Raw genomic sequence first — 72,089 nt, 5'->3', positions numbered from 1 at the left:
TCTAGTGGGCTCCGAAAGGAAGGATACTGGTTCATGAAGCTTTCACAGAGTTTCTTCTGGTTTTCTGATGTTTTTTCCTGTAGGCTTGCAAGCCACACCTCAAAAAGTCGGTCAACCTGCTGGTGGAGGGTCTTATATCAGTGGATAGTTAAAATGGTGGGTTACTGTGTCAGTATAGTGTTGTGTTGCTTTAAAAAAAAAGACTAAAAAAGTCTGAATTTGAGATGTAATCCAAAATAACTTGATAAAGTAGCTCATCTTAACATAAGAGTAAGATGAGGGTAGAAAGTTAATAGATTGTGGAGAAAATCACTGCAAAATGATTAAGGTTCAAAAAAGGTTCTACATATAGAGCAGATGCTTATTGAGGCTGCTATGATTGGACTGCCATGTTTGGTCAACGCTGTCTAGATAACCATAAAGTATACTGTCGTAAATAATGATCACTATTTCACAAAGTGAAAAATTGGGTCCTGACCCAGCAGTCGAGAACTGCTGTAGACTGTATTGTTGCAAACACACCACATCTCATTATTGTGAGGAATGATGTCATCAAACAACAGAAGCTTAGCAAGCCACATTTTTACATGTCATAGAAGTGAAAATAGATTGAGTTTAAGTATAAAATCCCTATAAAGATCCAGTTAGTTGAAAAAACCTTCACATGTACGTGTATATTGCCAGAAGGTCCCAAATTACCCACATTTAAGTCATCAAATCTTAATCCTAGCACCAACCTCAGACTCCTCGTCAGACTCTAATCTGTCCTGGAGCCACAGAGAGTATTAAACTGACTCCTTCTTTTATGCTATTATATTGGGTGGTTATTGCCTTCTTAAGGCCGACACTCGCTTCAAACCAAAGTGTCATGAAAACACTTCCTACTTCTTCCTCTGAAGGAAATGTGTCCGTAAAAATCTCTAAATGTTCCTTGATGGTCAGTGAGTTCAGGATTTAAATGTGTTAATCCCACAGTGAGGTAACAATGAAGTACAATTGTGGGTATTCCCCCCAGGCATCAATTAATCCCGGAACAGAAAAAATATCGTCACTGACCACACGATGGTGCTAGTGTAGAGAAAGTCGATTTCTATCGCCATCATTTAGTGTCTACTCGAACCGGAAATTAATATTTCAAAGTAAAACAGATTACAAATTACGTGACCGTGTTTACAACGCGTTTTTCTCCTTAAAATGATTTAGTGTTTAATGATGAAAAACGAACTTCTTTATATGATTAATTTAATATCAACTCAACCTGCCCGTGTGAGGTTTTATTGATATATATATTTTTTTTAATTAATTTGGTGTTCCGTCTTATTGTAGTTATTGTTTTGTAAATAAGCATATAATAATTGTCTTTTATAAAATATATTGACGTTAAAACGGATTCTACAAAATCCAATGACCAAAAGAAAAATGACCGCATGTGCAATTTGCTTTATTATGGAATTGCAACCGGATGTGACATGTGTAGCATCGTTAAGTTTGACGCCGGTGCCGCGCTGACCAGTATGTCCAGTGTATAACAGAGCAGCAGGAACCGTGTCCTCCGTGCAGTCTTCTGGCGTGGATCTGTATCTTCTGCAGAGAGAAACACAACACATACATTCCGGGATGCCTTCGAATCAAAGCGCTCAAGGTGAGAAGATGTTAGATCGCTGGGAGTGTGTCGCTAGCTCAAGCTCTTGTTACAATAGAGCATCAGCAGGCCGGTCGTCAAGCTAGTCCGCAAAAAAATCCATCATTTCTGGACCAAATCTCTCTTTCTTTGAACAAAAATAAGGCGTGTGCTCTTTCTCCGGTTTAGGGGGGAAAGCCTTCGGTCTGTTAAAGGAGCAGCAGAAGGAGAAGCTGGAGGAGATAAACAAGGTATGTTGTCCTCGCGTCTCTAACGGCCACTTAGGGAATCCGCACTTGACATTGAACGCACCATTAAGGATTCACGACCCCTGGGAATAAACTATTCCCCAAATACTCGTTAGGAGGTGTGTGTGTTATGGATTATTTTTGCTGAGGGATTCACTTGTGGAGTCGTGACAGGCTGTCAGATCCATCTGTGCTGATGTGTGAGGCATGTGGACTGGACTTGGTCTGCCTTTTATAGTGAGAACCGCCTATATATAATCTATATTTTACTGCTATATGTTGTGGGAAAGTAGTTGTAGTCAAATACAATAAAATCAGCGTTCTGTTTGCAGCTTCCATTGGTCCCTTTTTTAGGTCTAGTTAATATTTCATATTTTAGAAGGTTTTAATTCATGCTCACCTTTGGATATCTGGCAGTTTTCACATCTGCCTCGAATGATGCTACCTGGCAATTGGATAGAAAGATAGATGGATCCACTTTATTAATCCCTCTGTAGATCTCCTTCTGATGGTAAAATATAAATGGTAAATAAAATTGAATTGAATTAAAACCACTTTTTGTTAAGCACTTGCATGAGAATTGGATCTTGAAAATGTTTTTCCAGACCAGGGTCACAAGGCTTCTTTGGTCTCAAATGTAGAAAGCAGTGGTTCTTAACCTTGCTGGAGGTACTGAACCCCACCAGTTTCATATGCGCATTCACCGAACCCCTCTTTAATGAAAAATAAAATATGATTTCTTGTATTCCCCGTCTCCATGCAGCTTCAAGAAGTGTTCCTTTAGTTTTGCCGGTGCGAGACTAGAGTTGCTCTACTTGGCTTTGAAAATCATGCAGATAGTACGCTCACTCCCATCACGTTCCGTGATGCATGTGAATCCATGTTGTGCATATTCGTCAGTCCACTTTCTTCTTTTGCCCAACATAGTTAGTATGGATTAAAATATTAACAAAGGAATAACACGACGTACTACCACGACAGTCGCAATTAATTCCCCTCAGCACTGATTGGCCAAGCAGTGTAGCATGATCATCAGTAGCCAGTGATGGCCAAGTGGGGTCGAACCTAGGTTCAGAACCAGTGGTATAAAGCTATTCATCAGTATATTGTTCTGTCAATTTTAAACGCTGCCTCAAGTTCATTCTTTCAGCCGAGAGTTGACGTGTCAAACCCAAGGACCGGGGGCAACCTCTGAAATGGTGTACAAATATTTGATCTGTGATATTGAAGTGTTTTATATTATGTTAAAAAATTGCAATAATGTTAATTTTAACTTTTAAGATTTTTTTTTAAATATAAATAAACATTTTGTACAACCCTTAAGTACCAATGAACCAAAACATTACATTCCCTTTACATGTGGGATTGATAACTATTTTGTTTAAATGCAATATATGGCAAAAAATATTAAATTAATTTTTACCAGTAGTCGTCTTTGCTATAGTTTAAATATTAAATAAAAGTAAGTAAATAAGCAAAAAAAAATGTTTTAATGAGGTTTGACTATTAACATTAAATGTCATGTAAATTCAAACCCATCCATTAGAGGATGGTGTATAACATTTAGAACACATTGAAAAGCAATAACAATGAGTTAGATTTAAGATTTAGTAGTTTCGTTCAACATTTTAACTACTTTAAATATTGTATCATTAACTATAACAACCATTATTGTTGATGCAATAAGAATGTGTTTTTCTACTCCTTTATTTTTGCTGAGAGGAAGATGGTTCTAATCATGTCCTTGACTCACTATCTCTGCAGTGAAGCAGGTGTCTGAACAGTCTTTTTTTGTCTTCTCTCAGTCAGAACTGTCTCCCACAGATGAGTGGATTCCTGTCACACGTTTGTTATCAGCTCCTCTGTGGAAGACTGGCGCTCAGGTCTCAGTGAGCAGCAGCTGGGAGCATCTGTGTTGGCACAAATGCTCTCAGTGTTCATTGATTTGATCAGATCTTCTGTCTAATAATAGCTTTTTATGAATCAGAGGTTCGCACATAGATTACACGTTACATTAGCGAGGCTGCTAAAGCTAATCCTCTTGGATATATTTAGAATGTCATACATGACTCATGCAGAAATCCACGTTCTCTTTATGATTTAGGAAACTTTCAATCATTTAGGTTCAGAAACAAGTTGACAGAAGAATGCACTCAATTTGTTAGATGTATTATTCATGGTAACTTTGGGAGAGTCCACTCTTTGGTTGGATTGTAGTCTAGAAGTGCAGGAGTGGGATTGTGAAGGAACAATGTCACCAGGTTTGTAAACTTTTAGCTTCTTTTTAAAACGGTATTCATCTTCACAGTGTTGCATGTAATGCCTAACCTTCCCTTGCTTCCTGTTCTTCAGTGGCAAAAGAATTTCCCTGGACCTTGAAATACTAATACCAGCTATTTGCTGTAGCAGTGACCTCATGTATTTACTTGTATGCCTGCTCACAAAGAGCACTGAATCTTTCATATTGCCTTGGTTAACTTCCCATTCTGTACATAAATCATGAAGGTTTGCGAATATGTTTCCGAAACTATCTTAATCTTGATCTTTTTTTAAAAACAACTGGCTTCAAAAAACAGAGTTACGGATAAAGTTTTTTGGGCAAAATACAATTAAGAAACAGTGTTTGACGCAATAAGAATGTGTTTTTCTACTCCTTTATCTTTGCTGAGAGGAAGAAGGTTCTAATCGTGTCCTTGACTCACTATCTCTGAAGTGAAGCAGGTGTCTGAACAGTTTTTTTGTCTTCTCTCAGATGAGTGGATTCCTGTCACACGTTTGTTATTCCTGTCCACCTTTGATTTTTAAATGACATGAAATATGTTTTAATATGTATATCCCAATGACGACATCCAGGAACCCCTTTATCAAAGTGTTCAAGATTTGGGCACTATCAAGATTTTGTGCCTTTTTTAAGGGTGTGGAAAACCCAGTTAAAGGTACAACTCAACTGTACTTAACAACCATTTAGTGTATTCTGATTACTCACAACAACTGTGAAGTCAAATATTAACTTGCTTGTTCATCATACGCACACATTTACACTGGCCTCTTTTTGGCAGTCAGTACCACTTCTCCTTCTGGTCTCCAAATATCAGAGTCTGGCTCAGATGTAAAAAGTTTACTTGCCAGATGTATTGTGAAATACTTGCATTCCTTTTAGTCCCTTCGGCCAGTCATGTTCACCCTAATTGATCTGGGGCTACACATTTCTATACTCAATAAAATCCTGATATAGACTAGCAATAATCAGAAATTACATTTGCACCCCCTTAGTGTGACGGTTAGTTCACACCTTTGCCCGGTCTTGAAACCCAGTAATACCGAACTGTGCTAAATATGCCACGGTTGAATGATACCAGGATCAAAGTTAGAGAGTCAACCAAGTAGTTTCAGTGAAAATTATGCAGACTTTAACATTTTAATTTGAAATCAGTTTCTAGTTATCAATTTCTTAGATCTAGAATTCCTGCAGCTGCAGCCTAGGCGGGAACGTTGCATCTCTACAGTACTATTACATTCTATTCTAGTAAAACCCATGTAGCTAGGAAATTAGGTCAGTCACATGACATTCTTGTTTCTTCTACTCATGATAAATTTACTCATGAGAAAACATTCCAATGTGGTCATCACAGTTCGGATTGTGCAGCTGTTCATGGTAAACATCCGCTAGTGGATCACACACCAGACAGACACATGGAGGTCAACGCAGACTATTCTGCTGCTCGTGTGAAGTGGAACTCCCTCACAGCAGATTGCATCATTATAATTTCATTAGGGAACGCACGCCTGGAGAATTCTTCAGCTGCATCTTCATAGACTCCACACTTGTTCTACTTCTGGAGGAATAAGTGAAGGATTTGATTGTAAGTAATTAAATGATTCAAATCGTTTCCTTGTGTTTGTATCAAAAGGTGGTGAGCTTGTTGCTTGTAGTTGAAGAAGCGCTTCCACACCAATATTGACTGTGTGTACTTTCTCAACCCTGCAAATGATTTTGATGATCTTACTGCATAGATTGTTTTGTTCAAGATAAGTTTCCAATTTGTGCTCTTGAGGGCTGCCATAGTTGTTGCCAGCACCTATACAAGTGAGTCGCCATACTATGAAAACGTTTAAAAACTGACTCACAGATGAACATGGACAAATCATCATCGTCGGTGGTAATTAGGGTCATGTGATAGGAGGACCCAGAAAGATGAATTGAGTCTCATGGACTATAACAATAATTGATGAACACTCGATAAGGCTACACACATGAACCAAACACAGAGTTTCCTGTTCTTGCAGTCAAAGCCTGCCACAGCTTCCATCATATGATCCCTTCCTGGTAACAATGGGCTTCACTGACGTTTGCCATTTGTGTCATAAATAACTCTTGTTGAATGTGAAATTGTAAAGCAACTGTGGAAATCTTGACATAAACCTTTCTTCAGCTGACATCAATTAGCGTGCCCTAAAGTGTGCGCTCTGTTTTGTTCTTTTCATTTCACACATTTGAGTGATTGATAATCAAGATACCCCTGCAGCCACCTTGTTCCAAACATTTTGTCCTTTGAAATGATTGCACTTGCAAAAAGAAAATTTGAACGCATGAACTTAGTCACTAGTATACATGTCTTGTCATACTTCTGGCAGCATTAAGGGGCTTATATCAAGGTTGTGTGTTTCAAGAGGAAGCCTTCACTGCGGGTCACTAGGACTTTGATTCCAAATGAAACATGGCGTGTATAAAGACTCAGCAGGTGACTGTCACTGAGTTAACGTAAGCCTTCTACCGTTTTCAGGAGTACATGGAGGACCAGAAATACAGGGATGAAGAAGATCTTCCGGACAAATTGGAAGGCTTCAAAAGTGAGTTTTCTTCGAGTGACATTTGACTTTTCCTCTCACCCTTTTCTTCAGTATTGTGTTGTTCTCTGTGGGAAAGGCTGCTGTTCTTTCTGAGAGGCTTGCAAGATTGAGTCCTCAATGGCCCCGGAGGAATGCAGAGGGGCGTTTCTCTACTTGTTTCAATAACCAGAACTTTCCTGGGTTTGCTTCATCGCTCCAGGGAGTGAAAAAAAAAAAAGAAAAGGCTCATTCCATTATTCTTTGCTGTGTTTCCAGCTAATCTGGAGTTTCGTCATGTTTTCTCTTCTTATCTGAACTTTGCATCCATTTCCTGACTTCACCTTTTAAGGGGATTTGAATGTCATCTGATGTCAAAGTCAGGGTTTGCCGTTCTTCTACACTCCAATGTGACCTTTGAAATTATTCAGGGGATTACATTTCAAAATGAGCTTTGTAGTAGTTGACCATTTACAGCCTCATATAATGGATTAAATGAGGTCTTGCTGTCTGTGAGAGGTGTAGAAATAACTTGCACAAATAATCAATCCAACAGCCATTTGTGTACATTTAAATATATTTTAAATCCTCATGTCAAAAACGCTTAATTTTAATCTTAATAATCAACTCACTTCTGTCACCAGGCCGAAACTCCTCATGTTTTCTAAATGGTTAAAAGTTTAAAAAGCAATTTCCACATGAAACATATCTTTATAAACGACAAAAGTATACGAAATAATCATCTGGTAAATCTGATTTCCGCCGATTGGCCTGACCACTCTAAACTGTATAATTTAACCCAAAATTTAATCTAGAAATTTAGGAAAATGATGTCACAACACAATCTGGAGTTTGTTATCCATGCATTTGTGTCTTCACGTTTAGACTATTGTAACAGTTTAAGGTTACGTCTAAATAAGAAGGAGCTGTCTCACCTGCAGTTAATACAAAACTCTACAGCAAGAATTCTGACCCTCTCTAGTAGAAGAACTCACATTTCCCTGATCCTCAAAACTCTTCACTGGCTGCCAGTTTCTTTCAGGATCAATTTTAAAATGCTGGGGCCTCATATACTAAGAACTTCATAGATCTTCTACTAAATATGTCCGGAAACTGAAATCCAGAAGATGACGCAGCACAATAATATTCGGATGGATGAATCTGTGCACTACACAAATTTAGGCACTTTCAAGCCCTCATTTACATATTTAAATAATATCCCCGCGATTAGAAAAAACAAATGAAAACATGAATGTAAACTGAATTAACTGTTTATATTCGTTCATTTAAATAGTGCAAACAAGCTCCAGTCTAAATGTTTATATTTTATATACACGGGTAATAATGCAAATACTTTATTTACAGACGACCAGGGACTTATTTGAAACGTCTCAAAATGAGTTTAACAAGACTAAAACTGTAAATCAGTAACTTAAAGTGAGTATTGATGATGAAGATGATCTGATCAACTGAGTTCTCGAACTGCAACACACACGCAAGTTCTTATTACATTTATAAAATAAAAACGTTTTGTGTACAAATGACAAATAAACAAATCATGTGACAGTGTATTTATATAGGTGTGTTTTTCAAAGAGATCGCTCAGATCATGTGATCACACGGCTTCAGCTGCTTTCATTCTGCAGCTTTACTTTGATCAAACGTTGTTTCATGACTTTTGTTGACTTGAAGCATCAGATGTGAATCATTTTCTTTGTTATATTATAAAAACAAGCTCATAATTCCTTAATTTTTTTTCTTCTGAATAGTGGATTAAAAATATTCCTTATAAAATGATCGATGTTGTCTTAATAAATACAGATCATCAATTTGGTGAATGAAATCATATTAATAAGTTTGTGAATAATTGGCATTTTAGCTGTATATTGTTTTTGTTTGTTTAAGCGCTTAGTGACCCTGGTCTAGAAAGGCGCTTTCCAAATAACCCTTACTTACTAACTTACTTACTTAAACTGTTGCCCTAACAGGAAGTAGCCCAGTGTCGCCTGAACAGGAAGAAAACTTTTTTTGGAGCAAATCAGATTCACTTAAGTTTTGATTTTAAGGATTTTTCTTGAATTACAAGAATAACATCATTTACAGTTCCGGTCATGTTGCACACAGAGCTTGAGTCAAATCACATTCAAAAGTTTTGTGTCTTTGTTGATATGAAGGATTTAAATAATAAACACTAAACAATAAACACTCTTGGATTTAATTGGCCCGTTTTCTGTGGCTGCAGATGACCAACAGGCTGCCTTACGGCAAGTGTCACACTCAAGAAGTGTGTGTGTGTGGAGGCCCACTTCTCAGAGTTTATGGAACAGGGTCAGCTTTGTCCTCCTCTCCTCCCTTAGGGTTCACACAGTCCCCTCTCTTTCTTCTACTCCGCACACACAGAGCTGCTATTGTGGCTCATAAATGGAGAACGTAATCTGATGAGTAGCTCTTCCTGCGAGAAGAAGACTGCAAAATTTAGGCTCAAGCTAGACATTATTATCCTTGGCTTTTCATAGAAAGATACTTGGTTTCATAAAGTTCACTTGCAGAGGGATGAAGGGCATCCTTCCTGCTTTTACACTAGCATTTATTAATACTACTCTTGATCATTTGATTCATGTTGGTTGCTCTTTCTCTTATCTGACTGACTTTGAAAAACATGAATTGATTTTGTTGACATATTTAAAAAATGTGAATAATAAGATGAGAAACGGATGAGTAAATGTTGGGTTGTGTACTCTGGTTTCAGTACAGTACTGTCACCTTCTGGCCCTATTTGAACTCAACTAATATTCACATGAACATGTTTAAAGGTTAATAAAAGTACATATTGTACGGATAAAATAAATGTAGGAAAATAATATTTGATGAAAATCCTGTTTCGGGTTAAGATGAGCTCCTTGGCAGAGGCTGGATACAGTCCAGTGTATCGAAGAATCTTTTTAGTTTGGCCAGATTTTAAACCTGATTTTAGAAATCCACAAATACTAGCTATTGGTAAAGCACATTTATGATGGTATGTATCTAGTGGTTATCTAACATAGCCCCTCCCCCCATCTTTGATGAATGAAAAATTATTTTTTGAGAGCATTTAGCATTTTTATTATTACTGCTGAATATGGTTTGAACCAAATGCTAGCTCGACAACTTCCATGTCAATCTTCCTTCCAAGTGAGCTGCTGACCACCAGAATACGTGGTGAAATGCAAAAACACAACTGCCATTATCAGCTGCTGTGTCCTGACCGCTGCTCCGTCAGCCGTCTGAAGAGTCGGGCAGCTGCAGATTCTTGGCACTTGATACCGCTGATACTCATCTGTTCTTGTGTTTGTCTTGCAGATAAATATTCCGAGTTTGACCTGAACGACCAGGGAGAGATCGGTGAGTGAACGCTTCCATTAACATCAACTGCTCTCAGATAACGATCTGACTCGAGTGATTTGACGACACGAGGGAGCAGTAAATAATACTGCGTGTATTGTCTGTCCGGTGTGTGTTGGCTGGCTCGGGTTTCGTGTTTTGTGTGTCGCTTTTAAATTAATAACAGATTGAACTGCATCGCTGAGAGGCTTTTGCCACACAACCTGTTGCATTTCCTTTTGCATGGATCCTTTGTTCAAAAATGGCCCCTTTGTAAGAATCTAAACCAGTGCAGGATTGTCTGGTAGTGTGTCAACTATTCTAGTTCAAAGTCCTGTCACTATTTAGGGGGATTTCAGTGAAACTGGGACAGATATTTCTGGTTCTGACATGGATCTTAAGACGAGATTATACTGAAGATGAGCTGCTTCTCTTGACAAATTCAGGCTATCGGATGCTTTTTTTCTAAGACGACTAACCCTAGACTCGGAAGAAATAGCAGGAGGTCAGTGTAAAATGCGATTGGGATTCATGCAGGGAATAGGTGATAAAATGCATCAGGTCAATTTACGAAATAAAATGGTTTTGAACATAAATAGCATAATATAGCTTAAACTCATTATTTCATAAAAGGCGCGCTTGCAGAGATGCATTAGTGAAAGAATCTTGCTTCACTTACTTTACATCAGTTTTATTTTGGAGGTACAGAGTCACTAAATTGTGTTCTGTTCTTGGGCTGGACTAGTAATATAGTATTTGGCCAAACCCATTTGGGCCGAAATTCAGATCTACTGCTTTAAGCCTTTTTAAATGAAAGATGGCGCTTATGTATAACTGAATACCTGCAAAACAATCTCAATGTTTCTGACATTGAAAGGACTGAATTAACAATGAAGTTGGAATGATTTATTATATTTCAAAATTAAGTTTGTATAGTTTTGTTCACAGTTGTTTTTGCCCCCTTCCTGTTTGACATGTTTACATTAGAAAGAGCCATCCTTTTTCTGGAGATGAAATCATGTTTACCCTAACCACATGTACTCTGCTGGGATTGGTCAAGCATTGAGGTGTGTCACAGCATGTCATCAATCCTGGAAGTCTCCACCTCCAAAGCGTCTTTCTAGACCAGGGTCACAAAGCGCTCTAACAATCAAAAAAGATACAAAGTTAAAAAAGATACTTTGAAAAATCTAGACACATAAGACAAACGCAGTTCCAGAAAATCAGGGGAAAGCCTGCACAAATAAAAGTGTCTTAAGATGTCCATCAAGCACAGAGAGAGAGGAAGATCATTCCAAAGCTTAGCAGCAACAGCCTGGAAGGATTTCTCTCCTCTGGTCCTGAACCGTGTGCGAGGAACCATCAGTAGATTCTGATCCACAGACCTCAGAGCCCGAGCTGGGGTGTAAGGCTGGATCAGATCACTAATGTAAGGAGGAGCCTGACTATGAATACTTTTGAAAGTAAGAACCAGAATTTAAAATTGATCCTGAAAGAAACTGGCAGCCAGTGAAGAGTTTTAAGGATCGGAGAAATGTGAGTTCTTCTAGTGGAGCTGGTCAGAATTCTGGCTGCAGAGTTTTGTATTAACTGTAGGCGAAACGGCTCCTTCTTGTTTTGACGTAACCTTTTACAGATCCATAGATCTTAATTCCTGTTGAAACAATTTCCCGAAGGAGACCTCCAGAGGGATCAATAAAGTTTATGTATCTATCTAAGTAATTCCTAACGAACAGTGAGAACAATAAACAAAAAAGGCAACAACATGGAACAGTGGTCAACAATACAAGGAGTTGCTGGCAATCCCAAATCATCCCAAAAATCCCAAGAGCGCATTGGAGTGACCTTGTCAAAGTCCAGAACGGGTTAAATTTAATGTTTTGCTGAAGCGACATTGTATTGAAGAGTCAATGTATGATGTGTTATTATTGATTATTTACATGCTGTGCTTGCATGTGTGCATGTCATTAATTATCTCTTCACAGTATTGCCACAATAAATAAATGTATAATAATGTAATATCTTTAATAAAGTTAAACTCTGATTAACAGACACACTAATAGGGATCAAATAATGATTATCATTCCTCAAAAGATGGCTGACAAACGCGCTTAAAGTCGTTCATGATGTTACATCGGATCTTTCAGGAACAGATATAAGAATAATGTTATTGACAGCAGGTCTGAACACAAACCTAACATTGAGGACCATTAAACATGGCCTTCTCTCTTTTCAGACCTGATGGGTCTGAAGCGGATGATGGAGAAGCTGGGCGTGCCCAAGACGCACCTGGAGTTGAAGAAGATGATCATGGAGGTGACGGGCGGCAGCAGCAGCAACACCATCGACTACCGGGACTTTGTCAAGATGATGCTGGGGAAGCGCTCGGCCGTGCTCAAGCTGTGAGTAAACGTCTCAATGCAGTTGTGCTGCGTCAGCAAAATGATCTGAAACGCTGATGTCACCACTTGCTCACCATAGTAACAAAACCCATCAATATAGCATGTCAATAGTAAAGCCATCCTTATCCTGAGCAGTGATCATGTACTTAGGTAACTGATTACCGGCTGATTACCCGCCGACTTGTGTCATTCAGACACACAACGGTTGAGACGAACACGGAGGTAATGATCTTCCAGGGGTTGGCGGTACACAGTGTGTCATTAACTGCAATTCTGAAACAATTAGCAGCGCCAGCATAAGCTTTTTTTAAACCTGCGTCACGTAGGGTCAGAGAGCAGGAGCTCGAGTGTGATGGCTGCTGCAGGTCAGGACTGCTGGACTAAGCTGGAGGACAAATCTCATAATCCCAGCTACACAACGCCAGCCCAGAAACCCACAACTTTCCCTCTTTTGCGCTCAACCTTCCAAAGTTTGCCCTGTAAACTACTATTATTCTTCGCTGATGCTCTGTCGTTGCATTTTTTTTTATACCAAATGTTTTCTACATTCTTATCTTGTGGTTACTTGGTTATTTGTTTATTTTGACTCATTTGACCCAGTTAGGCCACGTCAACATGGGTGGAGATGCCCATTTAGACAGCATGGTTTGGGCGACACCCTCTTATGTTCTATTAGCGTAGCCCCCTCAGTATCTGATTTTCTTTGTCTGATATTAATTGGATAAGAACAGGAAGTAGTTTATTTAAGAAGCCATGCATGACATGTTGGTTTGGTTCCAGAACATTAAACAAGTTTTATTTAAATGTTTTTGTTAAAATGTGTCTCCAAACTGTATAAGCCTAGAAGAAAGCCCTGCAGCACTTAAGAGAGTGACTAACCCCTCCAAAGATTTGTAGGTCCAGATGGTAATTAAAAATGCCACCAAAATGTAGTTTTTAAGTTTATTGAAATACGTTTATTTAAACTGCTTAAATATTTATAGTAATATTTATAGAGAGTTTCAATTTATCCTGAATAAGCATTTGTTGTGTTGTTTACAAAAAGATAAGTTTAACAGACTGTCATGCTTTGTTATTTCTGAAATCTTACACACACACTGAACCATCATCTTTATTTCTTCATTTTCTTCATGTTATATTTATAAATGGCGGATCCATGTTTAATTCATTGTTTCTATTTTTGTTTGGATTTTAAAAGTCAGTCGCCAAGTGTTTCTTGTCGGGTCGTCTTCTATACGAGTCAAAGTTACTGGAAGACGAGCATTACAGAAAACGGTGTATGTGTCTAAGTTTAAACTTAAACTCACTTAGGTCCAGAGGATCTCAGTCACCTGAAGTCATAGTAGTAGTTGTAGTAAGTCCTCCATTGTTCAGATTGTTGCTCCTTATAGGCTTAGCACAGCTTTAGTCAGGTTTTCCAAAAAAGGAAATTAAAGACATGACACAAGGCTGTGAATAGCTGCTGTCAGAAGGCTCATCACTCTTCTGTGTTCCTGTGCTGGACCACACCACGTTTATTATAATATATAATGATGTATTAAGTGATGCTCGGACAAAACGTATATCTGCTCTCACTCAGATCTTCCTCGCGTGACCCTCTGTCCGTCTGTCTGAGCTTGTTGATGAGTTCTTGTCTCTCTCCGTGGTGCTGAAGCGTCTTTTTATTGACCAATGATCAGGTGAAATGTGTTCCCACACTGTCACGATTCATAATAACCCTGTGGTCCATTTTTTTTGTGCATCACGGACCTTTTATATTTTTGGAAATGTAGGACTAAAAACAAAGCGTGTAAAATATCTTCCTGTATTTTTTGTGCTATATGCTGTTATTTTTTTTTTAATTTCTTCATCATTTTGTTGTTCTTTAAATGATTATACCATTTTGGTGTTCTTGTGGAGTCTTGATCCTTTGTCGGTATAAGGTGGGCTTGAGTTGATCAAATGTTTGACCAGGTATAACTTCCTTAACAGCGGCAACTCTCTTGAGCCAAGTTAGTGGAAAGAAAAGCTGGTTTACCTTCATGTTCACTGTGTGTCTCTTCAGGGTCTTGATCTTCGAGGACAAAGCCAACGGGTCTGCTTGCAAGCCGGCGGGACCACCTCCAAAGCGAGACATTTCCAGCCTACCTTAAATCCAGACTCCGAACGAAGCAGAGGGGCCATCAGGGGCTGCTCACATCTGAAGTTTGTTCACATGCGAGGTGTTGTTTTTGTTGTGTGGGACCAGTGACGGGATGTTGTTCTTTACCAGTGTGTGCAAGGTGACTTTAGTTTGTTCGTGGGAAGGTTGATGTTTGACTGTGAATATGACCATTCGACTTCTAATCCTTTAGTTAAGATGTAGCATTGATAGTCATCCATGTAATCTGCCTGAAGATCCAGTAGTTTGTGTTTTTGTTCAAGGGAAGACTCGTCGGCTTCAGCAGCATGGCCGTAGGAGACTCTTTAGAAGCACAACCGGACGCATCTCGTCTCACTTTTAGATCAGAGGCTCCCTCTGGGGTCCACCTTACAATACTGATCTGGTATCAGTTCATGTCGGTCATGTGATCTTCTCCTTGTTTGCGGTTGGATGAAACAAAGTTGCTCCATTTTAGATCTGTAAGGTGAATCAGGTTTTTGGAAGGAATCTACGAGCATCACAAATGTACATAAACGCAACGCAGTACAATCTTTCCAAGTGCCTCGACAAGCAGATACTGTACAGCCTACACGCAGATTTAAAAAGGAGTGTTCTAGTCATTGTTTTACTTTCGTAAATAATTTGATAAATCGCTTTTAAGTGTGTTTGGTGGTAGTTTTTAATGTTTCACGGCGTTCTTAGCGACTGAGGTTCACCAGTAATATTTCCTTTTTTAACTCGCATTTGCTTCTTGTTTTTCATGTCGGTGTTCATGTTGCGCTTGTGACTCAAGTCTCTGTTCATTTTTCATCCACATCTTTTATTCATCTTCTTGCTGCATGTTCTGTAAAATGGGTTCATTGTCCTGTGTTACATTTGATTTGTGCCTCCAGTTGAATTCCCTGCAGTCGACCCGCACTCTTATCTGTGAAATTGGTACGTGAAGTGTTTGAAACTCTTTTCATGTCATTTTAATACTTTAATGTTTTGTTTTGTTTACCACTTTTTAATTTAGTATTGCCTGCCCATCTGTAACATGCACAAACACCAAAGGAATAAAGTTTGTTTTTACACTGGCCTGGTCCGTTATGTTTGAGAGTGAAACCCTGAGATTTTTTTCTCTGAGATGTCTTTTAAAAAAGGTTCTGCCTCAAGTCTCTGGATTGACGTGGCTCCTGTCAAAATGTGTTTTTACTTGTCTTCTTTACCTACTTTGACCTAAATAAATTCTCAGTTCCTCCCTTACTGTCCACACAGCTTCCATCCTTGTTTACAGTCGTACATTTGATTACTGCAACTTTCTCCTCTATGGTCCCTCCACAAGCTTTAACTAGTGTTATTTCTGACCTGTTTTATTTTTTATTCTTTATCAATACATAATTATGCATCAACATTTTCACATTGTTCGGCAAAGTATTTTTTATTCATTATTTCTCTAAAAATGATTTGTAAAAATATAACATACCTGGTAATAAAAACAAACATTTCCCCATGTATTTATTTTCTATCATATGAGCACTCTCTGCACTATAGTCAATAATGCATTGATCTGTTCTTTAACTGCAGAACATTTCGATAAGTATGCTCTGGGAGAAAAACAAGAAACCTGAGCTCTGAACTCAGTAGTGCCTAATAACTGAGCAGAAACAATTAACTTTCTTCATTGTGAAGTAAACTTGATGTCAATAATAAATGACTCAAACGTTTGTTTTATTGAACAAACTTTTTATCTGCACTTGTTGGGAGTTTTTCCGAATCTGCTTAAAACTTGGCCGCACTTGAGAATTCTGGGGGTGTTTGAGGTCATCAAGAGAATAATAAGAGGATTAAGTCAAATTATAATAAGTAACTCTGATCATAATACTGTTTGGCGTGATAAACCGTCACGAGATTAGAGGAACAGCTGGGGAAGTAACTGTAACTAGGGGCTAATATTTAATACAGTTGATGAACCAGAAGTGTCTTAAACTTCAGTTAATGTTTGAATATTATTATCTACAGTATTATTACTTCTCTACAACCTTATTTGGCACTTAGCCTTGTTCATTGTCCTTATATGTGTATTTGGATTTGACTAATATCATTGTTTTGTGCGTGTGGATATTATTGTTATTATTCAAGCTGTTCTGATGGACGTTAGGATAGTTTTCATTCATAGTCAGTGTGTGAGTTGCGTATTTGAATTGATGTGACGCCCTCTCCTGGTGGAACAACACAAGTGCAGGCGTTTGAGGAGCTAAAATGTCCATTTAAGACCGAAGCCACACTTTTATTTACAATAATAAAGTAAAGATTACGGGACGTTAAATGGTCATGGAATACGTTTGTTTTAGCAACTATGCTGAAAAATGATGCTCGTGCCTTCAATATTTGTGTCCACAGATTTAATTATGACTTGTTTTTTTTTATTCCATTAGATATTCAAAGCAATGGATTTGTTCACTTTTCGGTGTCTCAGCTTCATGAAAGAAGGTTCATCACGAGCTGTGTGGAATAATTCGCAGGGTCTGAAACTGATTCTGTTGGATTCTGGGAACAACAGCTAGATCAAGTCAAGGGAAAGGGAAAAGAAGTAAAGGAAAAAAAGAAAAGTCAAGTTAAGTAAATTAAAGCAGCTTTAAACCATGTGGATTCAGAGAAACTCTGCAATTGGCTACTTATATCTGTAATGCTGTCAGTAGTGGCTGACAAGAAACACTTGGTGACCATCCTTAAGGACTTTTACTGTGAAAATTAAAATCACAAAAAAACACCTCAAGTCACGGTATATGAGTCATTCAACTAGTTTTAAGTTGATGTGTCATCACAAGTTATTTTAGTAAAAAAAAAATTAAGGTAGACAAAACTACCCAGAGCTGCTTTAATTCCTCTTGAGTTGTATCAATTTTATTCACAAGGACATTTTAATTGAGGATTTGTCTTCTCTTTGTCACTGTTACACTCCTTTTAACCAACTAAATATAACTTCTCTCAATGTAAACATTTGGTTCAAGGAACTTTTAAATAAATGGCCCCTTAACACTTTCTTCATATGTTGGCCATTGGTTAAACTAATCGGATACAAAAATAACTGAACTACATTAAAAAAAAAAACTCAAACATAAATCTCAAACACTCAACACACTGGGTGATCTACATCTTCAATACAGCTGAAGTCAGACACATGTTCATGGCAGCTGGTGTTAGTGTATTGTTTCAACACCACTTGCCACAGATGTGACAGACTCTGAACCCCCTACTGGTAAAGGTATACATTACACTATGCAGTAATTACAGTATTGTGTTATTTGAATCCTAAATCACAGAAAGTAATTTTAATCCAGATTGATTCTTTACATCCATTAGTTGTACGTTAAATCTCTAAATGGAGCCAGGGCCTTCAGTTTTCAAGCCCCTCTGCTGTACAACAAACACCCTCTCTATGGTTAAGAGTCATCTTAAAACCTAACTTTTTGATAAAGCCTATAGTTAGGACTGACTGAGGCTAAGTTTGGGCCGGAACTGAAACACCCTCTTTCTCTCCCCCAGTGATCCACCTCTTTTCAGAGTACCTCTGCAGCATGGTGCTGGATCTTTTATTGCCATGACCCAAATCAGGATTCCTCTCCATGGTCATCTCTGGACCCGTGGAGAGGAAGATAAGTGGATGTCTCCACTAATTGTAGCAGGAGACGTGGCCTCAGGTGAACTGCACTGAATATAACTTGACACTCAGCATTCAGTGGAACCGTTTGATCGGTGGACTCTTGAGCTGACCTTGAGCTGGGTGTGAATGTGTAAACCAGCGTGTTTCATCATGAGGTGCAGTGCTCCTCCGCATATAGAATCAGTTGAGGTGGTGTTGGCATCTGAACAACTCAGACTTAAGCCCTATTTGCACAGGATAAGTATTACCTGGGGACCTCGGTGTTTTGTAAATGACCCCCCCTCCTTTGTGTTATTTTAAGTGCATTCACACGGGATAATAGATGTCTGTAAAATATTAATTTTTACTGGCATTACCTAGAGATACAGATCTAAAAATGAGCCCAATACTTATTTTCTTTGTTTCTCAACTTGTGAAGACACTCAACAGCGAGAGTGCTGCCCTGCACATAAATTTGCCCCAACATTATTCTTACAGAAAAGACAGTCTATTACTGTAGTGTAACCGAGTGTATGAGGCTGGAACTTACTTTTTAGCTGTGCAGCGCGCACATCTTCTTTACTTCCATCAAGGGGAACACCCGTCATCTGTGTTTGGTGAATTACAGAAAGGTAATTTGCGGCGTAATTACTACATTATAAATCACAGATCTCACATGGTGCATTCACACAGGATTAAAACTCAGACATTCATGGTCAGGCTCCTCCTTACATCACTGATCTGATCCAGCCTTACACCCCAGCTCGGGCTCTGAGGTCTGTGGATCAGAATCTACTTATGGTTCCTCGCACACGGCTCAGGACCAGAGGAGAGAAATCTTTTCAGGCTGTTGCTCCTAAGCTTTGGAACGATCTTCCTCTCTCTTTGCGCTTGATGGAGTCTACTGACTCCTTTAAGAAACATCTTAAGACGTTTCTATTTGTTCAGGCTTTTCCTTGAATTTCTCGAACTCCTGTGTTGTTCTCAGTATTATCTTGATCTTTAAAGTATGTACTTTTTTGAGTATTGTTTTGATTGTTTAAGCGCTTTGTGACCCTGGTCTCGAAAAGCGCTATATAAATAAATATTACTTACTTACTTACATTCTCTGAAATTATTACAAATTACCAGAGGTCCCCAGGTTATACCTATCCTGTGCGAATAGGGCTTTAGAGTGTGAAGTTACATTAGAACCAAACCTCAGACTTGGCTGAAACACTGGTCACATCGCTTTCCATCTATTTTCTATGTAAAATAAGTGTTTTATATGATAGGTCAATGAGAGCTTGGGATACAGCATCAGCTGATGCTGTATCATGATGCAGTGACGTCATTTTGAATGGCCACTAGATGGCACTCTCAGTTTGAAATTGATGCCAGGTTTCATAGAGTAGTAGATCTGAGTCAGATATTATAATGCAGAGGGTGCCATCTAGTGGAATTTCAAAGACACCACATTAGTACATTTTTAGAGGGATCAATAAAGTAAATCTATCTATCTATCTATCCTATGTAGTCTATTCCTTTATTTAGGTTGCCTGCATTCCAAGAGGTTGCAGGTTCAATCCCAGCTCCAGACAAGCTTGTGTCGTTGTGTCCCTGAGCAAGACACTTTACCCTGATTGCTCCTGATGGCAGACTTGGCGCACGTGTGCAGCCTACTCCCATCAGTATGTGTGAATGGCTGTCAAAGCGCTTTGCGACCCTGGTCTAGAAAGGCGCTATATAAATAGACATTATTATTATTATTTTTATTATTATTATTTATGCCAGTGGAGTTGGTGGAGGTAGTGATGGTCTGATGAAGCTTCATGAAACAGTGTCATGTTGTTTAGAGGACAGTAGGTGGAGCCATCGGTTTAAAAATGTATTGATTTTTGATTTGAACAGTTGCTCAAAACAAAGAAAAACCATGCAGAGACTGCTATCTAGTGGGCTCTTAAAATAATGACACTGTTAATGACGCTTCACCAGACCATCACTAGGTGGAGGGGTCCACTAATTTGAAAATTGTTTCGCTACACTGTGCAACATCAAACATTAGAAATAAACTATTAAACAAATACAAGTACATGTAGCTATTTACATAGTTGAATTACAATGAAAGATCTGTGAATGTTTAAAACAATTTGTGAGTCTGATTGCAGAGGCGAAGAAAGAATTGTTGTGGCGGGTGGTGGTGGAGCTGTGTACCACATGGAGATAGATGAGCATCAGTTGTTTGATGCTGTATCAGATGCAGTGTCTTCCTTTTGAAAGACACTGCATCATGAGGCCTCATCATCACTAGTGTTTCATATTGTAGCTCAGGTGGTCATTTATTATTTTTGGTTATGGGAACCATCAAATGAAAGCAGTACACAACCAAAAGTGCCGGATTCACGATAAATTAACTGTTTTATCATGGTTTTTATTTAGATAGTTCATTTACTAAAGGCAGTGAATGTTTGTTTCTTTTGCCAGATTAGACAGAACTGTTTGCAAAGCTCAGGTGGTAGAACACAGATTTGGACCTTGGTATCAACAACCACCAAGTGAGCCCATTTAACATATCAGGATCCAATGTAAGGAATGCTGCAGTCATATGATTTCAGATGGCCATCTACTGTGAACGGTCTACTATTTTCACACATCAGCGATGACACTGGCTTCATTGAACAGTGCTTGGATACAGGCGTTATTCACAATATTGAAACATCATATTGGGGACCAGCCAATATTTGATCCCCCGGAACCTGATATCTGATATTCTTCTGCTAAATTTTCGATCAACTATCAACTTATTAACGGCAAGTTAATTAATAAAAAAATATGTATGTGCTTTGTCCAAATTGAAATCATTGTCTTTGACTCTGGGATTTTTCATTGGGTGTTGCCAGTGTTGTCAGCCTCCTTTATCTCAACATTCATGTGCATCCTTAGTAGTCACACTTACACTAGATGACACTCCCAGTTTGAAAATGATGCCAGGTTTTATTGAGTTAATAGATCAGAACTGCAGAAAAATAACCAGAAACTCTTTCCTTCAACTGAGAAAAATCTCTAAATTTAGGGAAAATGTTGTCACAACATGATCTGGAGCTTGTAATCCATGTGTTTGTGTCTTCTCATTTAGACTATTGTAACAGTTTGTTTTAATGTCTTAACAAGAAGGAGCTGTCTCGCCTGCAGTTGATTCAAAACTCTGCAGCGAGAATTCTGACCCGCTCTAGTAGAAGAACTCACATTTCTCTTATCCTTAAAACTCTTCACTGGCTTCCAGTTTCTTTCAGGATCAACTTTAAAATTCTGTTTCTTACTTTCAGAGCTATTCATGGTTAGGCTCCTCCTTACATCACTGATCTGATCCAGCCTTACACCCCAGCTTGGGCTCTGAGGTCTGTGGATCAGAATCTACTGATGGTTCAATATCACAACAGTAGTGTATGCCTCAATTGTGTTTCTGATCATCAGAAACAGTGTCATTTATAGTGTTCCTCTGCGATGAGTCGACTGAATTTAGCCGCGTCCACTGTTAATCATGAGGCACTTCAGGAATGTATCCTGCATTGCCCTGTGCAGCGTGTGATGTTGGGAATCCAAAAGGGAGCCATTTCTTCAGTGAGTGCTCCAATGAACGCCGGCACTACTGTTGCATTCACCTTCCAGTTTTTGCGTCTAGCTCATCCTTGAAACTCTTTTTTTTCCAGATTTTGCCATCACCTTCGAATGCTATGACTGATTTCCTTTCCTTTTTCTCTATGATCGCAATGTCTGCTTGCGCTTGGTTCACCATTACTCCTTTATTGCTTTGTATCTGGAGGTCCCTCAGGATCTTGGCTCGTTCATTCTCCATCACCTTGAGTGGTGCTTCCCATCTTGTTCACGGGGTGTACAGTTTGTACCTGGAATCTTGCCTGGTGAGGTTGATCGATTCCTCTGGTGCTCAATTCCTGTTCCTGTGCTGCTATGATGAGTGCCAAATAAGAAGGTGAAACTTTGCCTGAACATATCCTACCGCGAGTCACAGAGTCGCCGGTAGATGGCAGCATTGGACAGTAAATGGACTTTTGCCTTCCAGTATTTGAATTGTAGTGTAGTTATTTTAGTTATTATTTTCACATCTACCCGAGTGTTGTTTCCGGTGGGTTGTAAGTTTATTTATTATTCATTCAATAAATATTATTTCATTACATTCTTTCGTTAGACAGAAGTAACTGACATAAATCCTGGAACTGATCCACCCTGCTGCAGATACTTGTCCCAAGAGTCGTTATTTTAGGCGTTCCATCAAGAATATCCACCTGCCCATTGTGGTCGTACCACACCTGAACGTTCCACTTATTTTCCACACATTAAGAGACAAGGACAAGGAAAGTGTGACATCACTCCCTGGTGCAGTCTGCTGGTGAGAGTGCACATTTCTCACGACTCATGAAAAGGATGGGACCGAATATTTTGAACGTTTACCTATAGTGCATGTTTGGTTAATATATATTTTTTAAATAGATAACATCATAATATGTCAGTGCTAAATAAATATATTATTTTCAATTTTGCCATTTAGTTTATCTGTGGAGCATTGATATACATTTATGCAATTGCTAATTTTTAGTTTCCTGCCAACAATTTTTCTTTTAGTGTATCTCTATTAGTTATGGGTTGATGAGGCCTCATGATCCATCTTCAGACACTCATGTTACAGCACTTCTGATGGTGCACAAACCAGGAAGACATTGGATTTAAATGTTGACTGTTATTAAAGTATTCACTTGTTTTTAAAGGCAGGTGTACCACTCACGTTTGAAAGGATGAGTTATCTTCCGTCCCGTTGTTTAAAGCCTTTTAGCTTTCTTCATAGTCAGTGGGAAAAACATGGCAAAGGGAAAGTTATATCATTAAGAGATGAATAGGACAAACAAAAAAACACAGTACAACCCATCACGTAATCACATTCAATAGCTACACATTAGTTAACCAACCTTGCCCTCCATTCATCCGACAATTCAGTGACAAGGTCTTAGTCATCTAATCTGTCATCTTCAAGTAAAGCAAACATCAACAAGCTACACATTTCAATGTAGTGTTTCTCCACACCACATACTCCTTTCATGAATCACATTACTTTCAATGATGAATCATCCATTTGCCATTTGACCTCAAGTTTTAGCCCAATGAGCTCAATGTCCAAATCATAAATATATTGCGGGTGTGTCGAGAGACCAGCACAGCCACAATGACTAGATCAGGAGTTCACCGTGTGTGGCGTAATCCTTACTCCTGCAACCCAACTTGGCTTCCGCCTCATTGCTTAATGTGCATGACATGCCCCGGGCAGCCATCATACTCTTCAAGTAACGTCTCAGAGTATAAAACGACTCACAAGCTCCATTTACTCTCCGAGAGCAATTTTCTCTCATTATTGCAATAGCCCGGGTTCCCGTGAACAGGGGAGGGTTTCGTCAACGTCAATCACAGCCTGGTTAGTTTAATTAACAGTTGAATTGCAAGACTTTAGAGTGAACTCATGCTTCATGACAGCAGGGTTGACGTAATGGAGTCAATGAGTCGTGTGATTGGTCAATTCGGAAGTGTGGAAGTGTGTTGGAATCCTTGATGGCCACGAAGAAGGTTCATGGTTTGATCTTCCTTGGCTGGGGGCATATGAAGCAGAATGTAAAGGCTATTTATGAAACGTTGACATATTAAAATATCACTTGTACCGGTTACTTGTGTTGATCCAAATAATCAACGTCTGAGACGGAGCAGTATTCCGACAGTGATGACCTGAGGTGTAAAACTGGAGCTAGAACTGACATTGCTGTTACAGGATGGTGGCTCCCTAGATGTAAACATAAACATAATTCAGTTTTCCAAACCTTATTACCTAAATGGTCCTTAATATCCACCCAAGTCTATTCTTCTGGAGCCTTGAGTTGAAACATGGCAAGTCTGGAGTCTGAACAATGGTCATAGACAGGGAGCAATGCTATTTGTACTATAACCTTAAGTAGAGAATGACCCGTGCTGTGTCTCAAATCGCATACTTCTCTTAGTATACTAGAAGTTAGTATGCATCAGGATAGTGTACATAGTAACTAGTACGCAAATTCTCAACAGATAGTATCTCTCAAATCAAACTCTGACGCTACACAAAAAAGAGAAAAAAGAAATAAAGAAAAAATATGAGAAACTAAATATTTGCGAGATATTTAAGCTGGTATCAGCAGCAAAGACGTGTCATCCTCCTACTGCTGCTGAAAATGCACCTGTAAGTATGTACATATATATGCATATATATATGACGTAACTTCCGTTTAAAATGTCACTAAGATGGCAGCCGTTTAGGGTGGTTAGTGTCCATCGAACCATACTGTTTTGTGGGCGTGTTAGTACGCCAATTTACTAACGCACTAAAAATACTAACTTTGAGTACGCTAGTATGCGATTTGAGACACGGCACAAGATACGATTCACGGAAACTAGTAACCCTGGAATATTAACAGAGCAGTTGGCTGATCCAATGTTATTATGCAAACCTCTGTGGCATGGAGCTGGAACTGTGAAGCGGCAATTGAAAGTTCTGTCCATCCGCTGATGCATCTTCTTGTTCCTACAGGTCAAACAGCGTCAGTGCGACACCTGAGCTTCTGCCTTACTTTTCTTCTCTTGTTATTTTTAATCGAGACACTTTATTGGAAATAACAATAATAACAAATAATCATTGGCCTACTCCAAGGTTCTCCAATCAAGTATGCAGAAAAGGGATCTAACTAACCTGATTTAAGAAAAAAAAATACAAACATTTTAAGAATAATGGGCAACATTTGTAAAGCCTTAATAATAATCACATTCTAAATATGATTATTTTGATCATAGTAAAACTTGACTCTTACAGCAGCTAATCTGAATTTAGAATATCCATCTATGTTTGATGTTGATCAGGCTGTAATAATCAAAGGGAAGCTGGCTGGCTTGTTGGAAGCTAAATGCTAACACACGATCTATTTCAACACTCTTTGTGAATGCATTCTCATCAGCAAGAAACCCCATTAAACAACCTCATGCCTGGCATACACCGTGTGAGCTGGGGGTTACGTGCAGACCTTAGCCTAGCTTCAGGACTACTAAAATTCTCCTCCAGGATTTAACTTACGTTTTATGAAATCGTTTCGATTCCATGTCTTGTCAATCAAACAAGTTTTTTTAAGCTAATATTAGTAACACATGGCAGTCCTGTCATCAGACAGTGATATTTTGTAACGCTACATAAAAACCCATCCACCATTATCAACTTACACATAGTTGAACTGTTGAGCCCAACAATCACAATAAAAAATAAAGAATAAAATGGAAGTTTGTATGTTCTCATCCTTGTTGCGTGGGTTTACTCTGGGCACTCTTGTGTCCTCCACAATCAAAAAACATACAGATGTTGATTGAGAACTTGGGGAAATTGACCGTAGGTATGAGTGCGTGTGTGAATGGTTGTGCCTTTGTGTGCACTGCGACAGACTGGCGTCCTGTCCAGGTTGTCCCCCGCCTCTTGCCCGAAGAAACTGGGATAGGCTACAGTCCCCCTACGATCCCCATTAGGGAATATGTGTCAGAAAATGAATAAACGTTAAAATCATTGCAGGAGCCTCTCCAACAGACTTCTCTGATGTCACTTCCTGAATGTTGATGATACTGTTAGGGAGTAAATGACAAGATTGAAAACAAACTTAGCAAAATATAAATATTGTATAAATGAATGTATTTTTTCCCAGACAAAATGTATGTTTAGTTAAAATAGACAATCGCTGTGAAGCAAGTTTTAATACAAAGATAAAAATTAGTTTATTTGTTTTTAATTCAATGAAAATGTAAAGATGGTAGACAATAATGGCTAGTCCAGTATTAAAAATTAAAACAACACAATATTTCTAGATGTCTTCATGTTAATGTACATGTAATGTATAGACATGTTATGGCTCCAGCACAATGAAAGTTGTATTTATTTAGTTGTGTATGTGCCTTCTAGTGACAGCTTTAAGTGCCTCATATTATTATCTGTGCATTATTGACAGTTACAGCAACAATAATTGCTTGTGAGTGATACCGAGTGACTGTAAAGATGATTGGTATCATACATGTTTAAGAATTAATTTGTATTTAATATCTCAAAAATAAGAAGTTTATTTCTCAAAATATGGATTCAAAACACTTGATTTTCGGAGTCGATGGTCACAACAGTCACATTTGGGGTTGGATGCAAGTGGCGATCCATTCTGTTGCTTAACATCATACACAACCGTAGTACCCACAACATGCTCACCCACTTCAGCAAGTCACAAACGAGTGCACAGAACACACATACAGAAATGTTTGTTGTGTACATATTTGGGTTATTGCGAGTGCTTGCCATTATCACCTGTGCAGGTTTTTCAAGTGGTTCAGATGTTGGCACGACAGACAGAAGTCCTCACACAAACTGCATAATATTCCTTTAAAAAAAGTGTTGCTCTTAGATTCAGATCTCATATTAAAAAAAAAAAGAAAAGTCAAAGAAAAATAAAAGGTCTCTGAAGTTAGAATACTCTGGGTTTGTATTTGTAGTGCAAATCACCTTGCTTGTGTTAACTTCTGCTGCCTGAAATGTTTAGATGCTGATGTGACTCATGATGGTTTGTCCAGCTTTTAGCCAAGCTGGAAGAAACGAGAACTATTTCACATACAATCCATTGATTGGGTAGAAAACAGCAGGTTTCAACTGGAAAGATCGAGTGGTTATGGGAAGAAAGGCAGTAGTTCAGTGATCCATTATTCCCACGCAGTACCTCTCACAACTTTGGAGTCTCTGTTGTGTTGCTCTCAACATAAATTGAATATAAATATCACAGGAAGTACTAAATCATCATAGTCTGTAGTCCTGAATATTCCCCTACTCCCCCACTGCAAGAAGATAGTGAGCACCAAGAAAAGAGAACCAAAGCTTCCCCCGGATGGTCACTCCCAACGGCCCTCTCCTGGAAACATGCGAGTGTCCCAGAAATCATCCAGGGACTTGTGTCTGTTGAGGGTGGGCTGTTCCCTGTTGGTGCTGCAGTGGCGGTGTGCAGGGGGGAGTGTGTGTCAGTCCATCTCTAGATCCATCAGCTTGTTGCGCGAGCGCGGGGTGTGTGTGGTGTTTCGGCAGCAGCACTGGGCACAGATCAGACCCAGAACCAGGGAAAAGAGTCCTACACCTTCAGAGAGAAATAGATTTACACGATAAGCCAGAGAGATCATCGTCAACTTGAATAAACACTTCTCTCTCATATTCTCTGAAGACACACTACTTTTCGTTTAACATTCCACAGTACTTTTTTTACGCCAAAACTCAAGGCCAAATTACAAACAACCTCCTCGCATGAACCATTTCCTCAATCGCCTGCTTTTTGTGGTTCTGCCCAGTGTTAAAATCATGAATGAAGATAAGACATGTTGACTTTTTTTCCCAAAGTTTTTTAACTTTCATTTTGAAAAGTCGTGACCCGCACATTAGCAGGTGGGTTCTCAATGTTTCTGCCTGTTGAAAGGACATTTTAAAAAGGAGATTTTAACAGACCATTGTTGATCAGTCAAGTTATGCAGTGACAAGCATTTAATTTAACAGCAAGTTCTTTACGAGTCATGATTGTGAAGAATTAACTCATCATGGCATCATGTCAAAATGTTACATACTATTGCATTCAGGGGTTCAATTTGGTAAATTGGCTAACAAATGAAAGACTTATTTGATAAATTGATGAGAGCAGTTTATATTTTAAGGCAGAACTTAAATATTGTCAAGACCGAAACCATACATTTTGACTGATTCAATTGGTTTTGTTTAACAGTGTTAAATAGTTTATTTAAGTTAGCTTATTCAGAAGTCTATGTTATTAGAATTTTCTCTAGCGCCAAATACTTTGCCTTATGGTCCACACTAGGATTTCAACTGGTAACCAATCTATAGTCATAGTTGCTGCCTTTAACAGCTGCATTGGAACTTTGACCCTCGCATGGTGTCGTCCTATGATGCCTACTTTGAACTGCCCAAGACCAATCTTAAGTGGTCACGTTCAGGAGAAACAGAGCACCGAGGCGCAGTGAGAAACAAACAACTTAACAAGAAAAACATCAGTTGGGATCTAATCAAATTGAAAGACCCTGAAGTTAGCTTTACATGAGCTCATTGAATCAGTCCATTAGTCAGAAGGAGAAAAGGTTCCTTACCTAGCGAGGCAGAAACTCCGTACAGGAGCGGCAGCTTAAGAGACTCCCATACTGGAGGAGAGAAAAAAACACAAGTGAGATTTAAAAATTGGAATGTTAACTCAAAGGTGGTTATTGCGCTTACAATATGACATTAAAAGTTAAGTATTATAAAGATAATGGTAAATAGATGTAATCTCAAGTAATGTAGTAAAATAAAGCATACAAACACACACAATCACTCTACTGCGGATTCAAACAGAAACATTTCAGAGTGATTGATGGGTTATGCGTGTCTGTGTATGTACCTGCAAATCGGACTGTGAGGAAGACTCGGGATGATGTCAGTTGACCAGCTTGAGTCCAGGCAGCTGTTGAGGCCGACAAGTACCAGGGAGTAGCAGTGCAGTGATACTCCCCACTGTCACTGTGGACAAAGTGGCAAACTCTGGTCATAACACTCATCCTAACATTGTCGCTACGTACTAAAACACCATACTCACGTGTCCTGTGTGCCATGGATGTTTAGAATGTAGGTGTGTGTGTCTGGACGCTCAATGGATAAGTCACTGGAGGAGTTTCGATGGTCCTTTCTCACCAGGCCAAACCGGTCCATGTAGAGAACCTGTGTGGTCGTCTCCCCGCCCCGTAGTCTGGTGAAGAACCATCGCACTTCGTAGGCCAGGTTGTCTAGAAAACACAGCAGTTCTACACTCAGATGGAGTCAGCTCGCTTTTAGAGCAATTACAGCCTGAAAGACATTTTGCATTCTAGCCGTCAATGTTTCATTTGGATGAGTTTCACCACATGCTTCCTGCTCCCATGAGATGGACTGGTCTTCCCTTACAACGCATGTCATGGTGTTGCAAATTCTTGTGATAGCTTTCTGTCAACACCTTCCGTCTTTGATTCTTTCGATCTAAAACTCCAGACCATACCACTGTCTCCACTGGGACAAACAGATTATTTATAAGACAAATCTTCAAACCGTCCGCAAACTTTGACAACATGTCAACAGCACCTCTCAGTATTTCCATCTTTTCGTCTTATTGGCCAGTCTAAGTTGTGGCTTTTTCCACAATGAAGTGCAACAAAGTCCAGCAATCTGGGCCTTTTAGGGGAAATACATCTATGACTCTAATGCTTTCATCAGAAGTGAGATGTACGTTTGAAGATGTTCAGGTTCTCTACATGACCAACAGTAGTTGACCCTCTACTAACTCATTTCAATAATCATGCCATTTTAAACGTGTGTTTGCCCTTTAGCTTATACAGTAACTGTAAGCTATAAGCTGCTGTGTATTACTTTGGACAGTGTCAGCCCATATTTCTATTAGGGATGGAAACCATTGATCGATTATCGATTAATTGTCAATAAGAAATGACTCGATTAAATTTAATTAATTGCAATTAATTGTTTTGAACCCGTTATTCCTGGCAAGTCCACCTAACGCACTCATGGAACACAAGCGACAGAGAATTCAAGGCAAGACGGAGTGCAGTTTGGAGTTACTTTAAATTGGATTATGTTGACAAAGACGCCATTGACGGACGAACCACATCGATATTTAAAAAAATCTATACATTTGCACTGACGTCACGCACACACTCTGATGCAGTGTTGCTGCGTGCGGGTGTTTGGAGGAGAATTCCCTCCACAGGATTAAACTCCACTAACTTTATTAAGTATCTAGAGAAGCATCACAACAAAGAATATGAGCAGATCGAAGATACAAGAAAGACGAAACAAAACGAGGCAGTTAACTTTGCCGTTCTGTAGAGATGAGAGAAACTTTCAGTAAACCGCATGAAAGTCAACAATAACAAACGTTTTTGTTAGTGTTAATGTTGACTTCATCATTAGAATCCGTCATGAAATAAATAGCAAGTTTGTGTTTAATACTGGTTGAATCCGTGACAGCGCAGAGTTGTGAGTGATGTCAGCGCTAAATTTAAATTTCACTTACTTCAGGACAATCAGGTCATAACATAGTTGAATGATTTACTTACTAATTGAAAGAAAATAAACACCGACACTGTATGTCAGATGTATGATACTGTATATTGCATGTTGCTCCCGTTTGTTTGAGACTGTCAACGCACTTCATTGTTAATATAAGTTTATATTTGTTGTTCATATTTTAGAAGCACTTTCACATTTGCTCATTTCATGTTGTAAAAGCCAGCAAAAAAAGTGTTGGTACAGTTGTTCCTTCAGTGTCGCAATGTATGGTATCGTACCGCATGTATCGTGATACGAATCGTATCGCCAGATTCTTGACAATACACAGGCCTATTACATAGTGTTGTATTCTTCTGTTCAGGAATGTATTTTTTATACTGCTGCTGCTATAAATATGTACAATGTTGCAGATGAGAGATGAGTGTAATATTTAGATATTTTCTAGTCAAAATATGTTTGATAAGCTGCCAAAATGTTATTCTCTGCCCAAGGGAGCCCATAATAAATCTTGACTGTGGAATATGATTTTACATTTTTTCTTTATTCCATAAGAGTTCTTTTATCAGAAGATAGGATTTAATGTTATGCATACAGGAGAAACAACCTATTCAGAGGGAAATTCAGGTTCTCAGAAAAAATTGCTGCTTATCAATTAATCGATCATTGATCAATAAGATAATGAATTAATTTATTCAATAATTTGCATCCCTAATTTTCAAAAATAATTAACAATAATTACAATATAACCTAAAACATCCATATAAAAAGGCTCTATAAAAGAATCATTAAAGAAACAAAAGGGTTAAAAAAAATTAACCAACATGTACATATGAGCAAAGAACAAGAGAGAATTCAAGAAATGAGATTGTCTTTGGTATCAGGACTTGTGAGCTAATCACTGCCACGAAAGAAAGAAGCACAAACTCATTAGTCTGTCAGGCAGAGAGGGTCCATTAGAGTTTACCTCCCACACACATGCACACAAATCTATGCCTGCACACACAGTACCCCGTCGAGCTTTATTCATGCTCTGCCATTTCAGAGACAAATAGAGGATACAGCTGAAGACGTACAGAGAACATTTGCAAATGACAACACGGAGAAAGGAAAGACAAACGATTATGGAAGAGATGGAAAGACAGTATGATGAAAAAAAGAGGACAAGATGAAAGATGATAAAAAATAATGAAGCGAGTAGAGCTTACCCAGAGCACAGTAATGAAACACATTTCTCTTCCTGTATTGGTTTTAATATACAAGAATTTTATCATTAAAAATCAATTGTAGATGCAGAACGAAGAGACTAGTTTTGGTCAGCTCTTTTTTAAAGGTCAACTAATGATTTGAGTCTATTAAATGGATCCTAGACCTCTATTATACTCATCACTATGTGTCTGACTTTGCAAAAAACTCTATTAAAGGACATATTTAGATTGAAAATGTGCTTAAGCCCTGCACACTGAAAACACTTCATGGATGTAATCTTGTTAAATAACCACAACCACTCTGCAGTGATTGGCCAAGCAATGAGGTTTGCCACTGCGCGTCATCAATCCAGGAAGTCTCCACCTCTAAGGAATTTGTTGTATATGAAAGCGGGGCTGGAGGAGGAGTGAAGACCATTATTGCATCATAATGGGGCCCACTCTTGCAACCTCTAGTTCACCAAGATTTGGGTCCGGGGAGAACTTTATAAAGTAATAACTTCAAAACATCATCATGATGAGAGACTTACTGCATCTTGAAGAGGAAGACCTTAATATTTGAAACCTGTGAGTGAGTCAGGAGAGTTGGGTTTTGACATAAGTGGCCCGTCAAGATTGTGGGTGTAGTTCCTGGACTATAAAAGTATTCCATTTGATATAGATAAAGACTGGTGGGCATCTGAACCAACTTCATCTGTAATAAGCAGTAGACATTCAGCAGTAACATTGGATATATATTAAGAATTATATTAAATATCTATTGGAATAAAATGGTACTTAGTTATCAGAATTAAAAAAGATCAGAATTACCCAATTTTATATAATAAAGAATAATAATAATAAATAAATAATTAAAAAGTAATAATAATAATACAAACAATTCAATCAACAGATTTACTACAGGTTTGATAATATTTGTACTATTGTGGGAAGAGTAATTGCATCCTATTATAGCGACAAGTCAGGAAATAAGGCAAAAAGACGATTCCTTGAGAGATTCAACTATGTTTTTGATTCAAAATTTTGGGGAATGGCCTTTATGTGAACTACATTCTAAAGGTTATGATATCTGTAACAGGAACTTTCTATCACTTGAGATATAACTAAAGTAACTTAGGATAATTTTAATAAAGTTTAGAGAACAAAACAAGAAAATGCTTCTTTTTTTTCTCTTTGAGTCCATCATACGCTTTTCAAAACGTTTTATTAAATTCAGCCTCTATGACAATATCTTCATCATGATTTCGCCTGCCTTCTGTCCAAAAACTGGGCAGGTCAGTGCAGAAAATACAGAAACGGCTTCCATTGCAAACCATAGAACAAGAATATGAACAAATATTCTCCTGTTTGTGAGGGGATAAGTGAACCTCAAGGAATACATCTTGGCTGACCTCGACTTTATCTTTGAAAGATACTGACCCAGATACAGCCAGATCAGAAACCTTGGTACGACGCAGAAGTGAGATCTCTAATAAAAGCCAAGGATGCTGCAGCAGGGTCTTGTAAGGCAACAGCTCTAGGAATGGTACGAAAGTATTAAGTATTAATGTCAAGGCATTATTCACATTAAGAGGTATGTTGATTTTAGGGCTAAACGATATATCGTTCTGGTATTGAGATATTAAAATTTAAGGTATTAATATTGCAAAACCAACTTAATCGCTCGATATCCCCGCCCATCCTGCATATTAACTAAAGCACCTTTAGTGGCAAACACCAATGGCGGGTACAACGGAGACACACTGGCGCACAGAGCGAAGAATATCCACATGAGCACTGATGATACATCGAGTACAAACTCTTCCACTGAAGTAAGTCTTCATCCATAAGATGAAGATATAGTTCAGAATCGAGGACGTTAACCCTAGAGAGCGGTTGTGAAGGTTGTGCTTGGCAAAAACCCCGGTGAATTAACGCAGCACAAAAAAAACGTGTTCCTCTCCTGAAACAACACCTGCACCACAAAAAAAGAGTTCATTACTATGAGAAAGAAGACGCAAGATCGCTGTCATCCCAGCTAAATCCCAAGAAAAGTTTAAATTTTTTTGCCATCAAGTTTTGCCATGAGTCAACACTATCATGTATAACATTGATAAAGACATGCCACAAGTGTAAACAGTCACAAAAGTCTCAAAGAGAATAGTCCGCAACGCAGACAAAATTTAAAGTTGTGAGAGATCCTGGAGGTTATTCAGAATTTAAATTATTTGTATTGCCTGCATGTATACACAGACTATGAATTTTGTACAGTACAGTACAGTTGCGCAACATTGAACATTAAATGTTTTTGGAGGACCATGAAGTATTATTAATAGTTTGTCTACAACCCACAAAATCATTTTAATGTTGTCGTTTTCAATAAACCAACACTTCTGGCATAAAGAAATTGGAAAACAAATAATTTTTTACAATGCATCGACAACAGTCGTTTATACAAATATCACAGTATACTATATAAAGATGTTCAAATGTAATACAACTGATTAATAAATATTTGCTTAGTATACCATTGGAGTTGAATGTTAATAGAAGCGTTTAGCACAAGTGCACAAGACTGAGACACCACCCTAGATGGCTGCCCTCAGTGACGATGCCAACGTTGGAGGAGCGGAGCTATAATTAGCAGGCCACTGCGTGCTCACAGTGAGGCTCCATCCGCTTCAGTCTTTGTTCTTTGATGCCAGTGAGCGGCAGGACAGGCAAAGATGGAGGGAGATGATTTGTAATACTTAGTGAGTAAAAATTTATTTTTTCATCTCGAGTCTGTGAAATAGTAGTCACCAATGAGCTCAAATGTCAGATGGTGCTTTTGGGGAGTAGAATGTCACCCGCTGCCTCCTCCAGTGCACCACAAACTTATCAACGGCGGAAAGATGACACACAGTTTCATGTAGACAGCTGCTTCTCTGCTGAATATAGATTTTTGCTGTCATCCCATATGCTGTCAACCGGCGCAGTTTATGGGCCTCGTTTCTCAGCTGATTTTGACAACTAGTCTAATAATGTTATAATAATAATCCTTATTTATATAGCAGCTTAAAGAGTTGAAAAGTGATTTATATAAGAGCAGAATTGACATGAAACAATAAATATTGATATGGTGATATTTCATGCAGAACTATAGTTAATAAGCATTACATTTTCTTGTCTGGAAGATGTGACTACTTTAAATTCAATCTTGCTTTTCTTTTCTTCTGGTTTGCATGATATGTTGCGATTGTTTGCAACACATCCAAAACTAATGTAAACTAATACCAAATGATCCATCTGTTTAATGCAAATGTTATTGTTATTCATATATATATAACTTATCTTCTTATGTAGATGCAGCTGGATGGGACAATACTCTCACATCGGAGACAGTCTTCCTTTAATAGGAAGACAGGGAAGCCCAAGTTCAGTGGATGAAAAATAATGAGTGTTACACACACAATGAAGTGGTGAAGATGGAGCAATAGTGAAAAAGCCTCAAGAGACGCTTGTGGGTGGCTCCAATATAGATTCGAGTTTCGGCGACTGAGAATCAGAACTAATAAAACTAAAATGGCTGCCTGTGGAAATTAAGAAGTTCTGATTGGATTTCTCCAAATGAATCCCCAGGGAGGAAGTGAATTGGCCACAAACTGAAAAACACATCACAGTAACAGACAGTGCTGCTAATGAAACTGTTCACTGCTTCATAAAACCACAAGGAACATAAAATAACTACCCCAACAAATGTGACTGGCAGGGAGCTGGATAGATGCCACTTCTTTATGCCGTTTCACACAGACATTAGATTAACTCTTCAATCATTGGTTAGGTTCCAAACATTCTCATAACAATTTAATGCTCCTATCATGGATTTAAAAAAAAAAATCAGCTTACCATTGAAATCATTTTTTTTTCTCAATACGCAAAACATTGTTGTAGCATGTACTATCCATTTCTTTAGATGACTCAATTGATGTTTTTATAGTATTAATTATTCATATCCCCTTAAAATCAAACCTTTTTACATATTTTTTTTTTATCATATCGATTTAAAAGGATCAAAAGAAATCTTTGTTTTTGATGCTAGGGTGTTCTTACACACATTTAACTTTAATAAGAACATAATAGCTGCAGTTATTTTACCACATTGCAGTGGTTAATGACAAAAAAAATGTTTACGTTACATTTTTAATCACACTAAACATAGTTACACTTGTACGGAGAATAATTCAATCAACATTCAATAATGTTTTTTATTTTTTAAGATTTTTTATATGATGTATGGTGTATATTTCTGGGTTGGGGTTTTAAAGTTTTGATCTCTGAAAGAGATCAACAGGAATAAGAAATCTAACATGAATTTGACCCCGAAACATCTGTGCTGTGGAAATGCAGAACACGCAAGTTACTAACCACAGATCTGGTCTTAGCTGAAGCTCCATGTCTAGGTCAACGGTCATGTCTGGGAGACCGCTACAACACCCTAATCTGCCCAGCAACCTGACGTGTACCAACCCACAACGAGATCCGGGTCCATGGAGTAAAACCCGAAGCGTTCTCGCCCAAGCTCGACTGTATAAGAAGGTAGGCTGTATCTGAGAGTTCCTCATTTACAGTCGCTGACCCATAATTCTGTGACTAACTCTACTTCTGTTGTTAGAATAAACACAAGTTCTTTTAACAGTTTGCCTTCTGGTTCTCTTTCAGGTCAAAACAACGAACGCGTGGGAATACGAGCAGGAAGCTGGACTCCCAATAACAACAACCAGGTACAAAGAACTAAAGTAAGTATGACATCGGTCCCCTTCTCCTTTTTCTCAGTTTCTTCTAAAAGTCGTATCATATCGTGAAAAAAAGTTTCAACAAAGACCATATCCTTGATGAGCTGGAATGTGACGGTTGTGAGCGTTTGTCATTTCCAACCAGTGCTCACTCTTTTTATCATGCATAGTTCCTTTTTATCATGCATGGATGTCTGACTGTTTACTGAAGAAGGAGTTGTGGCGGATCAGAGTTCCATACATTCCTCATATTCACAAAGGTGTTTTCGGCTCAGGGGGTAAAGTAAATTGCGTGTGTTGCCACATCTAGCTACCACTTATTCTGCGTCCCAACGTTTCAAGACAACCAACATCCAAACCACAGACGTGGCTCTTTTAAGAAATAAAAAAAATTGCTCATCAACACACGCTGTGGTTTGTGAGTTTTTTGCCTGCTATGATGCCATGGCAAAAATTCATTAAAATTGATTTTCGGTGCGAACCTGTATACCGCACAGAAATTTAATTTTTCGATTTAGTTCCAGCTTATTTCCTTATTTTTGAACTAAAATATTTTTGCATTCAAGCCAATTCTGTTCTTTGACCACTTGAATCATGAATAACTGACGTTACTTGATTTAACTCTTGAACTCAAACTCGTAAAATAAATCGATGGTCAAACCACCAAGATAACTGTTGAACCATTATTTTCATGACCTTGGGCAACCATTTCATTTTGACAAATATGAGTCCTGAACTCCCAGAATAAGAGTGTACGGTTTCAAAAGTGACTATTCAGCTAGGCACACAAGGAGCTTAGCTCTGAAGTAGGTGTGGGAATGAACATCTACTAGGCATATATTTGGAAGGACAAATTGGCGTTAACACAATGCAGACGGACAACTAGTCTCCTTACTCGCTCTAATTTACTAATTTAAAATCTAGCCATTTTTATAAAGAAATTTCTCTTCTACAGCCGTCAACAGGAAACATCGAACAGATTGAGAATCTTCCTCCCTACTTCGGAATCTGGCGTACCATCACTCACTCCTTATTCATCTAAATTTCTCTCTTGCCAGCTTCCTCTCCATTTTGAGACACTTTGCACTCTGTTGGAGCCTCTTTTCCTCCATTTACCAACTCCTCTGCTCACTCTATACAACTCTTGCTCACTTTAACAATCTGTTTTCCTCCCTCCACAGGATTCACTCCCGCCTCTCACCCATTCTCTGTATTCTCTCTGCAGCTCATTTCGTCTTTGTGCCCGGCTAACAGAGCGTGAGATTGGCTAATTACCAGATGTATGCCGACCCTCACAGACAGCTGGGTAATTTGGTGAGAGTTTAGCGGAGGGTGGGAGTGATGTGAGGAGAAATGGATACCTACTATTTATGCTCCATTTTAAAGAAATTGAGCATGATTTTGTTTTTTTTTCATAGTTTAACTCTTGTATTACACCTATATTTACATCCATTTGATTATGAGACTACACCAAGAGTTTAGTTGCACATTGGTTTGGTGGCTGTCTTTAGTCGAAAATATACAGTACTTGTCATTCACTCATGGATCACAGTTTCTACATTGGTCTTCAACAGGAAACATACCGTTTTAAAAAAGTGAAGAAAATGAAAGTGAAAACCAGAAAATTACATTTCCAAGATGGCCTCTGCTACAGATTTGCTTTGAAAATGTGGTTCAATAGCACACAGATGACATCATAGATATTCATTCATTTCTTATACAATCTTTGACTGTATGGCAAGAATTATTAAAAAAAAAAAGATAGACCAAATCTTTTAGATTTCAAGAAAGAAAAGTTACATAAAATACATATTTCTCACTGGATTGATGCTTAAAATGTGCACCCAACTTCTTGACTTGACTTTTAGCCATTCTGAGTTGAACCTGTCCTGTAAAACAATTGTATGGTCTTGGTCTCTTTTCTGCCGCTCAGTTTCAGCATTCAGGCAATCTTCTCATAGCCACAATTTTTTTTTTCAAATCCTTAGAGACTTAAGTGGCATGAGGTTCCATGATTAACTTCCTGTGACCAGTATGATTGAGAAAGCTATACCATATATAAACACACCTGCTGCTCCTCATTCAAACATTAGACCTTCTAACACTCACAACAAGTCACATGACACCGGGGAGGGAAACTCAATTGTGTTTTCAGCAGTTAAGACATTAATTGCTGAATGTTGAAGGGTATGTTTTAGGAGATGGAAAATTTACAGATTTTGCTGTGCTTTGACTACCTTTTCTTCACACATCCACTTTAAACTGCTGTGTATTTCCACAGCTATCATTTTTTCTAGTGACCTGATTCTAAGTTTTTTTCAATCCTTTCTCTTTAATTTACTCAAATGTCAAAAGCATATCTGTGTGAGAGTGTGCTTGTGGTTGTGTGTGCGCTTCATACCAGTTTTTGGTGAGGATCCAGACACACTAAGAGAACATTTTATCTTAGCCGTCTGCCAGGGATAAACAGTGCTGTCGTCTGACTGGATGCTGATGGAGAAGGACGGGCCTGCAAAACAGCATAAAGAGCTTAGTGTTAAACATGTAAAATGCACTCAGAGCGGTTTTGACCTCGATCAAGCAGTTATTTCCAGTCATAGTGTCTTTTTGGCCAATATTATTTTCCAACAAGTCTTCTTAGAATCTGATCTGCCGTCTTTATTGTCCCATTATCACCAGCAAAACAGCAGAAACCACCAGCAAAAACATGATAAATATAAAATAGAGATAAAATATAATAAATCTCTTTCTGTCTTAAACCATTATAAATAAGCGTAAACCTACCTTTAAGAGCCATAAGGGTTGCTTTCATTCGGCACACACAATGTTCCTTCCTTCACTTTATCATATCACCTTACTAGCCAACTATCTCTCAGCTCTTTTTTCCATCCGGTGTCATCTCATATTGTTGTTTCTAACCAACATCAACCCAATTACAATTGCTCTCCTGTTTGCCAAAAGAAAAAATGCGGTTCTTGTTTGATTGCCCACAACACAAACAATATGGCCGTGTATGTGTATTGCACTGCCTAGGAAGAAAAAAATAAACCTACTTAGGGTATCATGGAAAATATAATATTTATTCCTGTAGCTACCTAATTGTCTGGGTACATAGTGCTGCTGACCCCAGACCAACTGTAGCACACTTTAAATAAATCTAAGTGACGTCAATTACTATTGATGTGATTTTTTTCTTCCTTTGGGGAGGCAGTGTATAAGAACAAAGAGTAATTCTTGGTTGTTGTCTTTGTGTGGTCTACTATTAGGTCTAATTAGAATATGTTTTCAATGTTTTAAGGTCATGTTTTTAAAATCTCTTTGAATTTACACACAGCAGAAAGTCTATCAAGTCTAAAGGAAACCCACTGGCCAAGAAACAAAACACAGTTTCACTTACAGAACTTTCGACTTTGAAATTAATTTCACTGATAAGTGAGACTGAAAATAAAGCAATAAATACTCCAATAAACTGTGTGAGGTGATGTCATTGGATAACCTTTTTTTTTTCTATATTTTAATATTTATGATAGGCAGAACATGAAGTAGGACAAGTAACAGTTTATACATTTTGTTTCCATGAAAACTCCACAGGTAAATGCTCTTCCAAAAATAAAGGTTAATGCAGGTAATGTTTGGGGTAGTGTCAAGCTGTCTGGTCTGGATTTATTTTAATGGACTCTCTAGAGCTGGGAAAAAAGTATGTAAGTAAGTAAATAAAATCTAGTTTTCTGATCATAATTTTTAGATCTTACATAATACTTTAGAGTGCTTGTGAATTGTTTTTTTTAGACCTACTTTTTGGATCATTCATTGGCTTTAAATAATATTCAATATAGTTTTGGATGTTTCATATGAAAATATCAACATTATATTCAAATTTGGTCAATTTTAAAGGTTTTTAAATCCGTCGCGCCTCTATCTGTAACGTCAATGGGTGTAGTTGCCAGCTCAATCTTATTAACACCCATTGTAAAAAGAAGTGACAATAGAGCAAATTAAACATTAATCTGAGTGATTTCTTACTTTGTACGAGTTAGGGATGATGAAACATGTGATGTCATGATCAGAGAGATTTTCAGCTAAAATTGTATAATAATCTTGATGAGAATCTTAGAGAATCTGAAGCAGTTATGTCTGACTACGTCTAACTAAAATGACAGTTATGCAGCGGAGGGAGCTCATGTCAATTGGCGGGACTCTCAAGCAAGAGAGATCCTCAAACTCTTTCATAAGTCATAAATCTCTTTAAAGTATTGTCAAACGTTCATTTTTTTAGTTATCCATTAGTGGAATTACTAACCAGCTTCTTTGTTTCTTGAGGTGTCAATGATCCTTTTTGATGGGTTCAATAATCTTTATTCTTTATCTTTATAAGATCCAAACAGTGATATTTCTGGTCTGTTCATGTTCAGGAGCCATGATCAGACCCATGGCCACACACCAACCAGACACTCTGGGTCCATGTTAATCACACTGCCACCAAGGGAGGGTTACTTCCCAGTAGCATCAAAGCATCTGTGACGTCACGTCTGAATGGTGTAAATAACGTATGAAAAAAAGACAACAATCAGGATCTTTCGCCAACCAAATAGTCTAGTGGAGGGTCAGTCAGGAATATCCAGTGCGTGGTTGCTTCTTCTCTGATCCACAGATTCTGATGTTTACATTTTCAATTCATTTAATAAAATTACTCTAATTGTGTCCTAAGAAATTCAGCTAAAGTGGTTCCCATTTTATTATGAAGTAAAAAGCATTATTGGACTAGTACCATGTCATTGATTTTAAAGTAAGATTGTTTTTACATTAACCATTTAATTAAAACTATTTTGACTCAGAACTCCTACAACTGGGGTCAGATTAGAAGCATCTATTTTCTTTGGAGTTATAGTGACCCTTACTGTAACCATTTCAGTGTCAGGTTTGTTTGCAATACCATTGCCCGCGCGGGTTTATTTTGGGCAGCTCGGTTCCCATTTCAATCCGTTGAGGATAATACCGACCGCAAATTGGACAGCTGTGAGTGTCTATACCAATGATTGTCTGTCTCGGTTTGTTCCACGATTAACTGACCTGTACACAGCACATAGAAAACAGATTAAGGGTAAGCAAATTAATGGATGTTGTATTAATACATTTCTGAAACAGCTTGATGCAAAGTTCATGAAAAAGGAAGCAAAGTTGAATGGTTTAGTTTTAACACTGGAAAATATTTTCACAGGGAAGTTGTTCTTTTTTAAGTGTCATGAGGCCCTGAGATGTTAAAACATTTTATTAATACGAACAAAGACAATCGTACAATCTTTCTTGGAACAAAAATCACATTTTTTGATTCAATCCTCTCCACCCAGTCAGTTTTTAACATCTACAAGATGACACGGCATTATAACATCCCGTTTGGCTAGGTTGTTACTTTGGTAGGTCTTTGACCACTGCAGAAGTTTACAAACCCTTATATTGAAGAATGTGACACACAGGGTTACTTGAATAGATTGTCTGGGAACCTTATTCATACGAAGATACTTCATACTTCTGCCAATTACTTAAAAGGACAGCCTTGGTCTGTTGAAGGCAAATCGTCATTGAAAATGGCAAATGGCATTGAATGCTTCCCATATGTTATATACATTATATATCAAAAGATATATAAATAGATATCTATATATACACACTTTGTCACATCTTTGCAAAACAGTCAAGCCCAATTAGATCTCTTAAAATATAATAGCTGGCTTTATATCACTTGAAAGAAATTACAATTGTGGTTTAGCCACTCCATTTTAAGCCCACAAACCCACTTTATTGATGAATTATTTAGCGCTGAAGTGCTGCTGTGACAGTGCATTTTCAATGAGCTTTCGAGTATGATCTCAAAGGGACAGAAATATAACACCATATCTGAAACACATTCAGGCCAGCTGGAGTGAACATGAACTGATCATGTACACCCTCTAAGGCAAACACATAGAGTTGTTCAGGTCTGCTCAGTGAGAGTGGTGGGTGTTTGGTTAAGTTCAACTGAAATCATGGAGAAAGCGATGCACACTCTTGAAGACTTGTATTCAAAGAGTAGAAAAGAGAGAAAGACACTGCATGAAGGAATCTCAGCAGTTGCATAAGTGGCCAAAGGGATTTACTCCTTGAGGGGGTAGACAAACAAGCAAGTTTTTAAGAAGAGCCATTGTAGTAAGAGAAAAAGAATCCTCAGTGACTTGTGCATCTCTCCTTAAAAAAAGATTGGAAATCATCATTGTAGTTTTTTTCACCCAAGCTTAACATCAACATTATTGTCCTTCATCCACATAGCTCTAAACAATAAACTATTTATCATTTTTGCTGAAGATCGTACAGAAGATCAACAAAGTGACAAAATGAACAATCTAGGACACCCATTAACCTGCCCAACCATTATCAACACAGCATGTGGAGAGTTTTGATCTTTTTATTCATGCTCTTGAGATTGTGACAGGATTAAATGTGTTGTTGTCCGTTAGGATCTGATGGCATCATACAGGATCCTTTTGTTAGTTGAAAAGAAAGAGATGGTGTTAATCATCCTAACAGAAGAAAATTAATTCTATATTTTTTTAATTCCACTTCTAACAGAAGAAAATACAATTGTTTTTCTTCACCACTTCACTCTTAATTATATCCATCTTTGCTAACATAAAAATGTGCGTCTACATCTCCTTAGATGGTTTCAAAGTCTATTCATGGGCGGGGATTTATGCCAACAACTCATCACCATGAGCTTCTCTCACTTTACTGAGTTTTCATCGTGTTTAAAGAATCCAGAGTAGTTTTACTAGTGCACACCTTCATGTGCGAAACGGTGTGTAGATTTACTTAAGTTTCATGAATCCTTGTGTGTAAATGGCATGACACTTGACCAAAAATAGATCTCAGCATCACTTGATGAAAACTATGTTCATGAAGGTCCAGCGGAATGGACCAGCACTCCATTTGTTAAAAAATGAAGCAATGTGCCATGTTCTTTGTCTCAATCTCAGCCCATCGACTCGGAGAGCTTAAAAAATTAATTGGATGTGCCAGCTGAAATGGGATTCGAATATAGTTTGAGAAAACAAAAGAAATGTTCTGATTGCGTCAACCTAAAGTCAGGTAATGACAAAAACGTAAATAGTTATTTAACGTGTGTAATATCAACTCACAAGTTGATGCAGGGTACATCAACATACAGTGGTCATGTAAATAAGTATAAATATGGTTTACATTTTGTAGTAGATAGATCATCTTGATTTGATCTTTGTGCAAGTAGCTTGCATGCTGAAAAAGTGTGAGCAGCGCAGCTCTAAACCAATGGCCTTAAAAGATTAATATGTAACATTTTGACACAATTTTTTTTGCATTATAAGTTTTTTATTGGCTCGTCGAGCACTCTAAAGCATTATCTAGATTCGCTATGGTGTGAAATCTCATCCCTCTTTCACCAGTAAATTCCATGATTCAACGTTCTTGTACATACATCTTGTTTTCTGATTCTTTCGAAATTGATGCACATTCTGTTTTATCAAATCAACTTTTTCATGGCTGCTCACTATGTGTATGTCAGGGCGCTGGGGAAGCACCTGCAAGTGGAGAAGACCTTTCTTTCGCTACAATTTTATAGCTCTTCTGGGAGAATACTTGGAGATTACATGGCCGCATGGGAAAGTCTGCCTCAAGGCCTCCTCCCCATTGACAGGATGCTCATTACATCTCCAGAGGGAGGTGTCAAGCAGTCAAATTGCTTCTCTCGGGGAGTAGCAACCGTTCTTTTTCAGTTCTTATGGTTCTCTCGGTGCTTCAAAGCAAGACACCACACAACCACACACAATAAAACACTGATGGCAATCCAGCTCCTAACAAAAGCAATAAGGGTTAAGGTACCCAACAACGAACATTTAGAGATGTGCATTCTGGGAAAAAAATTATATTCAAACTTAATGTTGCAAACACAGACCAGACTTTAACACCAGTACAGCGACCAAATGGCTAAGGGAAACAAAATCTTTAGCCTACACCAATTCCACAAACGCCAAGCAAAAAAGTTGAAAAAATTCAATAAAAAACAAATCCCTGCTAAGAGTGAACAGCTGGTCAACTGTTCTGCAACCTTGACAAAACTGCACAACTCTTGGATCTTAGTTCTTACAACACACTTCACCTGGTAGGCTGAACAGTGTGATTCAATTAACTCTTGTTGTACAAGAGCACATCTGAACGTGTGAGATACTCCATGCAGATTTAATCCACACCAGCAAAATAAAAATACAGCTTTTTAATTGCATCAGTAATTTTGTTCCAAGGCGATGGCTAAACATGCCTGGATTGTCATTCTTGAGTTGAGAGTGGCAATTGCTCATAATTACCATTTCTACAACATAGAAGTAATTGGTGTGGAGAGAATCAGCATTTTTTTTCCATTTAAAGTGCCCAAATGACTTTAAAAAAAAGTCATCTAACTATTTATAGTATATATATTATATATATATTTAAGTGTCTGAATAGATGCTCAGCCACTATACACCCAAAGTTAATCCAGAAATACTAATAAGAGTCTGTTTTGCACAATTTTGGCAATTTGGGGCGTTAGTGATGGCCAAGAGGGATAATGTTTTTATTTGATAATAACATTATGAGGAAGATTTTGTTTGCCTTTGAAGGTTATTGTAAATCAGTTTATGTCGTCTTCTTAGTTTACATCTCACATACATTTGGGACTCTTAAGGAAGAATGAAATATTGCTCTGAAAAATGGGAAATCATTTCTGCCGTTTCATTTCCTTGCTTGTCTTCGGCTTTTTTTTAAGCCCAAAATTCCTATGGTGCTCCATGTCATTTCAATGTTTACACATTTTTCTTATGCTCTCTAGTTGCTGGCTCATTATAACCACTCATCCTCTCGTCTCTCTGTTTGAGCTCTCATTTCTAATCATCATCTCCCCTTGTATAGTGTCATTTCCCCACACACCATTTTTATTCTACTTTTTTTATATTTCTCCACATCTCCACTCATCAACCCCTGCCATCATCTCATACTCCTCCTCCTGGATGTCACTTCCCTTTTTCTTGCTTGCAGTGCACTGGATCCTCCTCTCCTCTATGATCAAAGCCAGTAAAGTAGGGCAACGATGGTGGGCGACCAAGGACTTAAGGTGTCTGTGTTTGTTCTGTAGTAGTGTGATTAATATTAACAAGGTGTGGGAGGAGAGAATATGTTCTGAGACACGAGACGGACTCCTTGTTTCTTAAAGAAGTGAATAAAAAAGAGCCTCAGCATGAGGTTGTGTTGTTTGTCCAGATCATAGCCCTTGAAGATTTACATGATGTATAAAACATTTAAATGAATGCCATTTATTTTGTTTATCCATTGGCATCTATGAAAACTCTTTTTTGCTCATATACATTTTAATACATTTAATAATTGAAAAAATTATAACAATAACCTCATACCTCTTGTAGCAGAGTAGGCAAAAATTTCAACAAGAATCAACTACAATCAGAAAATGATTGTGAAAAGTGAAGTATCTTTTAATTAAAGAATAAATGTTGAAGAATTGTTCCACAACTAATAACTAATTAAAATTATGTTGTAAATTTTATTGGCATGACAAGCATGTCTTCTGTTAAACATTGTTCTTTGTTGTCACACTCACAGCTGTCCATCTGAACTTTAAAATACATGTTTACTTTAAGGTTATCAAAGTTTCTCTACAAACCTACTGCAGTATTACCGATTACTTTAATTTCTCATCAAATTTCAGGAAAGAGAGTTTGGAGGAGGCTTTAAATCAACACTCGTTACATATTTATTGTCCTTGTCCGGAATAAACCAAAAATAATTGCTCGATTACAGTATATAAATTTTAAACTACTGTTGCATGTGAGAGCTTAATCAAATTAGATTGAATAAAAACTCACTACCCAAAAAAACTTCAACTCAGCTTTTTGCTCAGCTCATATCTGTCAGCAATGTTTTCTTTTTCTTCTTTAACTTAGATAAATTGAAAAGCTATTCAGTTTATTTTAGAGAAAAAGAGAAATGGTTAAACATACCATTTTCTTCAAAGTCGATCCGGACTTTGTTGGACTCAGCACTTGTGGCTTTCGTCCACATCTGCCCTGGCTGGTGTTTGGTCCATGCAGTGATGTCACACCAGTAAAAACCTCGGTCAGAGAGCTGCACCCCAGAAAGTCGGAAACGGAATTCCGTTGGACCGGACTTTGTCAGAAATAAACTGTCTCTGAGAGTAGACATGAATTTAGTTTTTCTTTTATTGAGACTTCTCCAGGTGTGTAGAATAAAAGCAGCAATTTGCTTGAACAAACCTCCTGTTGGGGTCTGTGGCTCCACCATGCTGCAGAACATTGTCAGGACTAAGGGTCATAATAGTCCTCACAGGGTTCCCCAGACCTTCCTGAGATTGGATCAACACCGAGTATCCAGCCTCACCCAGATTCTCTGTGGCCACGAGGCAGCTCATCTCAAAGGTAGCTCCACCCACCGACACCTCACGGATCCGTTTGGCCACAACATTTAGAGATGGTCCTGAAAAATGCAGAGACAATAACTATGTTCACCAAAAAGCAGTTTCTTGAATATTCTTTATATTCTATATTCAAATATGATGTAAAGGTCCTTGATATTATTGATAAACTATTATTATAGTGTTGAGCACCTCGAGTGGCCTTCACATCATAATTTATGGCTTGTCAAGGACTTGCATTTAGGCAAATACGTTATGTTTACATAAGAAATCAAACAGGTTCTCCTGAGTTCAGGTTTACTCCAAGTGGATGAGGAAATGAAATAAAAAACGTTTTAACTACAGTACTTTACAACTGAGGAATTTCAAAAGTGACATACGTTTGGCATCCCAGTGCACGTTGAGTGGCAAACTCTGCTGCTCGGCGGCCTTAACCACGTCGCCAAGGCTGTTTACACTCCATGCAGAAACAGTGCAGACATACTGTCCCATGTCGATCTCCTACATCACACACACAGGCCAGCAAAAGGACATCAGTTTTGCTTAATAATATGTTTGATTTTTATACCACAATTAGTCAGAGAAATGTATTTAAAATGCAACCATTTGCAGAATCTTGTTTCATGATTATGTCCCGCAACTGCATCTTTTGCAGCAGCACAGTGCTTCTTTATGAAATAAATGCATGAATTGATGTCCAAACATAGTATGAAGTATTGAAGAGCATCTTTTAAAGGTTTCACGCCTGGATGACATGCCCAGCGAGTGTTTGAATGGCCATATTACCACCAAACTGCTTTATAGCAGCGACAGTTTGTTTGAAGTACACAGAGAACTTTTTTTCCATCATCCCAAGATCAACATATTGTACAGTCTGAGGATCTAGCTTCAGAATGAGAAAGGTTTCAGGTGATACATTTCATGGTACGAAAAAGTGTAATGTTTCACTCTTCATTTTATTTATCAATGTTATCAACTATTCCATGTTAGACATGCTTTTACAGTGGTAAAGAGAATAAATGTTGGCGTGAGATTCATTAAAAACATCCTGAAGTAGTGACTTAATGGATGTTCAGCCACTTTAAACCCAAAATGACTAAACAAATAGGAATAAGTCAGTTTTGCAGTGTGAGCATGTTTTCCTGCGACTTTCATACATGTCAAAAAACACATGTACCTATTTGTGCAAAAATACACTCTTTCAGAGGAGGTATTATTGGCCTGGGCTACATGGCCTCAAGACAAAACATAAGATCTGCTTACTGCTACTACTGCTACCTTGCCTTTACTTCAGTAAAGCTAAGGTGGTCCTATACAGTAGAGCTTTACTCCTGATTCAACATAGAATTTAAAATGTCACTGTTCGTGGCCAAGATCCTCCTCTTTTTGCTCTCCCAGCACCACATTTGTTCACTGTTCTTTTAAACATGACTTAGTCATTTCCAGAAAAGCAAAATGTATTAGGATATATTTTTAGCTCATTTCTACATCGCTGCAAGGCTCTATCTGCAGAGCATACATACAAAGAAGATTGCATCATTGTATATGTTTTACTTTTAGGCCGTTTATAAGTAATCACTATTATTATTGTCATTATTCCAATTCAACTCAATAATAACTTAATCAATATTTATGGTTCAGCCCATATATTTAATTCTTAAGGTCAGACCCCAAAAAAGAATTGTATTATGAAGTTAGTGTCTATGGTAAACAACCAAAATACGATCCACATTATTATTAATTGTTTAATATTTTCAACCACATCTCGTCTGTCCATGAATCACAGATGATCTATACACTATCATACAGTATTGCCTTATTTTAAGACTATCATTTCTAGTTAAAATGCAGATAATTTTAGAAAGTAAACCATATAAATGTTCCATGTTTAATATTGTGTATTACATAATACTTGATGTATGATTTTGACCGTATTTATTTCACATTCTTATAAAAAGTAAGGTTTTTTTTTCACAAACAGTATATAAACTAATATCCATCATTATTCAGGGTATAAAGTAACTTGTCGAGGAACAAGTACGGGTGCGGACCTATACAACAAAGCACTGGTTATGTTATACAACTAGAAAATACAGTAGTTCAATCAGATGGCACAGTGCATGGTTTGAACCAAGGTAAAAGCTGTGAGCATATAAGATTTATGTCTACATTCATAATTCACTGAGGACAAGACAAAAGATTGGCTGGATGTCATCTTTGCATGGAAAAAAAGAATCAAAAGGTTTTGCGGAAAAGTTATTTTGTAATTGTGCATTACCTGTGTGCGTGAGAATCTGAGTTTGAATGTGTTTGGCTGAACTCTGTAGAGTGACATCATCCCACTAGCCAGACGATCTGAGTACATTGTACCCGGTAAAAGATTGCCATGACCATCCAAGGATGCAACAGGATGTGACGCCTGAGGACCACCGCCAGTGCCTAATGGAGAGGTGGCCCATCACAAACAATAAATTCAAAGTCAGTGTTTATCCAATGTTGATAATACACACCTGGAGGAGTCGTGTGCTGCCATGATACACCCAGTTGACTTCCTGCAGATAGGTGTGTTATGTTGGTCACGTGACAGGCCAGCTCCGTAGGGTCAGCAGTTTTCTTGGGATTCAGAATGGGCTCAAGATTCAAGGTAAAGCTGGGTTCTAAAATGAAATAAGAGGATTTTGGATCAGTATCTTGAAAAATAGTTTTTAAAAAGGAATAAAACATCAAATGGAATGAACATAAATTAACACAATAAATAAGAGCAAAACGAATTTGCATTATTAGTAAACAGCATCACATAATGCAATGGATTTTGATGATATTGTAAAATAATACACCAAACACTATAATAGTTCAATGATGTAAATAATAGTAACATCAAAACAATCAAACAATTTACACATGATTACCGATCAACTCAGCAAAATTCATATTCATGCTATATTGAATTAAGTAGGAAGCAAATAGCGTGTCAGTAACATATAAAAGTATGAATAAGGAGCCGAAGAGAACAATGTCAATATACTGTAGATTCATTCATTTTGCCTTTCTGTTAAATCTACCATAAATTTTGATGGTGAATATAACGTTAGAAATTTAAAAAATCACAATTTCCAAAATGTTGCAAAATATAACAAAATAAAACCCATCCGTTTTCCACCAATTATCTGTGATCGGGTCATAGGGCCCGCAGCACAGAGGCTTAAACTATGTCTTTGCCTCTCAGCTTACTTGAACTAATCCACAACTTTGAAATTACAACTCTTCTCTACATATGCCAAAATTTGACAAATATGATCTAAAACTATGTAACAACCCTCTGCTTTATATATATGTGATAAATGAAACTAAATTGTATGTGTGGTTTAATTTTGATTTGAAGTAATCACTAGGGACAAAATACAATACATATAATTCAACATATGATCATGGAATCATCTTCCCACAGAAAATAAATATAATATAAAACGGGTGAATACTTTCAAATCTTAATGTTAAAAAATGTGAAAATGTATCCATTTTCTCCGGAGGGGTATGTTCCAAAAGCATTAGATTTCACAAAGTACTCGTTTCATTGTCCAGCATCAGCACACACACACTGCTTCCTATTTTAGATAGAGCTGTGAAGAGGGAGTCAGATCAAGGTGCCCAAAATAGACCTGAGATATCGGAATGTGAGAAGGTGTTTACATGATTACTCATGTGTGTGTGCATGCATTTGTGTGTGTGTGATCACACACTGCAAAACAGGTGGAGCTATCCGAGGGGGCCTTATCTACATTGGTGCACAGGGCTGCAATCTGGAATGAAGACAACTTGCGTCACCCTACATGGGCAGGATGAGTGTTTGAAACCAATATGAAAAGTCACCGTCTGTTGTATGTACCATACAGGGATGTGTGTAATGTGTAAAACATGTTTAGATTTATTTAATTTTAGCAATTGTTCTTATATTTGAAAAAAAAAAGGTTGGAGCTACTAAAGTAGTGATGAATCTCAAATTCCAAATTTTCCCCATTTTCAACGGCTCAAGTTTAATACAAAATTCTGTTAACGTTTCAATGAGACAATGACACCCAAAAACACCATCAATGTGATATTGCACATTACAGGATACAAAGTCTGTTTGTTATTTAAGCCTAGCCTCCACATTTACTTTCATCTTTAACTGAATGGCATGTGTACCCATAAACCCTGGTTGATATTTCCAAATGCAACATGGACCTGGAGGCTTTTAGCACATGCAAATCTAACTCAAGGCATCAAATGACATATAGCCTGCAAACTGAACGGACAGCTCTACAACCACATGGCACTATGAGCAAGAATTCTGTCATTTTACGACAATTGCCCCAGGACTCTTCTGCAAGTCATCAGACGCATGCGTTATAGAGAGTGCTTAAAGGTCGGGTTAATGGGAAAATGTAGTGCTTTGATCTGATAAGTAATTCAGACTCAATTTTATTGCCCAGAGACAAAGAGCTGTTTATGTTAAAGTCAGAGTCAATGGATGAAAAAAGTCTTTCAGGTCTTGATTTGACAATATTTACACTATTTTGGTGCAAATATATATTGTATTGAGGATAACAACATCTGCCGTAATTGCTTAAGTAACATACATGTTTGTTTTAATTCCTAATAAAGAGGCTGTTGGCAACCTTTGTCCCTAAATTTACTTTTAGTACTAATGTAGGTTGCTAGACCTGTAAACCACACTATGGCAGGCTAAATGATCTCACATCTGACACGGTCAGCAGTACAGTGCAGTCTCCTCTTTACCCTAAACTCATCCGACTGCTGCTGCAGAAAATTGGAATTGTAATTACAATGGAACATTCACAAGGGAATAAAAAAAAGTTCTATTTATCTTTCCACCTTTAAAATGGACTTTCAATTAATTTAGTAGATTTAGCAACTTTGTAATTAAGATTTTGCATTATTGATTAAAAGAGCACGAGATTGTTTGCTCATCAACGCCCAACAGTGCATTTACGTCAGGTTGAAGCATGCAGTATATTCCTGGAAAGCATACACACACCATGGCCGCGAGAACATGACATCCCGAACCATTTTGGAACTGGATGAAATACGAGGTGATTTGCAAAATGAGTAGAGTAAATTATTGTAGAAATACTAAAAATCTCATAACCTACTTGACAAGGTCTCACGCCGAGTTACCTTAGCTCCCCACAACAAACCGCCTGGGACAAAACAAGCTTTGATTTACACTTATACTCACTACTAGAAAAAAAAGACTTCAATCCACTCGTTCATGTTTTGCACTACACTACATCATGGTGCAACGTAAACATCTGAACAGTTATTCCCAGGATGGAGGAACATGTGAAACATGACATATTAATGAAGTAAAGAGAACGGCTACATCCTGTGACACATGGACATCACTTTTTCTGAACAAGAATCTCACCATCACCAGGTGAAAACAAATTCACAGGAATTGACAAAAGTATTAGGTCTACATTAAAAAATACAATTTTAAGATTATTATTATGGTGAGTCTTGTGCAGCAGTATCTGGGTCATTACCTTGTGGTGGTTGCACACTTATTTCCTGTGTGTGCCTTTGTCCTGCATGCATCATTTCAAAATTTGACCACAAAAATGCGGAAACCATACATGCTTTTTTTCAGATATGTATCAAAAGATTTTAAAGGCCACACTTAAATACAGATACGAGTAAAAAACACAGGTTAAAACTTACGGATCTGTGAGACTTTCACCATCACTGTGCTGGATGTCTTCTCTGCCGTCATGTGCCACCGTCCTCCTCCTCCTGTGCTTCTTCCACCTTTCTCAATGAAGGCCCGCACACGGCAAGTGTACGCCCCAGCATCTTCCTTATTCACCCCCCTTACTTCAAGCCGATACTCAGCACCTCCAATTCTATCCAGAGTAGCCTCACTTGTCTTGCCCAGCATCCCACTGGTGGTCACGTTGGAGATCACAACCCCACTGTGGTCCATGGTGATAATATCACGACCACTCAACAGCCATGACACTTCCAATGCGAGAGACGGCAGGTTGTCCGCAGCAACAAGGCAAAGAAGAGTCAGCTTGTCTTCAGGTGAGAGTAGCAAGGTGGAGGAAGAAGATGAAATCTTTACACCTAGGGAGTGCCCTAGAGTTAACAAAAAAAAAAATGGATTATAATTCATCAAATTGAATCAAATTTCTCAATGTAACCTTTCACCACATCTAACAATATAAATGCAGCAAAATAATGCAAACAGATAACCAGGACATGTAAGTTTGCGTGATTCATCAGCCACAGCCACTAAAAGCAACAGGCAATTCACTGTTGAAGCACAATATATCATTTTGCCGAAAAAAGGAACAAAGAACAGTTGCAGTCATGTAGTTGAGATAATCATGCCGACAAGCATTACATTTGTGCTGCCGTTTTAAAGTTTAGTGTCAATTGAGATGTTTACCATGAGAACGTATCATCTAATATCTTAAAATGGTTGAAATATATAGCCAACAATTTAAAGTCAACATATTTGGTGTTAAATCTGAGGGGGAAAAAGGAACAAAGACATACTACTTAAACTGAAATAATACCAAAAGAAAAGGATTTAAATACATTTTAAGTGAAAGTGGAATCATCTTCCCAGAGAAAAATACCCTTTGCCCAATGGTTCTAGTAGAGTATAGAGTTCCTTATGTTTGGCTTTGTCTGACATTTACAGACACTCATGTTTGCCCACTTTGACAGCAGCATTCTTTAGCTGGCGATGCTGAGAAAAAGCTTAGCTATCAAGTCAAGGAAAATTAAAAACTGCTCACAGCTCTTATCACAGTCCCAGACTAGTCTCCCAGTTACAACCTATAGAGAACTGAAGTGGGAAATGCAGGAGAGGGACAAAGGAGACAAAACGTTATTTAGCTTAGCTCATCCTCTTTACTCAAGTCCTAGAGTCAATACAGGGGCACATTGAAGAAGAATCAAGATGCGTGTGTGTGAGTGTGTGTAGTTAGGAGGGTATGGGATCCTTGAAATGTTGTATCAAGCCATGTATCTCTCCCACTCTCCCTCTAGCTATATATCTAGATCTATAGATAGATATAAATATCTATCTGTAAATAAATATAGATATTAAATGCAGCACACAGCACTGACGTCAGAGACTCTCCTCCTCAAAGCTTTACCATCTCTGGGAAGCAGCTGCTCTCTCTCACACTTCACAAGCCCCTCCCCTCACTAAAAGCACAAAAGAGAAAGAGGAGGAGAGCACACTGCGAGCCAGTTGAATTTTTGACAGGAGGAAAACGTTATTTATTTTGGGATGGGATGGGATATTTTTCAATAAAAGCACCCAAAATGATTTGATGTCACGAGAAAAAAAAAAAAGAAAGGCATGTATGATAATTACATTTCAGGAAATGTGGCCATAAAATAATGTTGTTAGCTTCCTCAGGCTAGGACTTCCAGTATTAACAGAAGGTGGATTTGCCAGTAGCCAGTGATCACATTCCACATTAAAAGATCATCTACAGTACAGTTATATTGCCAAAATGCGTGCGTGTGCAAGGATGCTCATATATTTACCTGTTGGGGTTACAGCAACTGTTCCCATTTCTTTTGTCTTCTCCACAATCTTTATCCATTTACCACCATTCTCATGTGTCCACTCTGTTCCATTACACTCGTAAATCCCTTCATCACCAGTGGTCAATCTGGAAATAACCAGCTCGAACAGCCCATTCTTTCCTGGGACGAGGCGGATACTTCCATCACTGTACCTACGAGCATACTTGGCCCCAGTGACCACTTCGCCCTGTGGACCAAAACTTAAAATGTCCTCAGACGTTGCTCCCTTCTTCAGCGACCAAGTGACCGACAGGTAGGTGGGTTGGGTTAGTTCCCGTGTGACGTTACAGGACAGTGTGAGGTCACTTCCCTCAGGGATGACAGAGGGTGGGGTCATTGGTGACACCTTGAGTGTATTTGGGATGACTGCATAGAAGAGAACAAACAGAAATAGGACTCTGAAGTTAAGATAGAACGTGATATTGTAAAATACAATAAAAACACACAAGCGGATATAGAAAAGAAAAAAAAAAAAATGCTGTGACCCTTCTTGGCATATCACCATCACCAACATCTTTCTCTACTTTGATCAGAAGTGAAGTAAAAAAGCACATAAAAAAATTATCATAATAACAATAGTAAGCAAGTATGTAAAGGTTATTTCTAAAGCACCTTTCTAGACCAGGATCACAAAGCCCTTGAAAAATAAAAAACAATACACAGTTAAAATGATTATATATATATATATATATATATATATATATATTAAACTTGCATAAGTCAATCAAAGTATTTTGCCTTTAAGAGCCACAGTGCATATTCATGTCTTTATTCAAATGTCAGCCCAATTTATTTGTAACTGCACTTACATTTCACATGGCTTCTTTTTTATATTGAACGACGACGGACTGAGAATTGCTATAATATACCATCCTACGTACAACGATCCTTTCTCAATCGTTTCCTTTTTGAACATCTCATAACAAGCCTGGTTGAACAATAGACAACCTTCTCCTAAACTTCTCTTACTTATGGGATTTACGCATTTTAAAAATGTGAACGTTTTTTGATGATGTGTTCGCGTTATGTCCTGACATTAGTGTGTGTACATGCGCAAGTCTTTAACTACGACACCCCTCAATCTCCTAAGAAAAACTAAGCCCCGTTGATGTTTTTGATCAGACAGGATGTTGAGTCTTTTCTTTTTTATCCACTGAACTTGCATGGACAATAGGAGAATATATCACTGCACAAAGTCTTCTCCAGGACATCCTAAAGATTCTTAATTGTGTCTCTTTAGTGACAGTGAAATGTTAAGCTACTGTAAGCTTTCTTTACATTTTTTAAAGAATAATGCTGGCATACAATCACAATCATTTTACTCCATTTCACTGCCATCATGGAAAGAAAAAATCATTTGGCATAAAAGCCTAGGGCCTCATGGACTTAGAATTCTGTGCATTTCCTACAAAAAGCAACCATACACAGAAATCCAGAGTATAGTGCACACACAAAAATATTCAGATGTGTTAACAGATAAATGTGGAATTCACTGAAGATGTGTACATTCCTTTCCACACCTCCATTGAAATAATAGGAACAATATGGCACTATGTTTGTATATCAACAGACAAATGTACTTGATGTTAATGCAACTTAGAATGTGAGAGTTCACCCAATATTCAAAGTTCAATCATCTTCTACTCACCCTCATGTTGACTATGGGTTGGAATCATTTTCAGAGTAATCGGTTCCATTTAAGAGTTATAGGCAAAAATGTACATCCATTTTAATGAAGCAACTGGCACCCAAAAAGATGCTTAAAAACATTCATATACGACGATACCGCTAGTCTGTAAATGTGATCTTCTGTTAAAGCCTTGACGAGAAAAATATTTTTTCCAGAAGAGAATCAGTTTGTCTATATTTTACACTCGTTTTTGGCAGATGTTAGAATAACAAGCAATATAAACCATCTGAAGTAGTCCGGGTAAATATCGTAAGCACTTTGAGTGTAGACAGTAGACTGTGTAAGCTATGGATCAATCAATTCTCAAAAATTGATGCAAATAAAAATCTTTTAGGAACCAGTATCCAAATGAAGGTCTCTAACAGTACCTGTATCGAAAATGTTTGATTGACACCAAGCCTTTTCCGTAAGGAACTTTTATAGAAGTGAAAAGTGGAGGAAAAAAAATATATATATCGATTAAGATTGAAAATCTACTTTAGGAATGTCACCGTGGGCAGTGTCTGTTTCTAGTTTATACTATAAGTTGTGCTTGTTCACCCTATTTCGACAGTTGGAAATGCTTTATCAACGCAATGTTCAAATGACTATAAAGTGTTACGTGAAGGCATAGCCTAGACACAGAGGTTCCGTGGGGTAAGTTGGAACTGGGCTTCTGCAGTGATGCAATGCTTAGTGACACATAATAATGGCAGCAATAATTATCTGTACTCTGATATAGATGACTATAGCACTGTCTTACCGAGCACAGATCCAGCCAAGTGAAATAGAAATAATTTTTGCTGCAATTAACATTTATGGGAATGTTGAACTGAAGGAAACAAATTGTCGAACACTTATGCACATGCAAACATTCACAAAGATGCAAAAAGTCCCTCACCGATGAGTTTGACCTGGGCCTCGTAGTTGCCACTGATAACTGAGTCTGTACTTGGAGTTGTGCACCAATAGAAACCACCATCCTGGGGCTTTGCCTCAGCTATGTTCAGCTCTACTACATTATCATGGCGCCGCATCACTGAGATGTCGCCAGAAGCAACACGCTTGCTGAGCGATGGGTGGGAGTAGCTGGCGTCAAAGGTGGAGATTATCTTTGTCCTGGGACTTGTTGGATCTCTCGATATCAGCCATTCAAAATCCTAAAAGCAAGAGAGGGAAAATGTTTTGTTAAGGATGTCATAATTCAGATTAACTAACTTGACCAATTGACTAGAAAAACACTGAAACAGCACATCCTCGCCCCATTCCTCTTCTCCTGTAAGCTTTTATGACATTTCTCAATTTACCACAACAAATACAAAGATAACAACTGAAAAGAGTATTGTCGCAAGAAAAAAAAAAGATTGATACCATAATTAATAATAATAATAATAATAATAATAATAATAATGTTTTTAAAATTATATTATTGTTATTATTATTGTGTTGTGTTTTTAGAAGCCAGTGAAGTCGTTTTCCAAAAATACATTTTCACAGTAGTAGGCGTTCTTCTACTTGCCTCAGTGAATGCAGGTGCAGAATTCTAACTGTGATATTAGATTTGCAGAATAAGAGAGAATGTTACATTTTAACTGCCTAAAATAGGAACAATAAAATAATTAGCAACACATTATTTCATCGCAGCCAAATAAAATTTAATTTTTTTTCAGAGTTCCAATTTTCAAGTGGCCTGTCTTCCTTTTTAGGGTAAGATGTATAAGCTTAGGAAGGTTTAAAAGTAATCGTTGTTCACTTGTGTGGCTTCTAATTCTAGAGCAGGGGCGGGCACCTCGGGGCTCTGGAGTTGCATGCTGCCCTCTGATGTGGCTTACTGAGTTTTTTTAATTTAAGTATAAATGTACAAATATAAATGTTTCATAGAGTTTTTTTCCAGTGATGCATGAAAAAAGAGCAGCCCTCTCATTCACTTTACCTTTTATTTGTCAACAAAAGTGTTACGGTAAAAGACGCAAGTTCACACAGCACTGTCGCTTAGGCTTGTGCTGACATGCGATCACCCTCCCTCACCTGTCTCAGTCTTTAAGGAACAGTAACATGCACAACACATCTTACAGTATTTTACTTTAGTTTGTTCAAAAATACCATTTTAAGTTGATCAGAAATGTAAAAAATTATTATGATAACTAGTCTTCCATAAATCAGGGAAAACATAAAACTGTTTTAAATTAAATGTGTAAAAATCACTGCAATTTTTAACCAGTAAAATCCACCTTGCCCCCACTTTTGGGTCCCGAGCCAGCAGTTGAGAATCAAATGGAGTAGATGACAATTTTCAGTGCCGCAAATTAAACATATTACACATGTATGGGTTAAATAGGTATGATACAAAAACTGCATTTGCTTTTAGAGGCAAAATATCTAATCTTTACATTATCTGAATGTCCTCATCTTATTAAAGTTATCTGCTCTCAATAAAGATGGATTCATTTTTCACCATCCATTCTGACAAGTGAGCATTAACTACATGAATTGTTTTACCACTTTCTCTCTAAATAAAAATCTGTGTACAACAAAGCTGTTATGAAAAGCATTTTGTGACTCGGAGAGGATGTATTATCCATCTTAACCAGGTCTTTTTTAAAAACATAGTTATAAACAATCATGAGTCAGCTCTATAGGACACGCAGCAGTAAAAAAAAAATGGTACAAATTATATTGTTAATGCTTAGAATAATATTGAAAGTTCAAAATTCACTCATTTTCTACGCATCCTCATGTAGACTCAGGGTTGGGATTATTTTCAGTGTAATCTGTTCCTTTTTAGAGTGAAAATACATTTTGGTCTATAACTCTAGAAAGAAACAGATTACTCTAACTAATCCCAACCCTTCGTCGACATGAGGGTGAGTAGAAAACCTTTCCCTTTTGTTTATAGTGTATATAGTAATAGCACGAAGCTAAACAAAGTAAGTAATCCTAATATGGCATCACAGTCAAATCTGTTTTGTGGCTCCGAGTGTTTGCTTAACTGTAAGAAACGGGTCCATATGGCTCTTTGAGGTCAAAAAAGTGCCGACCCCTGCTCTAGATGGTATGCTAAAACACCTCTAAAACAAAACAATACGTTACTTTTTTAAAAGTTATGAAGTTACTTTAAAAACAAACATATGACTGCCAAGGGGTTTTCTCCAACTCCAGAATATGGGAATATTACATTTATCACAGAAATGTTCTAATGTTATTTTGGGATTAACTCCAGATTTATAGAGAGGAGGGCTGAAACTTAGATACTAATCAGTTCATCTGTTGATTTGCTTTCTTTCAGAATGATCAATGAGTCAAATGAAAAATAAATAAATAAATAACAAGCCTTTATTTATGAAAATGGTTTGTTCCTAAACCTATGAACTCCCATCCGATCCCAAAGTTGAGGGAGCATTTATGTTGCCCATATAAGGTTAGGGAAGACCCTCAATTGCAGCATGTGAGCCAAGAAGAAAATAGAACTAAAAGGGGTATTGTAGAGATTTTTAGTTCAAATATTGATGGTGGTGTGCAGCATTGTTGTATGAAGATTGATTTTGCAATGTTATCGCAATAGTAATGTAAGAAAAGGGACCAAATAGAAAAAAAACAGGACCCTTATGGGGATTGCCACGCATCACAAACAATATTCTTGACTATCTAGTTAACACATAAAGTAATACATTCCTGATGTTACCAACTGATACAGATATGTTGAGAAAATAAAAAAAACCAACCTGTTCTCTGGGTCCGGCATATTCATTGACATCACATCTTATGGATACAGGTTGACCCTCTACTCGTATTAATGGACCAGGAGACACTGTCACCACTCGAGCCAAGGAGACATCTACACCAACAAGAAAAGTGTATATCAATGACATCAAGTTCAACATTTGGGCATTGTTATTACATTTATTTGATAGAGAGCATTTCATTTACACAAACCAAAAGGCTCTTTTCAAATATCAAATCAGAGACTTCAATCATAATTCATGTCAAATTATTTTAATTTGTAAGCATCTGCAAAATACACATCACTTACAATAGTGAGGTTTTTCTTAAGGCATTTTGACTTTTTTAATAATAGCATGAGGATTCCACTCAGTAGACGGCATAGGTGATTCAACTGTATTCAAATTGTGTACTTAATACAATGTATTCTTCTTCCTTAAAGCAGAAATAGATAGTGATTATCAGTAAGGTATAAACAGACTATACAAAAATATCAGGTATCTGAAATGGTAACTGTCAAATCTAATTAACAATACATCACAAGCTTACTAATATTATATTATTAAAATGTGATGATTTCTTTATTGACCACACTAAACCCATTATACTGGGAAAAAAAATGTCAATCAATTTCAAGTTAAATTTGGCATTCAGTAAAATTCATTAACATTTCAAAGACTGCATTATATAATGAATAGTTTGGTGATGTATGAAAACCAAGGCACACATTTTTACTTTTACTTGCCACCATGTATGAAGTTTAACCTAGACCAGTGGTACAGTCAGGTGAAGGGAAAATGGGTGCAAACGTCCTAACTGCTAATATGAAATGCGTACCCCTACTATAAATGAATGTACACGTAACCATATATTAGAACCCGTAAACCATGAGGCACATGTGTTGAATTGAAGACTTTTAGTGGTGAAATAAAAAATAAAATAAAAATAATAATAATAATAATAATAATTCTGAGTAAGTACAAGTTACCAAACATAACCTCCTGAATCTGCAGTTGTAAGTCACATATTTGTATCAGATATGATCACTGAACACTTTAAAACCACCTGGATACAAATTATCAGGTAAAAATGCCAGAATCTGCTCTACTCAGTCACACCGAGAAAAAAGGTAAGCTGGTCACTACATAGTTTTGCACATCTTCGCATGCTTTCTCTGACCATTCAGAAAACAAATAGCACTGCAATATTAACTGCTCGTGATTTCCCAAGAAGTCAAACAACAAAAGTGGACGACAGACCTTTTTTCTCTACTATGCCATTAGCAGGCGATAGATTCATTCATTTGTTTAGCCCAGTCAGAGTTAGCTGTGGGTTAATGACAAATTGGTTTCAGGGTGTGTTAGTTAACTGGAGGTGACGGTTGCTGCCACTCCTTTAACCTGTTGGCATACAACGCATGCCTAGGCATTCTTTTCTTTTCAAAGCACTTTCCTTTCATTTGCCAACCTTGCATACTGAATGTCTAGCTGGGAGATTATAGAACAAGAATAGATAGATATGTACATCAGTAAAGAATAGATCCAGAATAGTAGATGTTTAGATTAGATGCTATATTCTTGCAAGATTCTTACATAAAGCAACCTGATTTTGTGTTATTTGGGAAGACTGTTAAATACTGATTCTATGCATTAAATGAAACTATATTTTCTGCTGATATTCATATTTAGGATTCAAACAACTGTGCGGAAAGTTTTGCTGAGTCAGAGATAAACACATTCCATCTGACAAAAGCTTGTTCCAACAGAGACGAGCATGACGCTTTGCATACTGGGAGATGAGTCAGGAGGCATTCCAGCTCCATGAAAGTAAACAAACGGAGAGTCATGTCTGCTAGTTGGCATCGAACTCAAAGCAAATTTTTCCATACGGTTAATTGCTGTCACCATCACAGGGTGCATATTGTGTGCGTGTTTGTAGTTATGATTACATGCGTATTTGTGTACTTGGTGATCACCTGCTGTTAACAACAATTCAAATGCCCAAATAGTCAAATGATTAGAGTGAAAAGGGAAACTTACTCATATACTAGCTGAGGTAGATTAGATTTTTCTAATATACAAAACCGCCAAAAAAAAGAGGAAAGTAAATGCAAATGCTATGTATATTAGTTTGTCCCTTTAAAATGCTTGCATGGAATAAAAAGGGGGCTTGAGTCATAGGTTAAAGTAAGGCCAAACCTGTATTCAAATGATTTAACTTGCCAAATATGAACAACAGAGCTCTTCCTTGGAATAACTAAGAAAATTAGCCTATTTGCAAATTTTGTGAGAGTAAGATAGATAAATCTGGCTTAGTCCAGACACAGTAGTTAATGGGATTGTTAGGACACATGTAGCACTTTTGAAAGGGTTACCAGGATGACTCAAGTGACCTTTATGAACATAGATGAGGCCTGTGCAATTCATTGATTTTAACAATTCATTCAAGTTGTTGGTTGCGGACAATTTTAAAAATGATGTTTTAATAGAAGGGACTCCCCCACTCTCCCGTTTTTTTAACATCAGATGCACACACAATGACAACATTGTGCAATTTCGGAATGCCCTACTATTTTGGTCTGGTGACTCCATACATGTACAAATCACAGACTGCGGATGTCTTTTTAAAAGCGTTTTGTGACTTTCACCCCAACTGTCTGGAACGTGTCCGGGCAAGATGTCACAACACTACCGATTGACTGAAGAGTGCCACAGTTACTAGTGATTTTTTTTGTACATAAACAGCTTATCAGCGGCATCATCATGTGTACAGTAGTCTGGACATTCCACTGGGGTGAAAGTCAAGTGTCGTGAGACCAGCAAGTGACGCTCAACTGGAGATTTGTTCATTCATAAAAAAGCTTTTATAGACCTCCTACATCATAGTCAGGCAGACCGAGATGGTACAGCTGCCGCTTTTGCTATTAAGAGCAACAGGTTTGTTCATAAGAAATTAGTCATTTATCCGGTAGTTGGGAACTGGTTTGGCTGCAAACCAATTGAAACCAGCCAAGTGAGAGAAATGGCACTCCTTACGAGGAGAACATTACCACTGCAAACTAACTGTGTATGAGAAGAAAGGGGCACTATATATTGCAATCCCTGATCGCTTAAGATATTGGTTAAGCCACTTGACCAAAACAATGGAGGTTACTGAGCAGGCGGCATTTCACTGAAGTTTCCATGGATAACAGGGAGTGTGATTTAGGACAGTGGTTCCCAACCTTTACCATGCTAGGGCCCCCATGACACCATTAATCTACCGAAATGGACCCCCTTTGCAAAACTCAGCACTTGCTTAAAAATCTAATCAGAAACATAAACTCAAAGAGTGCATTTCCTTACATGTATTTACTTTTCAATATTTGGCAAGCAATTTAGTCAATCATGGCTATTTTGTTCAGCTCAAAAGCCATACTAGGTGTATGCTACCTCATTTTTTAAATTATTTTTTTTAGATGGCCATCTTCCACCGCAGGAAAATCGGTCTCCTCCTAGTCTCTTTACTGTTAAAAAAAAGTGTATTACCTGCTTACTAGCTGACTGTGAGCTACTTGGAACATAGCCAGGTTGACATAGAATGTGACATTGTCACAGGTTGTCTGATTAAATGTTTAATTTCAGATTATATCATAATACGCGTCCCCAATTTGAACCACTGGTTTTGGACACAAGTTAGGGATGATGAAACAGAACATGGTGACAATTGGAGAAGTTTGCAGCTGTACAGCTACAGAACCAATATAAAAGAGAATCCTTTCGAGGATCTGGTGGCCTCAGTCGGGTTAATGTACAGAATGGACGTGGGAAGTTCCCAAAACTTGCTTTCTACTCATCTCAAATCATGCAAGTAAGTTTCAGTAAGTCAGTCAATAAAAAGTAATTTGGATCCTGAATAATTTATTATAAAAGCAGACATGGACTGACAACAACAACATGGTCCAACGCAGTTCCAGACCTCGCTTCCATAAGTAATGGTTTAAAACACATTCCTTAAAAATGTTGTCATAATTTTTTGCTGGACTGACAGAAGCTGAATTTTATTATTTTGAGGCCCCTTGTTGTTTGACTAACTGTAAGAATAATACTTACCAATTGAACAACCTATTCTCAGACAGTGCTGACAAAACTGGGAAGCGAGCAGACACATTCAGACACTTTTGTAGCATTGTATACATCTATCCACACCAGACCTACCACAGATCTTCATTTCCTTTCAGTGTTTTTGCGAGAGGATTGCTCAGAACAAGAGCAGTTAATCCTTTAAAATGAGCATCCCAAGTTTGTATTTAGCAAATGACCCATTGAAATATTCAGATGCTTGTTGATTTATTTTTTCTTGTTGTCCATACTTCAAATAATATAGATTCATGTCTTGTGTGTAACTGAACTATCTTGATGAGTCTGTCCTACAACTGAATCGCTGGTAATTTGACTCACTTTTGTGTGTTGAAAATACATCCTCGGTTACTTTTAACAGTGAGACCAGGGACTGCATTCCAAAAGATCTCTACAAGACTTATAAGGAGACATTCATTTTGCAAAGAAAATGTTGAATTTGGACTGTACAACCTCGTTTTTGGTAACCAGCTCCGTTTCCTTCATTTGGGAGGACCCAGACAAACCAGAGTTTGCACATGCTACAATGGCCCTTGTTACCGTCATCAATCACCATGACACAAGTAAAGTTCACTACTAGCCTTTTCAGATTTCTGTTGTCAATGAAATCGACACATGGCCAGCTGTTCTAGGTTTGGTGATGCCTTCCTGGTCTGATGTTTGGACCGATCCATGTACTACTCATCAGATATGGCAAAGTATTGACCAAGTATTAAGACACCCTAAAGATTGAAATTATGTTGTAGGATGTTTGTAGAGGTTTTGCCATTAGTTCTTTCCTTACCTCAGCTTTTCTCTATATCATTTTTTAAATATATATAGAGCATTAACATTGTGCTTTTGTTCTTATTGATGTTGGATTTATGCTTATGAACATATACAGTAGGGCTGAACGAATAATCGCATTTGCAATATTATCGCGATATTAAAAAATGTGATTATTATATCGCAGAGGTTGCAATCTTATTTAATTTTCAAACCGTCAAAATGACTTGCGAGCAGCACCGAGCGCAACAAGTGGAGAAAGACGCTTTAACCCGTTGATCAGTGACGTCTAGAGAAGCTAAAGAGCAGCATTAAATGTTTACATAACACTTTTAGTACATTTTTATAGTAGTTTTTAGTATTTGCAATGAATATTTTAAGTTTATTTACCATTTTAAATAGAGTAACTAAAAAAACCTTCTTTATTTTAAGGTATGCTTAATTTGCCTTTAAATTTAAAGTTAATCACTTATTGTATTAGATTTTAAAAAAGAGGATTAGGGTTAATCGCATAAATAATCGCAAACACAATATTTCAGAAAATAATCGCAATAATATTTTTTCCAATAATTGTTCAGCTCTAATATCCAGTGTATTTTATATTAACCCTTATGTTATCTGGGCCAAATTGACCCAGTGGCCGAAAAACAAAATTGGGCCAAATTGACCCAGTGGCCGAAAAACAAATGAGTTTGCCGATATGGGTCAAGCTGAACGACCTCCCTGGCTGCCACAAATACATATGCAGTGGCGGGGCGCTCCTGTACTGTGCATGGTTCGTTTTGACAAGATTCAAAGAAACTGGGTGGGTATGTGGAAAATGAAGGGTGAACCGAGGGTGAGGAGTACACACCATTACAAATGTTTTACATTAAGCCAAAGACTGCAGTGCGTAAAGAGACATTTCTTCAAACACAGTTTTCCAACAACAACAATGATATATACACAAGTAGGGCAAGAGCTTGAATCCATGTGTAAAATTACCGTTATAGATTCAAACTCAAGTATATACGAACAATGAGTATTACTATAAAAAATATATTCACAATCTATAGACACTAGTTCTGATGAGTTTGGATGAGCAAATCTTTTGGAATATAGCCAAGTTCTGCTCTATGACATGTTCTGTCTCTCAGCTTGTTGTCTGCGTGACTCTTTCATCCCCTACAATGTGTGGTTTGAGAGAGGATGGGAGAGTGAAGCAGAGTGGGAGAGTGGCTCGACTTCACTCAAACATTGAGTTACGACTGATATCAGCAATCTTACATTAACAAAAGACAAATCTTGCTAGTTACAGAATAAAACGGGAGAGAAAAATGCATATAATGTCATCTTGTACGCAACACTTTTCCCATTTCAGGTTTTTGTGATCTCGCATGCTTACATAGCCTTAACAATCAAAATGTGATTTAAAATAAAGTCCTAATGCAGACCTAACACTGCTGATGCATGTGTCGCAACAAATGAGATGGCCCTGTGGGAGGTACAAGGGTCATAGCACAGTGGAGTGAGCGCTGAGATAGTCAGCTTCGTCCGACTCAAAATAACACACTTCTTATCTTACATTATATTTCACAATTAACAATATAGAATGCAGATACTTAACTGTCAAAATGATGGTCGACCACGACACTAGGGAACAATTAAACAATGATCGTTACATTTTTCATTAAATATGTGGTTGATCTCAGTTGATCTGATGTTGGCATTTAATTATATAATAGTTTTTAAAGTAAATGTTGGCAAGACTAAGTTTTATATTATGTCCGTTTACAACTGTATTGAAGAAACTAAATAAACCGTGTGCGAAGAAACGCATGACAATTAACCAATAGGCTGCTCCGCTTTTGTGCCGCAAGGATGTTGCAATTGATTGGACTGGACTCAATAAAACTTTATGATTGCATCAACAAAAAAGTGCACATAGCCTGGTACTCCTAAATACCAAGACCAGCCCTTGTGGGGGAACGAAATTGCAGATCCTAGTCTGGACAAAAGCTATAGCGATACACTGATCTCAACGTTAGATACAATACAATATATATTCATCTCACAGTATGATTCAATAAAATGCATTTCATTACACTTGCATAATTTTCTGAACGATTTCAGGAGTACACTGGAACAATGACATAAAATTGTCTCTTTTGACTCGTCCTCAGTCACTGCTGGGATCTTACATAATTCCAATCTTCCTTTAGCTGCCGAAGAATTAATAACCATTGGCTATTTATCGGTCAGAAGTTGCAACACCAAAATGAAGGACGCCAAGAATATTTGCATGATAATTGTTAATAAATGAAAAAAAAAAAAAAAAACTTTATTCATATATAAACGAAATGAAAAGTATCTATGAAAAAAATAAATATATGATTTGAAAACACCCCCAAAGATAATGGTACTTTATAGGCATTTATTGAGACAAGTTACTTCATGTAAAGAAGTTTGATACATGATTGCTGATTCATTTATTTCATTTATATTAAAAAGCTCTCTTCAAGTCTCTTCAGCTCATGCCTCAACAACCCATTCCTTCTCAGTGTCCAAGTGTAACACATTACATTCCAAGTGATGTGAAGCAAATATAAAACTCCTAACTCCGGAGTTCAGTTCTGCTACCTCCAGCCAACACTACTGTTCAGTCAGAACGGAAAGATCCAATTTGAAGTCCGAGAGCCGTTTAAGGACCCGAAACTGTGAGCATTTCTGCTCCACTAACTTGTCGAGTGACAAAAGCACTCATCAGTGAAATCACGAATAATTATATGGTTAAATGCCATCATCACGGCACTAAACTCAGCGTGCAATTTCTTCAAGAACAACACGACATGTGATGATAAAATAAGACAAATAGATGCCTAAATGTTTAAATACCATAATCTTAAGTACATATAGAGATGCAAAAAGCTCAACATTAATTAACATTAAGCCTTGTGCCAAAACAGATATGATATTAATATTAATCTTGCTGGTGCCAAGTACCAATATTTAAACAATTTTAAAAAATGCTATAATGTGTGTCATGTTATAATGTAGATTTTCCTGGATGTGTGACTGCGCAGCTCAGCTGGGTACAGAGAGAGCAAAAGACCGGTGGGTGAAGGGAGTTGTTAATAAATGAAGAGAGTCAGAGTGTTGCCATCACTAGCACTGATGAGCCCTACATACTACTGAGCTTTGGCAGAAATAATTGAGATCTTGCAGTTGAGAATGCGGTGGCGATGCTTTTCCTGATGAACAGATTGAGGAACAGACTGGTTTTCTAGTAGAGGCTTTCCAGTTGACATCCTCTTGCTTTGAGAAGGCGGTGTTGAGGTGTCAACTATGGTGCACACTGCATGGGTTAATGAGACCGTCTATGATTTTAAAGGGCCAAGCACTTTTTAACACCAACTATTAATCATTTCCTGATCAAAGTTTTATTTATTTATTTTTTTACTTTCGCTTGTCTAATCATCTCCATCTATCTGTCACTCACTTCATCTCTGTAACATATTTGGTGATGAAGTGTAATAAAAATGGGTGTTTGTACAGCGTTTGTTTAGTGCTGGGAGCTAACGGTTACTAAGATAACATTATAATATTCCCTCTACGGGTACACATCTGGGCTCGACGTAGACGACATAATATCAAAACAATAGACATTTAACATTCTCCAAGAGACGGTAACGCCCGATGACCTCACTAATGGTGTTATCCAGGGGTCAATAGTAGGAAATAATCAACCTTTTATCTTTTTGTGCCGGGACCAAATGGTTAGTGTAAATGAAAGTGAGGAATAATTTAATATAATCTGTAAATGTTACTTAATTGACCATAAATAAAAGATTGAAAATATTGAACTTAACATTACTTGTATGTGTTAGATTCATCCCGACATGCTAATGTAAATGACCTCAGTGTCATGTGATGACTATTATCCTAATGTGATAGCAGTATGATCAAGTAATCACTTGAATAAATAAAGGAAATAAAGGAAATTTAAAAAATAAATAAATGATTTATCTTATCCCAATCTCGTGGTCACACAGAGATGAAAAATAGTATAAATAACTGGGATTTGCTGCTCTTTCTGCAGGTCGACTCAGCTTTCTAATGTCAAGTTTTTGGCAGACACATGCGTGGTCATGTGACTATCTGGCGCATAGCAGACGGTGAGAAGAGAGGCAGATATGGACACCGAAGACGAGCAAGCTCGGATAGCGATGGGAAAAAAAGCCCCTGGCTCGTTCTGTAATCATTTGCATTTAAACAACATTTAATGGCAACATCTGTGCATCAAAAGCCAAGAATGTGTAAGCCATTTAAGACAATGGACAGGTCATTCACATCTGCGTGGTTTATTTGGAGTTACTTAATAAAAATGTATTTACACAAAAATATGCATAACATATAGCTAAGGATTATGGATATATTTTCTATATTTTTTCATCAGTATTTTACATTTCTTTATCCTGTAAACGGACGTACTCTGTACATGTTGGATTTTAACCGGGGCATAATGAAGTTTAGTCCTGTGATGGTATCAAACTGTTTTGTTCATCCATTGAATTTGGTGATTCATCAAAAACTTTGCAAAATGTGTTTCAATTGTTGTCAATGCCACTCACAACTTTCTCACTTCACCATATACATCCAAGCTTGTTAACATCTGTGGTTCCACATTATAAAACCCCAGAGTAGGCACAACTTACATCAACCCAACATCACAACCACCAGTATCAAATTGTAATTGATGGTAGTATATGGTGGCTCATTTTACAGAACTTGTTTGTCAACACGAAATTGAAACACAGTTATTCTTCAAAAACATTTAAACACGTCTATATTTTTGGATTATTTTCTCACTTTGCCCGCAGTTTCTAGTGTCTAAAATTGGAACTGGCGTAAGAGTTGTACAGAGTTGTAGTTGAATTATGGGTTAACTACTCCTTTAAGGTGAACACCTCAGTCCGGAGGGTAGGCACCCTCTATATGTTTAAAATAGTCTTAAAACTCTTCTCTTTGATAAGGCCTATAGTTAGGACTGGCAGAGGCTCTGTCTGGACCAGCCCTTAGTTATGCTGCTATAGATTTAGATTCCTGGAGGAGCTTTTACACCATGAGCTCTCAGTGTGTCACTTTCCTGAAGCATTTCCAAATACCTGCCCAGTTCTAACCCGCCCTCTTCCTCTCCACCTACCCTAGTGCTCCTCCTCTTTTCACAGTACCTCTGGATCTGTTGCTGGATCCAGGATCTCATCCAACCAGTCATGTCAGTTTCAACTAGGGCTGTACGACTGATTGTTATCGTATGTCTATTGAGATAGGATAGATGGATTGATACATAGGAACATCTCAAAACGAACAGTATGAATCAATATCCAGCTTGTCCTGCATATAAGTTGGAAGCGGTCACATTTATCAGTTTTGCACCAGCCTATCTAGCCAACCACAAACATCCTTTGCTGTTGATCAACAGCTGTAGACAGCCAATGTCAAACACCTTGAAGGGAGGGTGCGAGGGAGACGCACTCACACAGAGCAAAAGTATACAAACATGAGCTTGGACACCTGAAACAGCACCATGTCTTTTGAAGAATGCAAAATATTGCACTGTTGTTTAACTTTACACTAGTTGTAGTAGAGTCAACACTTTTTTTTAAAGAAAAGCTGACTTCCTTGATTTTATGGAACTCCTGGGTTGTTCTCAGTATTATCTGGACCTTTAAAGTATATATTTTATTGAGTATTGTTTTGATTGTTTAAGCGCTTTGTGACCCTGGTCTGGAAAAGCGCTATATAAATACAAATTACTTACTTACTTAAATTATTGACATCTACTAATTTTTCTTTAGTATATGTCAATGTTTATTAGCAACGATAATTATGAACAAAGCAGCACATCCTTAATCCTCTTGATTTTAAATGTTTTAATATTTCTAGGGAAAAATAGATTTTCACTAAAGTCTAGTCATCTAGGAGAAAATATCGAGACATGACATGTTGTCCACACCCTTCAGTCCTAGAGTCAATGGATCCATATTCTCCTCCCAACCAGTCACAGCAGAAAAACATTCACACAGAGCCTGGTTCTCATCAAGGTTTCTGCCTATTAAAAGGAAGTCGTTCTTCGCCATCCTTGCTCATTATGATCAGCTGGAACACGTTCTCTCCTCTTATACAGTGTTATTTAAATTGGAAAGTTCCTTAAGATAGTTTTGAATTGACAATTTAAAATCAAATTGAATTATTCAACAAGCAGACAAAGAAACCCACTGAATGACCAAAGTACAGATTTTTTTTTTCATTATATAGACAAAACAAGTGACATGAAACCATCACATTTTATTTATTATTATATTTTTAGTGAAAGTACCGAATGATATATTTAATAAACAGTCGTCTTTTAAATGGTCACACCCAAAAACTGAAAGTCTGACAACTTGATGTTGGATATTAAGTATTTTAATAACCGACCAGCATCTAGTTCACCCAGTTCAAAACTTAAAAGGCAGTTTAAGACTACATAATACAAAAGATTTAGAAAGTAGAAACTATTTTCTCATCTGGAATTGTTGGTAACTTGGACCGTCTGAACCCAAGTCTCCAGTGAGAGAGGGAAGTCCATGAACCCAAGACGCCGGTTCTACTTGGACTGAAATAACACTCGTGTTGATATTAGTTTGGATGAAACTAATGCTCAAAAGAGGCCATTCTTTTTATGAATCCATTTGTAGCGAAGCGGTTCCAACATGCTAGGCTAAGTTATCCGTCACTAGGTGTTCTTGAAAAGGAGTTTCCCCACACGAACGCGTAGTAAGGGCGGCAGGTCGGTGTTTGTCTTAACGACAAAGAAATGTCGCTTACCGAGCAAGAAGAGTGTGCAGACGGTAACGAGGTGGAGACAATCCATTCTCACTCGCCCTGCTCCAGGCTGCTCCCCCAGTCTTTCTGTAGGTCCAGCTCCTTGTGTGAGAGGTTCTAGGCTGAGGTAGGACGGCTCCTCTCCCCGCAGCAATGTCGCTGACCGCTCGCTTCACTCAAGCCCCGCGTGTCAGACGTCCACCGGGCGCCGCTGCGTGGCAAAACGGATGCACACCGAGTCAACGCTCCGGATCGTTAACCACCTGAATCAATGTGCTCGTCCGAGCTTCAGCACGAGCGAGTGCGTTTGTTGCGTGTGCGGAAGGTGTCTGTGCTGGGAGGAGCGTCGGTGGGGATATGAAACTCCTATGTAGACAGTCATGCGCCTTGAGAATGTGTGACATTTATAACCGCAATATAGCGACTGTAGTATGAACACTATTTCATGTGAGAAACACACCGACCATTAAAAAAAGCAGCACGGTTAGTATTTCGGGATGGATCAGATTGTATAGATAGCGAACTTTGTCAGTTGCCAGGCAACGAGTAA

General features: G+C 37.8%; 2 protein-coding genes across 2 annotated transcripts; one reads left to right on the top strand and one right to left on the bottom strand.

The window, feature by feature from the left end:
• Positions 1-1,511: 1,511 nt before the first annotated feature.
• On the top strand, positions 1,512-15,656 carry aif1l (allograft inflammatory factor 1 like). The gene is made up of 6 exons (XM_087792143.1): positions 1,512-1,642; positions 1,811-1,872; positions 6,654-6,720; positions 10,036-10,077; positions 12,293-12,458; positions 14,503-15,656. The coding sequence occupies exons 1-6, from the start codon at positions 1,618-1,620 to the stop codon at positions 14,588-14,590; spliced, it is 450 nt and encodes a 149-aa protein (XP_087648269.1). The 5' UTR covers positions 1,512-1,617; the 3' UTR covers positions 14,591-15,656.
• Positions 15,657-25,998: 10,342 nt separating this feature from the next.
• On the bottom strand, positions 25,999-71,849 carry ptgfrnb (prostaglandin F2 receptor inhibitor b). Its single transcript, XM_087792124.1, has 15 exons — positions 71,543-71,849; positions 59,813-59,925; positions 56,992-57,250; positions 54,380-54,787; positions 52,532-52,948; positions 49,321-49,467; positions 49,089-49,249; positions 47,191-47,311; positions 46,653-46,872; positions 46,380-46,567; positions 38,726-38,833; positions 28,906-29,092; positions 28,711-28,829; positions 28,424-28,474; positions 25,999-27,411 (listed from the first exon to the last, which is right to left on the bottom strand). The coding sequence occupies exons 1-15, from the start codon at positions 71,586-71,588 to the stop codon at positions 27,299-27,301; spliced, it is 2,658 nt and encodes an 885-aa protein (XP_087648250.1). The 5' UTR covers positions 71,589-71,849; the 3' UTR covers positions 25,999-27,298.
• Between the last annotated feature and the right edge of the window lie 240 nt (positions 71,850-72,089).

Source organism: Callionymus lyra, chromosome 5, assembly GCF_982586985.1.
Source record: "Callionymus lyra chromosome 5, fCalLyr1.hap1.1, whole genome shotgun sequence".
Taxonomy (NCBI): Eukaryota; Metazoa; Chordata; class Actinopteri; order Syngnathiformes; family Callionymidae; genus Callionymus; species Callionymus lyra.
Note: the sequence above shows the minus strand (reverse complement) of the source record. Positions and strands in the feature narration are given on the sequence as shown.

What these genes read in the sequence shown, in the direction of transcription:
- aif1l (XM_087792143.1), top strand. Translation starts at nt 1,618, where the DNA reads ATGCCTTCGAATCAAAGCGCTCAAG. An exon ending in AGCTGGAGGAGATAAACAAG is followed by an intron (nt 1,873 to 6,653) that starts GTATGTTGTCCT and finishes TACCGTTTTCAG; the next exon opens with GAGTACATGGAGGACCAGAA. An exon ending in CGCTCGGCCGTGCTCAAGCT is followed by an intron (nt 12,459 to 14,502) that starts GTGAGTAAACGT and finishes GTGTCTCTTCAG; the next exon opens with GGTCTTGATCTTCGAGGACA.
- ptgfrnb (XM_087792124.1), bottom strand. Translation starts at nt 71,588, where the DNA reads ATGGATTGTCTCCACCTCGTTACCGTCTGCACACTCTTCTTGCTCG. An exon ending in AGTTGCTGTAACCCCAACAG is followed by an intron (nt 52,949 to 54,379) that starts GTAAATATATGA and finishes TGTTAACTCTAG; the next exon opens with GGCACTCCCTAGGTGTAAAG. An exon ending in CGGAGTTTCTGCCTCGCTAG is followed by an intron (nt 27,412 to 28,423) that starts GTAAGGAACCTT and finishes TTCTCTCTGAAG; the next exon opens with GTGTAGGACTCTTTTCCCTG.